The 60,177-nt window shown below is 51.4% G+C and overlaps 1 protein-coding gene and 1 non-coding gene across 6 annotated transcripts; both read left to right on the top strand.

Moving 5' to 3' along the window:
• Positions 1-2,313: 2,313 nt before the first annotated feature.
• Positions 2,314-2,416, top strand: LOC119868100. Its single transcript, XR_005385870.1, has one exon. It is a non-coding gene; the product is annotated as a U6 spliceosomal RNA (small nuclear RNA).
• A 6,920-nt stretch (positions 2,417-9,336) lies between these two features.
• On the top strand, positions 9,337-50,488 carry TMCC2 (transmembrane and coiled-coil domain family 2). Of its 5 annotated transcripts, none has more exons than XM_038586015.1 (5): positions 9,337-9,894; positions 23,197-23,736; positions 45,936-46,876; positions 48,273-48,408; positions 48,922-50,488. In XM_038586015.1, exons 1-5 carry the CDS (start codon positions 9,658-9,660, stop codon positions 49,231-49,233), a joined length of 2,166 nt encoding a protein of 721 aa, XP_038441943.1. In that variant the 5' UTR covers positions 9,337-9,657; the 3' UTR covers positions 49,234-50,488. The 5 variants fall into 5 exon arrangements, with proteins under 5 accessions (XP_038441943.1, XP_038441945.1, XP_038441946.1 ...); XM_038586017.1 differs by lacking the exon at positions 9,337-9,894 and adding an exon at positions 9,956-10,943; XM_038586018.1 differs by lacking the exon at positions 9,337-9,894 and adding an exon at positions 11,005-11,491.
• The last annotated feature ends 9,689 nt before the right edge of the window (positions 50,489-60,177 follow it).

The raw sequence follows: 60,177 nt of genomic DNA on the forward strand, positions 1-60,177 counted from the left end.
ATGAATTTAGCTCTGCAGGGAATTAATGGAGCAAGGGGTAGCATTCTGAAGCAAAGGTGGATGGAAGGCATCCTGGTCATGAGAACTTTCCCCACCCCCAAATTGTAGAGAGAGAGACCTCTCTCTAATAAGCATCACATAAACATCCAAATGCTTGGAAAGCAAGCCCTGGAACTTAGCTGAGCCAACTTTCTGTATGTCAGTGTTTGGGGTTCCTATCACTTTCCTAGAGCTGATTCCACATGCATGGATATAAGACCCTTCTCTGAATAGGGCTTGGCTTAGTGATCCATGTAAGCAAGTTTCCTGATGACATGTGCACGCACTTCCTACATAGGAAGGATGCAATTTTTTAACGGCGTGGAGGAAGAAAGGAGGAAAATAGTATTACATTTAAAACATCAGGGCAGCCCCGGTGGTGCAGTGGTTTGGCGCCGCCTGCAGCCCAGGGCGAGATCCTGGAGTCCCGGGATCGAGTCCCATGTCAGGCTACCTGCATGGAGCCTGCTTCTCCCTCTGCCTGTGTCTCTGCCTCTCTCTGTCTCTCTCTGTGTTGCACATGAATGAATAAATAATTAATTAAAAAAATAAAACATCATAAAAATAAGTATTTTCCAAATAAAATTTTCAGTGGGCCTATATCCCAGCATAAAACCTACAATTATTGCTTAGTTCTCCCTTCCCATCTTTATCCATGGTTTATATCATCCGTAGTTCTCGAAATGACCCTGGAAAGATGGGTATTTCATCTTTGTTTTATAAATGTGGAAATCAAGACTCAGGTTAAGTGATTGCAGCTAATAACACATGTTTGTCTGACTCCTTATTCTAGCTCAAGACAATTTTGCATTCCATTGCTTTCATTTTGTTACTTAAAGAGGGCTTTTTTTGTTTCCATATACTTATCATACGGATCTCTTCAATAGCAGCTAACATTCCATTGCATTCTTAAACCATTGTTACTCACCCACTTCCTATTCTTGGGCATGTAGGTCGTTTCAGGTTTTCCACTGCTGTGAACAATGCTGCTTTATATATTTTTTGTTGTGTTGCTGCTTTGTTTTCTTCTTTTGAATTATTTCTCAGGAGGGTATCACTGGGTAAAAGGGTATAGACATTTATATATTTCTAGCTATTTATATTACTGAATTGTACTAAGTCATTGCATCTTGAAAGAGAATATTTTGTACTTTCACCAGTACCCTGTGAGAGGCATAAGGCAAGCCTGGGTGGATTCACCAGTGAAAACAGCCCTTTGTGCCTCTATCTGCTTGGGGATGTCCTGGGGCCATATGAGACTCCCTGAAAATGATTTATGACATAATCCAGAACAAGATTTCACATGGGATAGTGTGATCCCCTCCTTCCCAGGAAAGGCTCCCTTAATTAATTATCTTTTTCTTTTTGCAGTCACAAGATCAGCAGGTTTTTCAAGCAACTGACACTTCCTTCTTGTTTTAGACTGTAGCTCTCCATTCCTGTGTTGGGAAAAGGTGTAGCAGCTGTGAGAAAAGCCTACACTCCACCTCTTGGGTTTACTGTTCCAAACTAGGTGCAAAAGGGTCAGAATATATTCCACCAGGAAAGGAAGTCCTGATGGAGCCGAAAAAGGCTTTAGAAGGCAGTCAAGAGGAAGTAAAATCAGGAAAGTCCTACCAGAAAAAGAAAGCCCTTTTTCAACTGGTAGAAGGTAATTTTGAGAGATATACCAATATCTCTGCATCTTACTTATCTTCTGTGGCAAAGTACCATTTGAACTTATTGAAAGGTTTAAGCTGAAATTATATGGCACATAAAAGGTACTCAGATGACAGCTGTTGTTATTAGTAGTAGTAGTAGGCATGTAGCCACAGCCTAGCCTAGCCTGAGCAACAGTGCAGTTGGCATTGTGGGAGAAGGCACTGAAGACAAGCAGAACTGGTTGGGCTAGCTCTTCCTAGTTCAGGTGACCTCAGGCAAGTTTTAATCCTCTTTGAGGCTCAGTTTCCCCTCTGTGAAAAGGAGGTTATGAACTTACCTACAAAGTTTGTCTTATAGCCCAGATGGGAGTTTGTGGCAGGCAAATAGTAAGTGCTCAATAAACAGGAGATATTATTTTGTTTAACCCTGTTACAGTTTTTTTGTTTGTTTTTTAAGTAGATTCCACACCCAGGGTGGAGTCCAATGTAGGACTTGAACTCATGACCCTGAGATCAAAACCCTGAGCTGAGATGGGAGAGTTGGATGCTTAACCAACTGAGCCTCCCAGGAGCCCTGGAGATATTATATTATTAATTCACAAATCTATCAATAAATGTGATCAACAGTACTCATTTCTGCAGCACATATACTAATTAATACTGGAACGATACAGAGAGGATCAGCACGGCCTCCACCCAAGGGTGACATGCAAATTTATGAAGTGTCCTATATTTCTCTGATTTAAAATAAATCTACATGTTTAGTAAATTTAAAAACAAATAATAAAAGTGATCAATTAAGTCTTCCCCTACATTGAGGGTGGTTCTCAAACTTCGATGTGTATAAGAATCACCTAGGATCCTTGTTTTAAATGCAGGTTTTCAGGCTCCCCCCAGAAATTCTGTTTCCATCCCTTTGGTATAGCTGGGGATCTGAATCTATAACTAAATTCCAAGGTGATTTATGTTGTGGGTGATCCATGAATCATACTTTTTGAGAAACACTGTCCTATGGTCTCAGAGAATAAAAAGAAAAAAAATTTTTTCCCATCATGAATACACCATTAAAACTCTATAATATGCAGATGTGAAATTAAAGAGATCAGAATACTGACTGATTCTATTTTCTTTTTTTTTTTGATTCTATTTTCAAGAATGGGTGGCTCAGGTCCCTATCTCAGGATCCTGGGATGGAGCCTCTGTGACAGGCTCCCTGCTCAGTGGAGAATCAGTTTCTCCTTCTCTCTCTGACCCCCTTCTCTCCCCCCACTTGTATGTGTTTTCTCCCAAATAAATAAAAAAATCTTAGAAAAAAAAGATGACATATAGTTCTTGCCTACTTAAAGGCTTCTGAATCATCCTAAAGCAACATTTTATTCTTTTAACACTCATGATATAGATGAATGTGTGTAAACACTTCCTTCTCAGAGTCATTTCAGTCCCTTGTAGATACCTCTCTCCCCTCTGTACTGGGGGACTTAATCATCTCCCCCTTGGAATGTTGACACACATTACCATTTCAATCTTTCGTTATTTTATATTTTGTTTGCGCTATTTATTTATTTATTTATTTATTTTTAAATATTTTATTTATTTATTTGAGGGAGAAAGAGCATGAGCAGGGAGTGGGGGTGGGGATGGGAACAGAGGCAAGCGGAGAAGCAGGCTGAGAAGCAGGCTCCTCAACGAGCAGGGAACCCAATTCAGGTCTTGATTCAAGGCTCAATTTGGGACTCAATCTCAGAACCCCGGGATCATGACCCAAGCGGAAGGCAGATACTTAACCCACTGAGCCACCCAGATACCCGTTTGTGCCTTTTATTTCCCCACCTGGGCCTTAAGTCCAAAGGTAGGGACCAATGTCTTTTCTGGTTCTCTATCTCCCATAGGCATCTTGTAAAGCCTTTGTACATGATATGTGTTTCATAAGTATGTTTGAATGAACGCAGATATACTTAACCATAGACTAGTACTCATTGATAAGTTCTCTACCACAGGAGTGGTGCAGAATAATAGTTCTTGTGAAGGGTAAACTATTAGGCTATTTTCATGTTTAGAGTCAGAGCAGGGTGCAGATCTTAGGCCTATGAAAGAAAGTGCTAGAATCCCTCTGAGCCTGTTTTCTCATTTGTACAGTGGGAATAACATTTACCTTGCAGAGCTGTTGTGGGGATTAAGAGAGTGTTCACAAGGTTCCCAGAAAAATGCACAACACCTGCGTTCTCCTTCAATGGTAACTGCTTGCTCTTATTATCATATCACAGAATAATAGATACAAATGCCATATATATCTGACTTCAGATGTAAAATAATAAACAACTGATTCTCTCTGAGCTGAGCTGATATTTTCTTTTTTCTCTTCTTTCATTTATTTTTTTTTTTAAGGTCTAGCCTTTTCAGCTTTAAGTAACAGACTGTCCAGAGGTTTTCTATGGATTCCCTATAGAGATGGAAAAGGACACAAAGCAGCCATTTTACCAGTCCTAGGCTTTCACACAGAGCAGTACAATCAGGGTTTAAGTTTACACTCCACAAACCTCCTCTGTTCATAAGCCATGATTATTGCAACTTTTCTCCCATACTAAGGAACAACAAGTACCCAGAAGGAAGAATATGCATCCTACCTGAAATGAAATGCAGAAACTTCCAGCTTTTTCTGCTACAGAGAGGAGATTTACCAGACCCAGGAAGGAGCCAGACATTGGGCTCTCCTATGCAAGTCTCAGGGATACTGTGAGAAAAAGGGACACAAGAATGGCCATCTCTTTGGTTTTACTCTTTTTAAACATTGCCATTTAGGTATCAGATTCTGTGCTATGGAGGAACTAACACACACAATTTTGAATAAAAATAGTAATTACCATTTTATTCATAAAGGCAAAAAATTGAAACAACTAAATCTCTAAGAATAAGGTAGATAGTGGGTAAATAAACCATGATATATTCACTTGATAGAATGGTAAGTAGTCACTTAAAATATTTACTTAGACATATTCCATATGGAATAACATGGAAGATATAATTAATAATATATGGATAATGATTCTGAATACATTTTAAGTAAGAAACAATAAAATTTAGTATAGACTCAGAGCTTTCTCCAACTGACAAGTGATGCAGACAGAGCCTTCCCAGTCCTGTCTGCCTCTTAGGAGAGCCAATAAGAAGCCTGTATTTAGGTGGTGGGATGGTGATGTCATCGACAATCCGGCCAATCTCCCTGATGATTATTTGCATAGTTTACTTCTCCTAATCCAACAGAACTCAATTTTTTATTTTTTTATTTTTTTATTTTTAAGGAGAGCATTGAGTGGAAGTGGAAATCTCTAAAAGAAAGGGAGGAAAATCACATTAACATAGGAATATTTATAATGATGTTGGTATCAAAATACAGGGATGGAAATTATTACATCTGATCTCAGAGAGTTCTTTTACCTTCTAAGCAAATCACCTTTCTTAGTATGTTAAATTTTACAATAGCTGACCACTATTACCCATTTGATGTTTAAAATGGTTTTTAAGGAATTTCTACAGAGTAGGAAACAATTTTCTTGGATAATCTGCAAATTTCTTGCTAATGGCATAAAGAGAAGCCTTTGAAAAAAAGAAAAAAACCCTATGCTTACCTGTTGATCTTGGCACTTTATCCTCTATAATCAAAGCCTCTTCAGTTTATCAAGCTAATTGAACTGGCTGTTGACAGGGAACAGGATTCCATAACCCTGATCTTTATCATTCTTGCTTGTACACTTACTGGTTTAGTAAATTTGATACTACCAGGAATGCCCCCCTTTCATTATCCTAACTGGGATTTCCTTTCACAAAAAGCAATAAGCTTAGTGGCACAATTCTACTTTTTTCATGTGGCAGACTAGGGGCTTAAATATGTTCATTAATTATTTTTGTTTCATTCAGGTTTACTGAGCACATCTATGTGTCAAATATTTTCACACACATTATATACTTTTATCCTTAGGATAACTTAGATATTATTAGTGCCTGTTCATAGAAGAGAAAACCAAGGATGAGGGAAGTTAAGTGATTTGGTTGCCTGAGAACATACAGGGAGTAATTGAAATGAAATTCTCACATGGATGGTCTAACACCCTTCTTCTTCTGACAATACCATGTCATTTATTTGTAATTAACTGGCGGTGTCAAAGCAGAATGGAAAATGCTACTCTTACATACCAAATATAATCTCTTGCATTGCGAATCTGTACATTTTTGTCTTATCTTGAGCATCAGAACATACTATGTGCCTGTGTTTTTCCAAAGAAGCCTAGAACGATAAAATGATCCACCTTTTAAACAGGATTTAATCAAAGTCCTTTCAGGTTCTATTTATCTTAGGTACTCAAGAATTTACTGTGGTTAAGGAAAAAAAAATTTTTTTTAAGATTTTTCGTTTATTTATTCATGAGAGACACACAGAGAGAGGCAGAGACACAGGTAGTGGGAGAGGCAGGCTCCCTGCAGGGAGCCCGACGTGGGACTTGATGCTGGGTCTCCAGGATCATACCCCAGGCTGAAGAGGGTGCTAAACCACTGAGCCACCAGGGCTGCCCTATGGGTAAGGAAAATTTGCCATCAACTTCAAACTGGCAGCTGTAAGTCACACAGGTCTCTTTTAGACTTCCCACCCAAACTTCTTTGGCAGTAGTGTATTCATTCTATAATATGACCTCAGAGAAAGATGAGATGGATGAGAAACATTTGAATTCTCAAGGTTAGAATCCTTGAAGTGTAATGTGTAGCACTTCTTTTGTGTGTGTGTGTGTGTAGCACTTTTGAAACTGGATGACATCTCTGATAATAGCTATGGCCCTCAGTCTGTGCCAGACAATGTCTAAATGCTTTACATTTACTACCCAACCCTGTATAAAATAGGTACTGTCATTATCCTCACTTCCAAATTAGGAAACTGGGGCATAAAGAGGCTAGATAACTTGGCCCCAGTCACATGGTGAGTGGAGAGCTGAGCCAGGATTTGTCCTCAAGCAGTCTGGCCATAGAGTCTGAGCTCTTTTTTTTTTTTAATTTATTTTTTTAAAGATTTTATTTATTCATTCATGAGACACACACACACACACACAGAGGCAGAGACACAGGCAGGGAGAAGCAGGCTCCATGCAAGGAGCCCGACGTGGGAATCGACCCTGGTCTCCAGGATCAGGTGCTGGGCTGAAGGCGGCGCTAAACTGCTGAGCCACCTGGGCTGCCCAGAGTCTGAGCTCTTAAAACTGCTATGCTACACGGCCTCTCCAAATCGGAATATATAGCATTAGCTGATTTCATGAAATGTACCACAGGCTTTTTTTGTTGACCTGCATTATATCTTGCTAAATATGGCTAAAATAGGAAATTTGACACTCATGCTATGTATATATGATAATATAAAAATTAAATTTAAGGCCAACTTCACATAGAAATGGGGCATAATTCAAATGATAATGGTCTCTGCTTTCTTAAAACCTTACAATGATTCCCTCCACTTTTTTTTTCTTGCTTCCAGTCAGGTCATGAACTTGTGCTCACCACGTGTGCAAGGCTACCACTTACCTCCCAGCCTAAGACTTGCTGAGGATCCGTAGGGGTCCCTATGCTTCTCTAGGGTGAGTCAGGAGTCAAGTAGGGGGCAGCAGACTATCCTGCCTGACATTCCGCACACGGGAATCTGCTCCCACTGGTTCTGCCTAGTCCTACCACGGTCTCCACTGGCATTCTGTCTTTCCCTCATCATTGAAAATACTAACAGGGAGCGCCAGGGGAGCTTTGTGTTTCCGCGTTGTGCCTGATACTGTGTAGTGGATGTAGGGGGTGGTTCCGCGTTCCCAGCCCATCCTAAATTCCTATCTTCTAAAAATGGAGCTGCCTAGTTTAGAAAGTAGCTGCCTGACTGAAGTAAATTCTTAACAATTTAGGCTCTTCTAGGATACACATTAAAATGAGTGGTTGGAATGGGAAAAAGGACAGAACAGAGTCAGGAAACGCATAGCCTGGTTAGGACCGAAGCGAGGCTAGGTAGCATGGCATGATAGGCGTAAAAGCGATTGGTAAACTGTAAAACACTTTAGGGATCATCACTGTGACTCACAGACTGAGTGGCCCCTTCACTAGAGCCTGAGCCAATGAATGTGACTCAGATGATGGCTTGCATCAGAATTACCTGGAGGGCTTATTAAAACAGGCTTCTGGGGTCACCTGGGTGGCTCAGGTGGTTAAGCTTTGGCCTCTCCATTTCCAGTCAGATTGTGACCTCAGAGTCCTGAGATTCAGCCCTGCCTAGGGGGTTCTCTCTCTCCCTCTGCCCCTCCTCCCTGCTCTCTCAAATCAATCAGTCAATCAATCTTTTAAAAAAAACTAAAACCCCCAGACTTCTGGGCTCTCTATTTCTGATTCTGTAGGTCTTGCTGGGGTCCAAGAATTTGTATTTCTGTTAAGTTTCCAGGTGATACTGATGCTGCTGGGTTCCAGGACCATTCTTTGCGAACCAATGGTCTAGGCTGCTGGATGGGCAAAAAGCATCCTGTCCGTAGTAAGCATACAGTAGACACTCAGATGGAGTTTACTCTGCTCCATATCTTGGTGGCCCCATTATTTACAGTTGTCTGCCTCCAGATTACTAGCACAGTTTGGCTGAGATTTATGTTAAAAAAAAAAAAAAAAGAGAGAGAGAGAGAGAGATTGTATTCCTTTTCTTCTCTTCCATATGTATCAACCTCCTGCCATTAACACGCCTTCTTATTTAAAAGCCTTTTCACAGTTTGGATTATTGTGTTAAATAATCCAATACTTTCTAATTTCTGAGCAGGAGTCTAAACCTCATCTAAGATAGTTGCTTTAAAGTGGGAGAAGGGGTGATGGCACAAAAGGTCACTCACCCCCGGCCCTCTGCATTTGCTGCTCTGAATGCAGGCACAGGTTTGTGTTTCAGACCCTGTATCCCAGGGGGGATCAGTATCTCCCTCCCTGAAGGGATGCATCCACGTAACGTGCCAAGTTAGAGCAAGACGCACTGATGGTCAACATCCCTATGTCGCCCCCTCCCTGCCACATAACACGAGTGGGTGGAGGTGATCCCGAGAGAGCCTTTTCTGGTCTGAGCCTTTCCGCTCAGACCGCGCCCGCCCCGCGCCGCCCCGCCCCGCCTCCCCTCCCCTCCCCTCGGCTCCGCAGCCCGCTCTCCGCACCGCGGGAACGCGCGGCAGAGCCCTCCGGACCGCTCCCGGGGGCCGCGCGGTGCAACCAACCCTAGCGACGCGGCCGCGCGACGCCCCCCTCGGCCCTCCGCGCTTCCCATTGGCTCGTTGCCGCTGTCACTCCCGCCTTTCCCCTCGCGGGCGGGGTAGGTTGCGCGCTCGCCGCGGGCTGGGGCCGCGGCCGCGGCTTTGCAGCAGGCGGCGCGGCGGGCTGGGAGCCGGGAGCGGGGCGCGCGGGCGGGGCGGGGGCCGGCGGCGGGGCCGGGGGGCCGCAGCCCGCGCCGAGGGCGGCCGCCGAAGACCTGCCCGGCCGGCTGCCCGGTGCCCTGCCTCGCCCTCGCCCTCGCCCTCGCCCTCGCCCTCGCCCTCGCCCAGCAGCGCGGCCAGCCGGGGGGGATGCGCTGTGCCGCCCAGCATCCCTCCGCCCTGCCCGCGCCCCGGAGCAGAAAGTTTGGGGGGGGCGGGGGCGGGGGCGGGGGCCGGGGCCGTCTTCCTCCTCCCGCTCCAGTGACTGCCCAAGGACTCCTGCCGCCCGGCCTCGACTGTGACCTGCCTCCGCTCCCCGGGTCGTGATGAACCATTCCAGGCTGCAGCCAAGGCTCCCTGTCCTCGCCCCTCCCTCACCCTCCTTTTGAAAGATCTGTTTCTTAATTCAAGAGATCGTGACCCGCCGACTCCTGGGCCGCTGGGCCTGGTCTTCCGAGTGTAAGAGGGGGTGCGGTCTCCCCAAGACCGCGCGCGGAAGGACAGATTCCCCTTGCCGACCCACATACACCATGAAGAGGTGCAAATCGGATGAGCTGCAGCAGCAGCAGCAGCAGCAGCAGCAGCAGCAGCAGCAGCAGGGCGAGGAGGATGCAGCTGGGCTGGAGGATGCCGCGGGCCACCTGCCGGGCGCGGACCTCCGGCCCGGGGAGGCCGCGGGTGCCAACTCCGCTGGCGGGCCAACCTCGGACATGGGCGCTGCCGCGGCGCCCAACCCGGGGCCCCGAAGCAAGCCTCCTGACCTAAAGGTGAGCGCAGACCTTGCCCCGGCGAGCCCAGCCCGCGACTTAGCTTTCCCCGCCCCAGCGGAAGCGCTTTCGCGGGATGAAAGTGATGGGGAAGCCAGGCAAAGGTCAGAGAGGATGTTCGGCCAGAAGCCTGGGCTGGACGTCAGGTACCATTTGTGCCTCCGTCTTGCAGCTCCATTTCAGGCCTCTGTGTCTGTTCCTCATTTTTCCGCAGACGCTCTAGTGACTCACCCACCCGAGATTGTTTGAATTATGTGTGTGAAGTGCTGTTCGCAGACAAAGGGCTGGAGAAATCCAAGATGCTAACTAAAAAGTTGACATCACTTTCCCTCCGGTAGGATGGCAGGGGAAGAAAATTGCCGCGTGGGAGGCCAAGCAGAGGACCATTCATTTCCTTTGCTGAATTAGTTTTCCTCCTTTTGGGACCTTCCTGGATGAAGCTCAGTTTGTCCATCTGTGAAAGGGGAGTGTGGATTTCTTGCCGTTAGGTGGAGCCAGAGGTTAAGCTAGTGCTTGGAGATCCCCGCCTGCCTGCTGAACCAACCCCCAGGGTGGAGAACTGACAGGTGGCCAAGCGGTGCTTGGGCTGGTTTGGGGCACACATGCTGAGCCGGCAGTTAGAACCAGAATCGGAAAGAGCCGATCACGTGCAGCTGGGAGTCTTTTATTTTCCGCCTGCGGTTGCCGAGACAATTATCGAGCCATGTCGAATATGTCTCTATATTAATTAAGACAGCAGCGGGAATAAATAATGCACCTTTGCAGGAGCTGCCACAGGGACTGCAGGCTCAGGATTTGCAAGCCGGCTCACCACCGGGCTGAACGAGATGTCAGCCCAAGGAAGGAACTTAGATGCCTTGGAGATTGATGCCTCGGGGGAGATACTCTCCAGAGGGGGTGCAAGGTCTGGGCTAGGGGAGCAAAAGGACTCCATTATGTTAAATAAAGCCTGTATCCTATGGCAGCAGCCACTAAGGAGCTTACCAGAATAAGCCAATGACATTCCTCGTTTGGCCTGAGCGGCTCAGAGTCAGGAAGTCAGAGCGCAGGTGAGTGTGCTCTTACCTGTGTGTGTTACCTGTCTGTGTGCCTTGGGGAGGGATAGGAAGGGAGACAGCTTGCTCCTTGTGTGTACTTCAGAAAGCTGTGGAACTGTGGTAGTTATGTGAATGTGACCCCTGGTTCCACTGCTGCCCTTTTCAGAGGTTGAGGGCAAGCCTTCTATCGAAAGATGAGCTCTGCTGGTTAGGCTCTGCACAGGAGATTCTTGCTTCCATCAGGCCCAAGAAATCCTTGGTGTCTGTCCTAGCTGTCACCTCTGAGCCCACCCTGTGTGGTCAGGAGGTGTGGTTCCTATCTTAAGTGAGATGTTGAAGAGAAACGGGTGCCCTTCATGTTGATGTTGGAAGGAGGTGAGCCTTCTGCTGCAGACTTCAGCCTGATTCCGAGCCAGCAAACCCCGAATCTATGGCCAGCTGGGACCCTGGCCCTGAGTTTCTGAGAAGCTGCCTGTGGAAACTCCCCCACTTTCCAGCCTGGGCCAGCAGTGGAAACCGCCAGCTCCACTCATTTCCCTCGGTTGCCTACATGAGCGAAGGTGGGCTGGTTGTGGTGTGGGGGCTGCGGTGTCTTTGTCTCTAGATATTGCTGCCTTAAGAAGCTCGTTCATCTCTACCCTCCTATATCATCTCTCTCTCTTCTTCATCTTTCTTTCTTTCTTTCTTTTTTTTTTTTTTTTTTTTTTTTGGTGACACCATTTTGGGGTCAGGGCAGACACAGCAGCAACCCTACACCTGATATTAACTGCTGAACTTCTCCGAAGCAGAATTAAGATTCCATGTGAGAAAAAGAGCCTCACCCTCCCACCCCCTACCCAAATACATCACCAGGGTAGAACACAGCCATGTGGACCCAGGCTGGCAACAAGGAGGAGAGAGTGTAGCCACTGCCTGCTTGGTGGGAGTGTGGGGAGACACGCAAGGGCCTTTTCCTGTTTATCTCTGTCTGCTTTATCAAAACATGTTTACAGGGTAGGGATTTGGAACCAGATCTGAACTTGGGAGCCATTGGAATTTGATTTGCTGGGTGAACTCAGGCAAATCACTCAACTTTTCTGAACCTTTTTTTCTGGGGAAAAAAAAATAGGAATATTGAAATGTGTCCAGACTTGGTTTCCAGTGCTGGAAAAGTTGTTTACCAGTGGTGGCAGTTTTCCAGTGACAGAGAAGTTCCACAACTGGCTCTAGCACTGGGTGGAGGCAGACTTGTTTTGGAGATGGTGGTGGTACCAGAAAGGGGCAAGTTTAATTTTTGTGTAAAACCCCTCCTGCCCCACACCTGTGTTTGGCCTAAGACCATCAGCAGCTCTGGTTTTGTTTTCATTTTAAACTTTGGAGATAGGGACTTTTGGTCTCTTAGTCCCACTTCTGTTTTCTTGTGACAGCTCCAGCATTGGGATAGATTGAGCACATTGGAGGGAGTCATCTTGTGAAAGGGGCAAACAAATAAGAGGCTTTGTCAGAAGTACCTCCATGGCAACGGGGGGGGGGCAGGAGGGAGTTTAGTCTTTGCCAATGGGATCTGAGCGCCCAAACTAGTGGCAACCACAAGTTTCGGGCACTCCTTTCGTCTCCCTCCCCTCTCCTTTGGTGTCATGGAGCATATTACCCTGCGCTGTAAATTTCTGCTACAGTGGTCTGGGATTTGTGATTATGGCGCAAGAGGGCCAGTGAAAAGAAGGAAACATAGTTACAGAGCAATCTTAAAGGAGCAATGATATCATTGTTACTGAAAAATCACCTGAAGGGGCACCTGGGTGGCTCAGTAGTGAGTGTCTGCCTTCGGCTCAGGTCGTGATCACGGGGTCCTGGGATTGAGTCCTGCATCAGGCTCCCCACAGGGAGTCTGCTTCTCCCTCTGCCTATGTCTCTGCCTCTCTCTATGTGTCTCTCATGAATAAGTAAATAAAATCTTAAAAAAAAAAAAATCACCTGAAAAGGGACATTGCCCCATAGGAGGCTCATGCAGTTACTTTGGGGGCCTTCTTAGCTGCTCCACACACTTGATGTGAGTGACACCCCTGCAACAGGAGCCCACAATCCAGAGTCCCACTGCCCAGCTGCTTGTGGCCTGGCTAGGTCCTAGTTCATGTATTAATTCATTTGTCATCATCATCATCCAGTCCTTTGTGGCTACCAGATTCCCTGCTGGTTGGGAGGACAGGCCCGGACAGCTGGTAACAGAGAGAGTAGACTGACCAAAAGTACAGTGGAATTCTCTAGCAAGAAAACCCAGCTCCAGTAAGAATGAGAGTGGCGAGGAACTCACGGGAAAGGAACATGGAGCACACATTCCTATTCAAAATACAGCATGTGGTAGCTGTTGCCTGAGGCCTGGGATGAGTGGCTAAGCCCAAGAGTCAGCTGGTTCTGTCCTGAGTCCTAGAAGCTTCAAGGCAAGGAGGAAATCACCAACTCTTTCATCCCTTCAGCCATGAGGAAGGAAGACTCTGGGTGTGCTGGCCAGAGGCTTTCCCCTGATACTCTTTTTCTTTCCCAAAAGCCCCTGTGAGTACTTTCCCCAGGGATTTCTGGGCACTATTAATATTTTACCCAGAAGGAAAAAGTGGGGGGTACGCTGAGGTCCGTTATTACAGTCCTGGTTTGAAGTGCTTTTAACTGAAGACTCATGTGAGTTCCAGCTCCTGTCCTTCCATTTACACCATGCACTGGCCTTCCTGCCTATTCACGTGAAGATGAGAAAAAGCAAGTAGAAGCCAAAGAGCTGGAGGAAAGCCCCAGGCTGGGACTGTGTGGTTCTCCTTGCTGGTTCACCACCTTTCCTGGCCTACATGGGTGCGTGAGCACCTCTAGAATGGCCTGTGTTCCTTCAATACTCCTGTAGAGAGTCCTCTGGGGAAGGGATGGTGAGTCAACAGACACTGAACAACTTTAGTGGAAAGGCACTGTGCTAAATTGTGAAATAGCACCTGTACAGAAAAGTGTCTGAAAACATATATGTACAGTTTACAACAGCAAAACAGACACCCCATCTACCTCCCACCCTAGTCAAGATGGAGAACATTGACCTTCCCAAAAGCCCCTGCTTGTTTCTCTGTTCTTTTGTCTGACTTTTTCTTTTTTCTTTTTTTTTTAATTTTTATTTATTTATGATAGTCACAGAGAGAGAGAGAGGCAGAGACACAGGCAGAGGGAGAAGCAGGCTCCATGCACCGGGAGCCTGATGTGGGATTCGATCCCAGGTCTCCAGGATCGTGCCCTGGGCCAAAGGCAGGCGCCAAACCGCTGCGCCACCCAGGGATCCCTGACTATTTCTTTTTTTAAGTAAGCTCTACAACTGACATGGGGCTTGAACTCATGACCCCAAGATCAAGAGTTGCATGCTCTACTGACTGAGCCAGCCAGGCACCCCTTATTTGTTTTTTATTTTTGTTTTTTTATTTTATTTATTTTAAGGCCATAGCTCTTGATCACATTTATGGGTTTCAGTTTCCCCACTTCCTCAGTGAAGGAGAAGAATGTGGGTGGGATGAAGGAGTGCATGTGCTCTGGGACTCTAGTGGAGGCTTCTGGTGGTAGAGTTCTAGTTCAGCTGTGGAGGTAATGTGTTCAGGTTTGCTGATAGGCCAGGATAGATTTCATCAGTGAGGTAGGATTGCTGTAGACCTAGGATCAGGGGAAGGGGAAATTCATTCTTTGGCAACAGCACTACCTTGGCCTTCCAGATAAGCTCCCAGTCAAACAGGGTGAAATGCTTGCAAGAAAATCATCCATCAGGGCAGCCCCGGTGGCCTAGCGGTTTAGTGCCGCCTGCAGCCTGGGGTGTGATCCTGGAGATCCGGGATCAAGTTCTACGTCAGGTTCCCTGCATGGAGCCTGCTTCTCCCTCTGCCTGTGTCCCAGCCATTCTCTCTCTATCTCTTAATTAAATAAACAAATAAAATCTTAAAAAAAAAAAGAAAGTTTTTGAAAATCATCCATCAGAGGACACATATATTTAAGGGTACTTTGATCATCATTCGACGGAGTCAGAAACACATGGGGGTTGATCAGAAGAGATGGGCTGAGAGCAAGATATTTTTTTAAAAGATTTTATTTATTTATTTAAAAGAGAACACTCGTGTGGGGGGAGAAAGAGAGATGGAGAAGGACGAGTAGACTCTGTGCCGATTGCGGAGCCAGATGTGGGGCTCTGGGCCCCACAACCCTGAGATCATGACCTGAACTGAAATCAAGAGCTGGAGACTTAACTGACTGAGCCACCCAGGTGCCCCTACAGGGAGCTATTAAAGAGAGAGTAGAATTTAAGGACTAAATAAGAGAAGAGGGACTTTCTAAATGGAGAAGTCGAATAGCAAGTGCCAGGGGCTTTGTGGAGCCAAGGGTCCTTTTTGATTAGAATGCAGTTGTGCTTTCAGCCTTGTAAATAGGGATAGTATAGGGGTGGGAAGAATGCTGAGTTGCCTGGTTTTTACCCCACCAGCACCTGATGCGCAGAGGGCAGGGGTCCTGAGGCCCAAGATTGCTCTAGTCCCACCCCCTCTGCCTTTGATAATATTCGGAGCAGCCTTGCATATGGGCTCTGGAGGAATTGACCGATGGAAAAGCATGTGGCAAAGGAAGCTCTCTGTTCTCCTGCCACATATCGGGTTCTAGATGAATTCACAGCTGCCCTCATAGTGCTAGTGGGAACTGTCTTGCAGGCTCAGTTTTTACAGAATGTGCTTCTTTTTATGTATCTGATTGTCCTTAGCTGCCAATCCCATTAGCAACATCATCTCCCTCTCCCTCAAAAAGGAATTAAAACATCGGATAAGATCTGAATTTTGGGTGGAAGTTTTATTATTTTTTTTAAGATTTTATTCATTTGTTTGACAGAAAGAGAGCACAAGCAGGCAGAGCTGCAGGCAGAGGCAGAGGGAGAAGCAGGCTCTCTGCTGAGAAGGGAGCCCCATGTAGGGCTCGATCCCAGCACCCTGGGATCATGACCTGAGCTGAAGGCAGACACTTAACTGACTGAGCCACCCCAGTGTCCTGGGTGGAAGCTTTTTTTAAAGCATAAATGTTAGGAGCTGGGGGGAAAAAGGCTCAGGTGGCTTCTCAGTGGTAGTTTGGGAAGCCAACCCAAAATTCTTCTCTGTTTTCATCTCTTCTCTAAGGAATGGCATCTCCCTTTGAAATCCTCACAGACCAGGAAGGTATGTTCTTAGAATGAGGCCAAGACTGGACACAGTCTCCCTCTATCACCCAAACACCTAAGCCTCTCTCCATGTTAAGAAGTTAGAGCATAGTTATTGAGAAATGGCAGGTATGTTTTGTGGTTGTGCGAGAAAAGCAATATTTGACTTTTCAAATCAAGTGGCTATAAAGGCTTCTTTTTTCCAGCCAAGTTAACTGAGTCATGTCCACGCTGGAGAACGAAGCCGGCTGTGAGCACATGAGTCCTGACCCAAGCCGTGCGTGAAAAGACAGCGTACACACTCAGGCTCCTGGGCCTCTGTTCATCTCCTTCCAAGCCAGCTCAGTTTTGGCAGTTACTGGGATGACATAGACTTAAGATAAGGTTTTGAACTGTAGCAGGAGGGATCTGGGTTAGACACAAGAAAAAAGCTGCCTGACTGAGCATTTTATGTCTTTGGAAAAGGTCGTTGTCTAAGGATTAAATCCTTTCTAAGAGGGTTTTGTAGGCTTGGATAGTTTCTGCTCAGCAAATAAATAATTATGCAGCAACTGCCAGGTAATATTAGGGACACAAAGATAGAGATGATATAACTCACTCCTGCCCTCCATTCGCTCATATTCTCGTTGAGGAGTCTGTCCATAAGCAGGTGAAAAGTTGGACAACAGTTTGAGAGAGCTCTAAAAGCCCTTGTTACAAGGTACATGATTAATTGCAAGGTGAGTGGTGCAGATAATGAGCTCTCTGGAGTTCAGAGCAGGGTGATGAGACCTGACCTGGCTGCATGGAGGGGCAGCTGGTGAAGGGTGGGGAGGATGATGAGGGGCAGAGAGGACACAGCATACAGGTCACTTTTTATTTTTTCTAAATATTTTATTTATTTATTCATAGAGACACACAGAGAGAGAGAGAGAGAGAGGCAGAGACACAGGCAGAGGGAGAAGCAGGCTCCATGCAGGGAGCCTGACGTGGGACTCGATCCGCGGTCCCCAGGATCACACCCCAGGCTGCAGGCAGCTCTAAACCGCTGCGCCACAGGGGCTGCCCACAGGTCACCTTTTAAATCTCTGGTGCTGGTATATGTTGAGCCGCTTCTGTGGGGGGGATGCAGCCACCTTCCCAGCCTTCCTTGGGGCCTGGCAGAATTCTCTAAGTGATGAAGGAAGGAAGCATGAAAGTACAATTGAGAAGGGGGAAGTCGTTTTCCCGTGTTGAGATGTTTAAGTGTCAGCTGGGATTCTGGGGAAGAAAAAATGATTAGAAAAATCTTTCATCACTGTGTTTCTTTTTGTCATTGTTGTTTTTAAGGATTTTATTTATTTGAGAAAGAGCACACACAAGACAGAGAGAGAACACACCAGCAGTGGGGGGGGGGGGGCAGATAAAGAGGGAAAAGCAGACTCCCCGCTGAGCAGGGAGTCCAATGTGGGGCTCGACCCCAGGACCCTGAGATCATGACTTGAGTCAAAGGTAGCTGCTTAACCGATTGAGCCACCCAGGCATCCCCCATCACTATGTTTCTCACAGAAACCCCAGACAGGCCTGAACACTGCTACTCCCTCCTCTCCATCATCATCCTGGTGGGTGGCAGACCTGGGGCCAGGGTTCCTCGCCAGCTCCAGCCCCAGGCTCCCCACCCAAAGCTTCTTAAGGGCCATTGGAGACTTCCGCAACCCACTTTGTATCCCAAGAGTAGGACTCTGTGGGTTTTTACAGCGATTAGCTCTCTAATGCTGGCCCTGTTTCCATAGAGACCCTATAAATAGAGGAACGTTGGCGACCTAGGCTTGCTAAGGCTCACGGTGACCCAGTCACCCCATTGAACCCTCCCAGCCGACGCGATGGTGGGGCAGAGGGAGTTCCAAACCCAGGTAGGAGGAAGGGCTACTGTCAGGTAGCTGACAGGTGAGCTGTCAGGTTGGGGTAATTAGCTATAGGTTAGCGTGACTTGTTAGGATCCTCCTAGCTTTTCTGGGAGTTAAGAACATGGGGACCTGTAGGAATCAGAAGCCACTTTTGGCTATTTTTAACCAGATGGTGCCAACGACACTGTACCCCAAAGCATTTTACTTTTTGGTCTCGTGCAGCTGCGTTTGCAGATTTTGGAGCAAACTTCCTCTTTGGGGGGACCCACACCCAGAGAGGAAAACGGATAAAGCCTGTTTAGAGACCACAGCCTACTCAGGAAGGATCTTTCAGAAATCATCCAGTGGCAGCCCAAGGACGGGGGTCCTTTCTGCCCTGAAAATCAGTTCCAGAGGAGGGGAGAGCAGATGCCTCAGCCTTCACCTCCCCCGGGCTTCAGCACCTGTCCTGGGAAGCCGTCCTTTCTGGCTAGCTCCCAGCCTCCAGCTCCGGGACAGTTCTCTCGCGGTCTAATCAATCGGGAGAGCTCTGTTTACATCTCACCCCTAACTCTGAAACATCTCAGCTCTCTTCTAATACATGGCTTCGTTTGGCCACCAAAATGGTTTCTGGCAGCTGGGGAAAAGCAAAAGTCAGTGTGGAAAAGCAAGTGACATTTAGTAGCTGGAACCTGTTAGTCAGAGCAGGTGGTGCTTTCTGCTGCGTTGGTGGCCAAGTTCCCTGAAGCTAGTCACCATGGTTTTCCTCATTTCCAAAACTTGTGGCTGGTTATCTGCTGAGTTGTTGATTTTGTGTGTTTGGGTTTTTTTTTTTTTTTTTTTTTTTTTTTTTAACACTTACCACATTATGTCAAAACTCCTCAACCATTTCCTCTCTGACACTTGCATGCAGAAGCACCCCCAGCTTTCTGGCCTTGCACTTTGTAAGTGGGGGACAAGCCCTTCATTTGAAGCAACACCCCCCTTCCCATTGTTCTTTCCCCTCGTGCTTCCTGCAGACTTTAGCAGGCTCCTTGGTGCTGCTGGGGCAAATGTCCTACAGTTATCTAGCCACTATCTTTGGCTTTCCTTTACCTGCAGAACAGATGAGGAAGGTGTGAACTGAAGGCCCACAGTGGTTGAAGCCCTTACCCTCATCCCACAATGTAGCACAGGCAGATTGACCACCATAGTTCAGGGGACCCATCTTCCCCTGGCCCAGGCATTTTTGGTTTGTTTTAATCCTGCCCGTGAGACTGTTCTGAGATGTCTGTAAATACTGCATCTGCTTTAGTCTTGCAGTCAGTGTATGAGCCATCAAAGATAAATCAGACTGGAGGTTGGAGGCTTGTCTGTGTAACTTGGATGAGCCACTGCACTGTGCTGTACCTCAGTTTTTTTAATCTGCAAAACGGAGATGCTGATACCAGTCCCATCCTCCCTCCTGAGGCTAAGCTAGCATCAGCTTAGAATGATAGCATAGGGCAGTCTGGGTGGCTCAGCGGTTTAGCGCCACCTTCAGCCCAGGGTATGATCTTGGAGACCCGGGATCAAGTCCCACGTTGGGCTCCCTGCATGGAGCCTGCTTCTCCCTCTGCCTGTGTCTCTGCCTCTCTCTGTCTCTCTCATGAAGAAGTAAATAAAATCTTAAAAAAAAAAAAAAAAGGAATGATAGCATAAATTGGGAAGCACTTTTGAAAAATGCCATATGATTTTAAAATAAATTGGCGAAGGACTTTAGGATTTGAGGCAACAGAGCAGACAGTGGTGGCTGTTGGCCACAGCACCTCCGTTTCCTCCATCCGTTTCCCAGGGCTTAGGGGGAGGAAATGGCTCAGAGCTCTGGGACCTCTGGTGAAGACTTTTGAGGGGACCTGAGCAGATATAGAAGATGGACCTTGGAGTTGGAGAAGCTGGGTCAGAAGTGGTAGGGAAAGGACACAAAGACCTGGAAGGAATGCTTGAAGGACAATTTGTAATATGTAATGTGACTGTTTGGCAGAAGCAGCTGGGCAAATGCCAGAGCCAGCTGGCCCCATCCGTGATGCCTGGAGGGGGGTCTGGTATCAGCTTGGGCCTGAGGAAGAAGGAGTATCCTGGCTGTTCCTGGTCTGGAGGCCACGGATCTGGCCATTTCCAAATTGATGGCAGAGTGTGCTCCCTGGTCTGTCTGCCCTGGACATGTTGGCCCTGCCTCAGGCTGGCCCTGTAGGGATGGTAACTCCCATGGGACTGAGCAACCTAATGTTGCCAGGGCTGCCCCAAAATTAAATTCTTGAGAAGGAATGGTGGTAGCCTTCATTTCCTCATTGAAAAGTGGAAATGTTATTACTATTGCTTTTATTAGTGTCTGGGAAAATTAAGTAAGATAATGTAAAAGGAAAAACATCTTGAAAACTGTAAACTGTGGGGCAATTGTGTGGCTTAGTCAGTTAAGCACCTGCCATTGGGTCAGGTCATGATCCCAGGGTCCTGGGATCGAGCCCCACATCAGGCTCTCTGCTCAGCGAGGAGCCTCCTTCTCCTTCTCCCTCTGCTTGCTGCTCCCCCTGCTGTGCTCATTCTCTCTCTCTGTCAAATAAATTTTTTTTAATCTTTTTTTTTTAAGATTTTAATTATTTATTCACAGAGACCTACAGAGAGAGGCAGAGACATAGGCAGAGGGAGAAGCAGGCTCTGTGCAGGGAGCCCGATGTGGGACTCAATCCCAGGACCCGGGGATCATGCCCTGAGCCAAAGGCAGGTGCTCAACCACTAAGCCAGCCACCCAGGCGTCCCTAAAAAATCTTTAAAAGAAAAAACAAGAGACACCTGGTGGTTCAGCAGTTGAGCATCTGCCTTTGGCTTGGGGTGTGATCCTGGAGTCCCTGGATTGAATCCCACATTGGGCTTCCTGCATGGAGCCTGCTTCTCCCTCTGCCTATGTCTCTGCCTCTCTCTGTGTGTCTCTCATGAATAAATAAAATCTTAAAAAAAATAAACAAAAAAACCTCACTGTAAACCATGTGTCCCTGGTGTCTCTGGTGGATTGTACTGATGTCACATATTGGGTCTGTAAAATGGGTAATGGAAGGGCCCTGCCTACTTTGAGGATTGTAGAGAGACTCAAATGAGGCCAAAAATGAAAATCCTAAATGTTTACACAAATACACAGTAGTATAGTTACTGACATCCAGAGGCCCATGCAGCTGTCTCCACAAACCATCCAGAGGTGTAAAGAAACAATAAGAGGTGGGTCAGTTAATTCAGATCTAAACATGATTTTTTTTTCTTGGTTTCTGTGTCTAAGGTTTTCTGCTCTGTGAGTTTGTTTCTAGAAAAAAAGAAAATTCAGGCCATGTGACTCTTTGGACTTTTTTTTTTTTTTCCTTTGGACTGTTTTTTAAAAATGAGTCTGTCTCATGAGATTATGGGTTGCTCCTCACAGATGGAGACATGCAGTGCCTCACTGAGCCCCAAATGGCCTGGTTCTGAGTTTCCCTCTTAGGAGTCACAGAGTGTGGGTTCTTACCTGGTCCTGCACATCCCAAGCCTCGCTTTGGCTCCAAAGCTCTCTGCCTGAGGCTCGGCCTGGCCAAAGAAGCCAGCGCCCTGACCACAGGCTGTCTGGCCCTGGCCTGAGCAGTCCTGCCTGGGGAACAGGAGAGCTGAGAGGAAAGACTGGGACCAGGGCAGTGCTGGGCTGTGGGGCCTATGTGGTTTGTTCCAATCTCAGGGGAAAGACACTTGTTTAGATACCTCATTCTAAAGAAGTGGTCACATTATTGACTACACGGTAAGACATGACCTTTATTATTCATTTTTTATGTTTACCAGTTTATTATAAAGGTATTATAAAGGATACAGATGACTAGTAGGATGGAGAAATACATGGGATGAGGTCAGTCTGGAAAGGTCCTGAGTACAGGAGCTTCTGTCCTGATGGAATTAGGGTGTGCCACCCTCCTGGCACATGGATGTGTTCAGCAACCTGGAAGCTCAAGTAAAGTTTATTTTATTGCCAACCATATCAGGAACGAGACTCTGTTGGTGGAGCATGTGACTCAGTCTCAGGGTTGTGAGTTTGAGCCCCACATTGGGTATAGAGATTATTTGAAAATAATAAAATTTAAAAAAAGGAATCAGATTTGCTATAAATAACAGAAAATCAGGGATCCCTGGGTGGCTCAGCGGTTTGGTGCCTGCCTTTGGCCCAGGGCGCGATCCTGTCGACCCGGGATCGAATCCCACATCGGGCTCCCAGTGCATGGAGCCTGCTTCTCCCTCTGCCTATGTCTCTGCCTCTCTCTCTCTCTCTCTGTGACTATCATAAATAAATAAAAATTAAAGAAAAAAAGAAAATCATACTAGAGTTCTGTAGACAAAGATAGGTTTGTTTATTTCATGCAGCCAGAATCCCAAGATAGGCATTCACAACTGCTTTGGTGGCAGCATAGGACCATCAAGTTTCCAAGCCTGTTGCTTGCAGCTCTACCATGTGTGTGACGCCCTCCATCATCAAGCCAGTCATCTTATAATTGCAGGATGGCTGCTGCATGGCCAGACATTACGTCTACATTCCAGATGGGAAGAAGTAGGAAGGGTGAGGATCTTTATTAGGAAAGCAAGTGTTGCTAGAAACTCTCAACCTTGCTTTTCATTGGGTTAAGCTATCATGTAGCTACTCCTTGCTGTAAGGGAGTGTGATGGAGGAAGAATTTTCAGCCAGGTGCATGAAGACCAGGCAGTTTGGTTCGTAAGAAAGGAATATATCTGCACTAGGCACTTAGTGGTGTCTACTGCAGCAGTATGACCCCGATTTTCTCGGAGAGCGTTGCAGTGAGGCATCTCTGGAAATGGCTGCCTGGTGGTCTGAAAGAGCCAGTGCAGCTTGAAAGAGGAGCTTACGTAGAAGGAGGGAGAGACCAGAGGGTAGGCTGGGTCAACCCAGAGGGATACAACCCTGGGAGCCGAGTGCTATTGGTGTGTGCCACTGAGCCCTGGACTAGCCATGAGATACCATGACTGGCAACCCTGAACCATGTGTTAACTGGGGGGGCCATTGGGTGGGGTGGGGTGGGGTGCAAGGTACCCTTTTAGGCATGATGGGCCATTTACGAGGATCTTGGGGATTCAGACACTTAGAGTTTAGCTCCACCAGTCTCCCTAGAACAGACTCACCCCCACCACCGCCCCACCACCCCGCCCCCAGCTCTATCCCCAGCACCTGGGCATTTCAGAGCTTTCCACTCACCAGGGTTCTTCATCTTTCCTCCTTAAGAAAATCCAGCAGCTCTCAGAGGGCTCCATGTTTGGCCACGGCCTGAAGCACCTGTTCCACAGCCGGCGCCGGTCCCGGGAGAGGGAGCACCAGACGTCTCAGGATTCCCAGCAGCAGCAGCAGCAGCAGCAGCAGCAGGGCATGTCGGACCATGACTCCCCGGACGAGAAGGAGCGCTCCCCGGAGATGCACCGCGTCTCCTACGCCGTGTCCCTGCACGACCTGCCCGCGCGGCCCACGGCCTTCAACCGCGTGCTGCAGCAGATCCGCTCCCGGCCCTCCATCAAGCGGGGCGCCAGCCTGCACAGCGGCGGGGGCGGCGGGGGCGGCAGCAGGCGCAGCAAGAGTAGCTCCCTGGAGCCCCAGCGCGGCAGCCCCCACCTGCTGCGCAAGGCCCCCCAGGACAGCAGCCTGGCCGCCATCCTGCACCAGCACCAGTGCCGCCCCCGCTCCTCCTCCACCACTGACACGGCCCTGCTGCTGGCCGACGGGGGCAACGTGTATCTCCTGGCCGAGGAGGCCGAGGGCAGCGGTGACAAGGTGAGGGGGCTCAGGGGGGCTCGGTGGGGCCTCTGGACCCTGGAGGCGGGGTGAGGTGGGGGCTGAGCTGGGGGCCCTGCCTGGCGCTTCCCCAGACCTGCTGCCCACAGAGCTCTCTGCCCTGTTGCAGGAGTCAGAGGTAGGCCCGAGCCCCAAGCAAGAGATGGTCCCCAAATGGTTCATTTCTGTGTGTCTCTGGGTTTTTCAAAATAATATTTTGCTCAGGCCAATGTCAATCCTAGCTCGTTCACCTTAAACGTGCTATCGAGAAGCAATAAATGCGGTTGGTTAAGAGCACAGGCTAGCACCAACCCTGGCTCTGCCACTTGCTAGCTGCACCGGTCACTTAACCTCCGTGTACCTCAGTTTCCCTGATTGAAAAACGAAGATAATAACAGTAGAGTTGCTGTGGGATTGGATGGGTTCATATTTGTATAAAATACTTGGCATGGAGCATGGCACAGTATTGTTTTTATTATTATTACCAACCAAAGAAGATAGGAGAGGAATCTGTTAAGGGTTGTTTGGTAAGGAGAAAATCTAGTGTGGTACTTCCTGAATTTCTGTCTTCATTCCTTTGTTCACGTAACAGGTACTTACTGAACATTTGTAACAGTAAATAGGCTGGAGGTGCAGTGTTCACACAGCTTACTGAGTAGGAGGGAGGGGGATGGGCAGATGGATAGAATAGGGTGATAAGGTTGTGATAGAGGCTTTGGGGGACAGGGAGAGGAGAAAGAATTGGCAAAGACCTTGTAGAGGAAGCCATGGAGTTGAATCTTGGAGTCTGATTTAGCCAGGGAAGAACTAGGGGAGAGAGGAGAGAAGGTGTAGCAGGTACAGAAGCTGGTGAGCTGGTGCAAGGGGCTGCTGGGCTTCACTGTGACAGCTCTGTGGGGAACTGATGGACAGGTAGGCAGAGCCCAGATCACAAGGGTAGTGTGAAGCCATGGGTGTTAGGTGGGAAGCAGAGGGAGGCAGTCCCTCTGGATCTCACTGTAGGACTGGGAAGATAGACTAGGAAAGGGAGCAAGAGTGAAGTCAAGGAAACTGTTTTTGGAGCTCCTGGAGTCATCTAGGCTGTAGTGAGGATGGAAAGGAGACAAATTCAGAAGGCTTTCAGAAGTTGGAATCAATAGACCAGCGAGAAAGCGAAGAGGAAGCTAAAGGGAGGGAAAGAGTAGAGGATGATTCCAGGGTTTCTGGCTCACCAATTTGAGGGACGGGACATCCTCTAGTTGAGGAAATACAGGAGTGGGAGCAGGTTTTGGAAGACAAGTGATGAGTTCACTTTTGGACACATTGAGTTCCACGTGCCTTGGGAGCTGTCCGACTGAAGACCCCCAGCTGGCAGTCAGGTTCACAGGGGAGAGATCTGGATTGGGCTGGCACTCTGAGAATCAGTACTGAGCTTGAACTCAAGGGTATGGAAGAGACCCTTGAAGGGCGTACATGGAGTGAACAGGAGGCCAAGGACAGATCCAACATATAAGGGACAGAGGAGCCAGACATGTAGGAGTTGTCCTGGAGAGAGATGACGCTGAAGCAAAAGGAGGAAGGAGTTTTCAGGAGGAGGGAAGTAATCAACAGAGTGAAGTGTAGCAGGAGTGACAGTCCCATCAGGGATCGGAAATGTACGCAGGTGGTGTCAAACAGTGGGGGTCATTGGTAACCAGCAAGAAACCGGTTTCAGTGGATCAAGGAGATGGCAGTGGGAGCAGCATGTGTTGCTCATCTGGGGAGAAAGGACAGCACATACTGGCCTGAGGGATTTTGGGTTTTGTCAGTTTTTTAAGGGTGGTTGAGGAGAGCTGCGGACCACATAGGGCCTCACCAGCCAGGAATAAGACTTCTGACTTTTTTCCCAACTGAGACAGGAAGTCATTTGAAGGCTTTTGTACAGATGCGTGACACCTTTTAAGATGACTGTGGCTGCTGTGTGGAGAACAGGCTATGAGCCAGGGTGTGAACCTGGAGTCCAGCTAAGAAGCTGTTGAAATCCTCCAGGCATGAGGTGGTGGTGGCTTGCAGCTGGGTGGGAGCAGCAAGAGGTAGGGAGAAGGGGCTGGATCCTGGATTCACTTCAGAGCTTGAGCTACATCCATCTCTGATGGATGTGGAGCATAACAGAAAGGAAGCAGGCAAAGATGGCACACAGGCTTTTGGCCTGGCAGCTGGAAAGAAGAAATTGCCATTAACTGAGTTGGGAAAACAGGCAAATGGAACAGATACCCGGCAGGGGTCATGGGGGGTAGAAATCAGAGCTAGGTTTTGGACGGGTTATGTTTGAGATGGCTATGTCACATGCTTGTGGAAATGCCAAAGAAGCAATCAGATGTGTGTGTGGAGTCCTGGGGAGAGATCCAAGCTGGAGACATATATTTGGGGATTTTCAGTGTATAATAGGATTTAAAATGATGGCACTGGACCATTTGCAAGCATAGTTTCAGCTGTGGGGAGTGTTTTCCAAGAGTGAGATCTGCATATGTCGGCTGAAAGGCCTTGTGGAGTGGAGACCCAGAGGGGCCCAGCAGAATGAGCTGAGTTATCAGCCTGTAGTGAGCAAGTGCTTGGTATACAACTGCAGCCAGGCCCACCTTTCCATGCTGAGTCAGTGAAAACACTTTAGAAATCAAATTAGAACAGTTCTGTCAACCATGGGTCCCTGGAAGCACAGCTGCTTTATGAGGAGGGAATGTGAACCTTGTATTCTCTGGCGGCTGAGCAGACGGAGCGGGTGGGCGGCGGGCACCGTTAGAAACTGGTGAAACTTGTTGATGTTTGCTGACGGGGAATGCAGGGGGCCCAGGGCATGGGGACAGGCACGTCAGCTGGGGAACTTCCCCTCAGGCTTTTGGCTGTGGCTGGTGCTTGGTTTTCACACTGCCCCCGGGATGGTCGGGGTTCTCTTGCTGCTGGTGGGAGGCCAGGGCTGGACGCTCTTGGGCCAGCTGCCGGGGAGGACAGTGCCCTGGGTTCAGGGTGGTCAGGGGACAGGGGTGGCTCCTTTGGTCGTCTTATATCCGTATCAGAACTTTCAGCTTTCCCCAACTCTGCCGTGTTATTGCCTGGTTAACAACAACCCTGTGGGGCAGCCCGGGTGGCTCAGCCCAGGGCATGATCCTGGAGACATGGGATTGAGTCCCACGTCGGGCTCCCTGCATGGAGGCTGCTTCTCCCCCTGCCTGTGTCTCTGCCTCTCTCTCTCTCTGTGTCTCTCATGAATAAATAAATAAAATCTTAAAAAAAAAAAATCCCCGTGAAGCTGCCAGAGCAGGCACTATCTCTATTTTCCAGCTGAAGAGACAGGCCTCGAGAAATCAGGAGACTGCTTGCCTGAGGACACCCAGCCACTTCCCACAGAGAGAAGACTAAATCCCACCGAGAGGAGACCAGACCCTACATTCTAGCGTGCTCCCCAGGCCAAATGGACGCGGAGTCACTAAAAGCACTAGGGACCCTTTTATGCAGTAGCCACAGGGTGCAGGTTTGTCTCGGCCCCAGAGGGTGATGTTATCACTTGGGTGCCATTCCCCTTCGGTTACCCAGCTCTCCTGTCCTGTAACTGTCCCGCCAGGGATAGGCGAGGCCCTGCAGGGCTCCTGAGGAGAAAAGGGGTCTTCTGGCCATCAGGAAAGCCTGTTCTGTCAGCTGACTCCCCCAGACCCAGAGGCCATTGGTTGCTGTGAGATGCTCTGGTGGTTCCACCTCAGTCTCTGGGCATGAATAGGAGGTATTCTTCTCTCTAGTAAACACAGCTCCACATGCTCTCTGCAAGCTCCCTGGTGATTACTAGCATCTATTTTTAATTCATAAGCCTCCCCCACTACCCACACCCCTTGCCATTGTTTGGAACTCACCAGCTGGCTTTCGGACCAGAGCGGCCCTGGCGGGGGTTGAGTTACTGGAACAGCCTGGAGGCAGCTCTAGTTCCTCAGCTGTCATGGAGAGGCTCACCCAGCCCCCACCCGAAGAGAGCAGGGGACCTGGCGCCCTGAGGACGCAGGGGTGCAGGAGAGGGACAGTTGGGACTGAGTCCTAGGAAGCAGCTCAGCCTTGCTGACATCCTTTGGCTGTCACTTGTTTCCTCCAGATCCAGTGACTGTTTGAGACATCGTGCCTTAAATGATTTCCCCATAAAAGCAAAAACAAGTGCCAATGTCTGCCCCACCTCCTGCTTTCTACTATTTGTAGAGCACGGGGAAAGGTAGCTACTCTCTCTGCCTGACAGCTATAAAGCGGAAAAAAATGGTCACGAATTGTCGGTGCACTGGAGCAGTGGCAGGTGCATAGAGAACACAGGTGACATCTAGGTTTCATCTGTGCGTCAGGCAGCCTTAACTTCTGGGAATCCTGGGTCCCGGGGGCTGCGGCAAGAACCACTGAGTGCAGGTGCAATGCAGTTGGGCCACCTGGATCCCCAGTATATGACTTCTCCCCCTGTCACCCTCTCCCACTCATCTTTCTCTCTCTCTCCCTTCCCCCTCCTCTTTCCTTCTCTCCCTCTCTCTCTGTCTCTTTTTGCTGAGCAGCAGTTCCTAGAAAATGTGTACTCTAAGAGAAACCTAATAACTCTTCCTGTCCTGCCTTCATTTCCTGCTGCCAGCCTTTCAGGGAGTGGATTAGCCCCTGCAAGGGTCAGAGACTTTTATTTCCTTTTCCTCATTTCTTCCACATCTGATTTGGTCAATACTTCCCTCTTGGCCTTATTCAAAACTTGTCCCCAGCTGTTGCCGCAGCTCCCACACCTCTTCTGGGCTTGTGCAAGGTACACCCGGCTGGAGGGTCTTGGCAGAGGAATAGTGCAGGAAGGCGGGGTTTGTGGCCAGCTCTGCCAGGAATGGCGCCTGACCTTGCTCTGGTTGCCCTTCCCCTTCTGTGTGGTATGGGTGGTGCCCTCTGAGGACACAGGGAGCTATGCCGTGGGAGCCTGGAGCTCCCAGGAGAGGTCAAGGAGCTGTAGGAGACCAGTATGGAGGTGCTCAGTGGCAGGACTTCTGCTGAACCAGGGCAGTCAGGGTGGGAGAGGGCCAGGTGCACACCACCAGGTGCAGAGGGTGGAGATATCACGTCATGACTGGATATTTCCTGTGGCCTTAGGGAGGTCTTATCTCCAAGGCTCCAGACGGGGAAACCCGTTCATCCATTCATCTGCTCATTACCTAAACCAGAGCAGCCTCTGGGCATCCTGTTCCTCAGTGTACTCCTCCACCAGTCTTAGTCGACAACAAGATTTCTCCTCTGCCCTGGCATGAGTAAGCACCCCTGTTTACTCCAAGGGATGGCAAGTGAGGGGTCACCCTCAGCCCTAGGCTCTTGCCTGAGAGTCTGCTGGGTCAGAGGGGGGCGGGGCTGCTCTGCTGAGAGATGTTTGCAAACCATGGCCCCTGCACAGCTAGGGGAGGCCAGATCATTCATCTGTGGGGCCTCCTCATATGTCTGAGCTTGTAGGCCAGGGCACCCAGGAGGCCAGAGGGCCGTGCTCCAGGGTCCAGTGGGGTCGCTCGGCCCTTCCACACAAATGCATCCATCTTCAGAGCCATGTGCCACTCTGCATGCTCAGTCATTCAGGTCCACACTCAGGTCTGTGCCAGCCTGAACTCACACCCGTTTGCGGGAGAGGACAACCACCCGATCCCATCCTCCCCTCTTCCCTTTTCTTCCTCTCTGCATGGAAAGGCTCCTCAGGTGGAGGGAGAACCAGAGGCAACCAGCCCTAACAACCTCAGAAAAGACTCCTGAGGCTGCCCATGCCGCCAGCTGTTTGCCAGGCCAATGCAGGGCACCTCTGGGATTTGCCATGAACCTTTGTTCCTTGTCTTGGTGATTAAAAGACCCTATTTGCCAGGGTCCTTCGGGACCCTCATAGCAGTATATGTTGTGGTACCTGGCGAATCAAGAAATTCTTCTTTTAGTGTGTGTTCCTCCTGTTCAGGTGAAACCTCTTGCCTTTTAAGGTCTTCTCCAATCAGGAGAGGGGCTAAAAGGTGGGAACTCTGCTCCTTACCTAAAGCTCTGACCCCAGAGCTCATGAGCAACAGCCTTCTCTTTTAGAATAGGATTGTGGGCTTGCTTAGTTGTCCCAGGAGGCACTGACTTCTAGAATTAGCCTTTATTCATCTTTTTCCCACGACTGACTGACTTTCTTTCTTTCTTTCTTTCTTTCTTTCTTTCTTTCTTTCTTTCTTTCTTTCTTTCTTTCTTTCTTTCTTTCTTTTTAAAACATTTTATTTATTTATTTGAGAGACAGAATATGAAAGAGAGAGAACAAGCAGGAGGGAGGTGTAGAGGGAGAAGCAGACTCCCTGATGAGCAGGCAGTTGATGCAGGACTTGATCCCAGAACCCTGGGATTATGACCTGAGCTGAAGGCAGACGATTAACCGATTGAGCCACCCAGGAGCCTCATGAATTTCCAGATGGAAAGTTCCCACTGTTTTCCAGATCAGCCCTGGCTTCTGGAAGTAGTGAATTCCAGGGGTGGGTGGTGAAGGGAGATCACGTCCAAGTTACCTAACAAGACCCAGTGTCTTGCACTTTCAACCCTCTTGTGTCTTAGCTCGGGTGAAACACTTGTGGGAGACCTTGTATCTGCAGCCCCTAGGGACTGAGTGGATGCCAGCCCAGACACAGGGGGGAAACTCCATTCAGGTCCCCACCTTCCTCCCTTGGGATCCTTAGCCCCCTGAGATGCACCCCAGTGGAAGGTGTGCTCAAGATTTGGGTGTCAGCCCTACGCCAGAGCCCCTAACAGCAGCAACAGGAGCTCTCTGTCATCCTGTTCCAGACTGCGAGGAGCCAGCCCTGGTGATGTGGGCTTGGGTCATGGGAGCTGGCACAGGTCTCCCCAACCACTGCTGCACCTTCCTCCCTGGATCCACCACATCCCTGAGATGTGAAACGCGACCCCTGTCCCCTCTGGTGCCAGATGAGGCAATGGAAATGTAGTATCGTTAACCTGATCACCTCCTCTGCCTCTTTTGTCTTCTCCTGGCCTGTCTGGGCTTTCTCTGTTTCTACCCCGCAGGGCAGAGGGCTCCGAAACAGAAGAAGTGAATAAACACACCCTACTGCATTCCGTCTAGACTCCAGGAACCAAGGGCTCCCCTGCCCTGCAGTGTGGGGGCTGGAGGCAATGAGTGAAGTTTTGGGGAACAGTAGCCTTGTCCAACCTTCCTCTGTCTCTCTGATGGATATTGGGATGTCCGACTGTTCTTGGCACCCCCCAGCCCGTTTGCTGCATCCTCCAGAGTCTGACTCTCATGCCTCTGCTTCTTTTGTCCTCTTGGACGTTCACCCCAGTCTGCATTTGGGAAGTTCTCACTGCATCCTTTCCCACCTCTCCAGAGAGCCCACTGCTGGGACCCCAGAGCTGGGCTAGTATCCATAACTAGTGAATAATTCAGCAGAAGCTCAGTCAGATCCAAAGTGATACCATGACCTCCTTTGGGTGGCTGGAAAGGTGAACCCTGCCCTGGAAAGACAAGTGCTCTGTAATATTAACTTCATTATATAAGGTTTCTTTACTGCCTGAGTAGGCAGCTTCAGACCCAAATATGATCTGGGCCCCATGCCCGTGTACTGACTTCTCAGGGGCTCGATGGCACGGTGGGCACACCCCTAGGACTTGCCGGTCGTGTCCCTTTGAGCCTTGCTGGCTCAGGCACTCAGTTGAACAGCATGCCGCAGCTTGCAGAGTGCTATCACATCCATTTCTCATTTAATCAGGGCAGCTCACGGAAAGTGAGGAGCCCTGGAGTCAGCAGGATAGCCCAAACGTTCTCCCTTTTCATCCTGTGCTTTTAGAAAGGAATCATTCTAGATTTTTCTTGGCAAATAGTGTGGGGTTGGGGGTGCTCTGCTTCCTAAAAACTGTCCAAAAAGGAAATGGTACTTCTTCTCTGGGTCACTTTCTCCTGGAACTGTCCGCAGTATCCCTACCACCAAGGCAATAGGGTGGCTATGAAATGGTCATCTTTTTCTACCCACCTGACACCAATTTTGATTTTTCCCTTTTTTCTTTTAAGATTTTATTTATTCATGAGAGACACAGAGAGAGAGGCAGAGACATAGGCAGAGGGAGAAGCAGGCTCCCCTTGGGGAACCCCATGCAAGTGGGACTTGATCCCAGGACCCTGTGATCATGTCCTGAGCCAAAGGCAGATGCTCAACTGCTGAGCCACCCAGGCAGGTGTCCCCAATTTTGATTTTTCTAAAAATGACCAGAATGAATGGTTCTCTCCACTGCTTGGCACCTGGCTCATGACTGTGCCTATGGAAGGCTTCCTGTAGGAGGTGTCCACAGCATCAGCTGGGCAAAGGAGCAGGAAGTGGCAGAGATGGCCTCCTCCCTCCTTGGAAGCAGCTGAAACGTGGCCTGGTGTGTGCATGCTGTTCACCCTCCAGTCTTCCTCACTCTGGCCTTTGCTTCCTGCTTTTCATGCTCTTGGGGACAAGCCTGTTCACCCGCTCCTAGGAAACCTCCCCACCTTGGTTGCTGTAGTTCATCCTGAAGGCTAGGAATCTTCCTGCCCTCCTGCCTTTCAGTGGGGGAGGGGGGAGGGAAGCAGGGCTCTTTGGCAACATGATTTCTAAGTAAATTCACCTTCTAGTGGGGTCAACAAGCCAGTGTTAGTGGAGGGACTCTGAATGCTGACCCCTTCCCCAAGCCCCATTTCTCAGAGGTGAGCAGTAGAGAAGGGGCAGCCGCCCACAGAGGGATCCTAACTGGGAGATTTTCACAGTGCACCTGGAGCCTGAGATTTTGAAGGCCTCACCTTCTATTCTGAGCTACTAAATTTAGCTGTCCTGAGTTCCTAAAGCGATGGCTTCTCAGGTTTCCTGTCCTTCAAAATATGTGGTTTGTGCTTTTTTTTTTTTCCCCAAGAGAAAGAAGAGTAACTAGGAAGACAAAAGGGGAGGGGGCAAAGGAACCATAACAAGGACAAAGAAAGAAACAAGAAAAATATGGTTCCTAGAGAAAGAAGGGGCCTGGCTTAAGAATTCTGAGGTGAGTGTAAATCCAGGGGAGTGTAGCTACGGAGAAGCTGGGGCCCTGCTGGCCCTATGCAGGAGTGGGGCTTCCATCCAGTGTCCCCTCCTAGGACAGTGGCAGCCCATCTGTCACCCCAGACTCAGGCTACCTGGGAAAGTAGAGCAAGTACCACCAGAGACACCTGCCCCAGCCCAGCTGCCTGCACCCATGAGTGAGTGGGAGCCACAGGGCTACCCTGCCTGAGCTGACTTGGGACCTGTGTCTCTGCCAGCCAGGGAAGCGGGAAGCAGCGGCGGCCGTGGGGGAGCAGGGCAGCAGGCCACCAGGACTTAGCAGCAAGTACGCGTGGTGGCATTCACTCAGCAGCCACCTTCTCTCTGCAGAAGGAGGCTGCTGTGTGGCTTGTGTCCTTTCCACGTGCAGTACTTGAGTGTCCACTGTAGCCCTTCCACATCCACCTGCCGCTATCCACTTGGCTTCAGATGGCAGCTGCTGTTCTGGCTCTCTGTCCCAGGCCTGGTCTCCCGAGCACCGTGTGGAGCGACTGTGGTGTGTGTATGCGTGTGCATGGACATACACATGTGGCAAGGGAGCCTCAGTGCGAGTCATCTTGTTCGGTAACACCTACGTGTCAGACGTGTTCCCATCATATCCTCACTATAGCCCGGGGAGCTCATGATCATATGTACCATTCTGCAGCCAGGAAAACTGAGGCTTGGCTATGGAGAGTGTCCAGGGCTGGGTGCTCCTGCCTCCTGATGGTACCACTCTTGTTCCCGAGGGCCTCCTCTGCCAGACTGCCATGAGGAAGGGCCCGTGGAGGCCACAGAGCTAGTGGGCAGAAGGGTGAGGGTTTATGGCAGGCCTCGGGCTCCAGGCCCTCTGCTGTGCCCCGGAAAGGCTTGGCCATCCCTTACGGAGCCCAGCCTTGGTGAGTGTTCCTGTGATGCATTCCCCTTCATCCAGGCCTTCCCAGGCTCCCCTGCTCTTCACATGTGCCTCCCACTGCATTTGGGGACACAGAGCCTCAGGGCCCATGGAGACTTGACCAAGGTCCCATGGCAGGTACGGAACTCAGACACAAATCCAGGGCTCCCATCACCTTTCCTACCACAGCACGACTCCCTGGGCTCTGGCCTCCCCACCCCCAGGGCAGGAAGTCCTGTGTCCTTGGCAGGTCAGGGAGCATTTCATATGTAAAGACAAGATGAGACTCCAGAGGAAAAGGGATCTCTCCTCCTCTGGCTTTCCTGGCAGACCTACCCCTGGTTTCTATTTGTTTCTTCTCTTGGTTCACCCCTGAGCTCTACCCCTTTTTCCTGCTGGTCAGTTTGTGCTAATGGGTGGGTTGTCCGTGGAGCAGAGGAGCTGAACCCTCCCATTGGGGAGACACCGGAAGCCTGTATATGGTGACCTCTGGGTCATTTTGGTGGTGCAATGTGGCTTTTCAACCTCTTTCTGGTGCTTTAGAGCCTTTGTGATCCTGGGCAGTCCAGGGAGTGAGACCCCCTGAGAAGGACCCAGAGCTTAGCTGACTCAGCCTCTTCCCCACCTCTGTCTCCTGCTGCCACAGCCTCCTTTTGTTCTGCTTGTAAGGAAAGGTGGAAGAGTTTAGCTTGGTGGAGCCTGGAAAGGAGGGAGGCAAAGGAGAGATTTTTTTTTTTTTTTTTTTTTTTAGGAGAGATTTTTTTTTAATTGTTTCATTTATTCAATGAACATTTTTTGAAGTATTTTAGGCATTATGCTGAATTTGACTTGACCTATAATATAAAAAAATGAGGCCTTTAAAATTACGGCTTTTTAAATTTTTTGTAGATGTTTTCCAACCAAAATTTCTGAAGTAGCTAGAACACTATCGTAGATGTTTTCCAACCAAAATTTCTGAAGTAGCTAGAACACTATTGCAGGGGCACCTGGCTGGCTTGGTGGAGCGTGCAACTCTTGATCTTGGGGTTATGACTCTGAGCCCCTTGTTGGGTATAGAGAGGACTTAAAAATAAAATCTTGGGACGTCCTGGGTGGCTCAGCGGTTTAGCACCTGCCTTCGGCCCAGGGCACGATCCTGGCATCCCAGGATCGAGCCCCACGTTGGGCTCTCTGCGTGGAGCCTGCTTCTCCCTCTGCTTGTGTCTCTGCCTCTCTCTCCATGTCTCTCATGAACAAATAAATAAAATCCTAAAAAAACAAAACCTTTACAGTGAAAAATACTGAAAAAAAAATCAGTAAGAGCTGCTATGGATTTAGAAAAAGGTAAAGTCTTTTTTTTTTTTTTTTTTTTAAGGTAAAGTCTTTTGACAATAATTTAGAAGTAGCCGAAATGTTATTATCTAACCTGCATTGAGACTGAGTGCAAAAACATTTTGGTCCCGATATGCTTTACCTTTTTATGCTTTAGATATTATTTTGTAGGATTGTCATTAGTTCTGGGAGGGGAGGCATGTCTTAGTATGAAAAGATCGGGCTGTGTCTGTGGACGGAGCTGCAATAGATGGACTCTTTCTTTTCTCTTTCTCTCTTTCTCTCTTTCTCTTCTTTCTTTCTTTTTTTTTCTTTTTTTCTTTCTTTCTTTCTTTCTTTTTAAGGTTTTATTTATTTATTCCTGAGAGACACACACACACAGACAGGCAGAGACATTGGCAGAGGGAGAAGCAGACTCCATGGGAGGAGCCCGATGTGGGACTCGATCCTGGATTCCGGGATCACGACCTGAGTCAAAGGCAGATGCTCAACCACTGAGTCACCCAGGCATCCCTGATAGACTGTTTCTGTGGCAGCTCAATGAGATAGGCCATTTGGTCATTCTAAATATTGAGGGAGGGTCAGTGTTTATGCCAAAGTTATGCTTTATGCCAAAGCATAAAGAGTTATGCTTTATGCCAAAGCATAAAGTAAAAATCAAGTACATTAGGAGAGAGATCATTTGCAGGTGTTGGAGCTGCTGGAAGTATTCCCTGACCCTCATATCCCTGACTGCATGTGTCTGAGCTGGCCCCCACAATTGGGACCTGTTGAAGTGCTTTTGCTAGGTTCCTTTGGTCACAAACTCCAAGTCATCGGCCACCATTAGTGTTTGTAAGGTTTCCATGAGCGCAGGGTGTGGGGACTCCTGCTTTTGGTATTTTGGGCTGCATGCCCTGGCGTTGGGCCCCAGAGATAGCCCTGGGCCCTTCTTATCTCTTTGCACCTTCTTGGGACCACCCTAACCACGTGTGAACCCTCAGTATTTAAGCCCTGAGTCCCTCGCCTGGCTCAAGTAGGTGCAAGATCGGGTCTCTGGTGATTCTGCTTCGGAAGCCTCCCAGGAGAGACCCAGCCTGGCCCTGAACCCTCCTGGGCATCCCATTCCCCTGCACCCGGCTTGCTCTCCTCAACTGTGGCCCTCTGGCCCCCTCTACTGGCCACTCACAGGATTTCCTGCTGGGATTGTCCAGATGAAGTCCAAGGAGGAAAGAACTGCTGTGAGTTTGCCATCTGTTTGATCTTGGGTGTTTTTGCCTGGGCCATGCTGAGGGGGATGGGCGTGGGGCAGGGAGGAGAGCAGGGAATGGGGAGCAGAAGCCCGTGGAGAAGTAGTTGTGGTGGTGTCCGAGCAGAAAGTAGATTTGTGGAAGAATATCTGAGGGCAGAGGAGGGTCCCCCGCCACCCGCCGGGTTAGGCTAGCTGAGTTCTGACTCCCCAGGGAGTGCTTGGATAGGGAGGGTGCCTTGGGTGATGGTGCCGTAAGTCGGTGAGCAGGGCAGCAGGGAGAGAGGTATGGGCTTCAGGCTGAGCTGGCTGTTAGGATCTGGTAAGAAGTACCCTCCAGACTCCAACCGTTTTGGCTTTCAAGACCTCTCCATCCTGGAAGCCTGGCTGGGAGCCCTACTTCCATTAGGAGGTGAAGAAGGGGAGTCCATGGGACTGTGGCTCTGTGAGAAGGGCTTCTGCTGGTGGGAGGGGATGAGCTGAGTACCCAGCCAGCTGGGTGAGTGGTGCAGGTACATGTGTCCCCATGTGCTGCACCCCCATACACACTGGAGCTGGAGTTGCTGCCCATCACACCTGGGTGTCCTCACAGACACTGAACTCACAGGGGCAACAGCTGGACATGGGGAGAGACAGAGCAGGGTGGGGGAGGGGCAACTCATCTGAGCTGGGTCTACTCAGTGATCCTGCCTGTCTCCTCCCAGATGGGAAGGAGCAGCCCGTGAGCCCCAGGGAGGGGAAATCTCCCAGAGCAATCCGCCCCTAATCCCCAGGCTGGTCTCAGGCTGGAGATGGCGGCTGCAGAGCCTGGGAGCTTGGGCACACCTGCTCGCAGACCCCGGCTTCCCTTGGCAAGCCCAGTGCTGCCCAGGGACTGTGACCCTGGCGGCCTGGCCCAGCCCGTGGAAAGCTGGAGCCTCAGAGGTCCTGGCACCCTGTCACCAGCACGGCTTTGGGAAACGGTATCCACACAGGTGAGGCCACTGGTGGGCGGGAGGAGAGAAGTTCACTGGGCAGGGCTGGGAGAAAGCCAGGCGGCTTGGGCTTGCCCTCTGGTTTCCCAAGGTGTGGCCCCCTGTCTCTGTTCCGGAGAAGTCTCTGTGGACAGGAGCAGGGAGCAGGGAGGGAAACACCAGGCCTCCAGGCTTAGGCTGAGGAGTGTCGCAGGAGGGCCCCTGGGATTAGGTCAGGAAGTCCGGTGCAGGAACGTGGGTGAACCCTGGCACAGATGCCTCTGGAAACCAGTGGCCATGTGTCACTTCTCTTGGAGCCAGAGGAGCTTCTGTCTACATAGAAACATTGACAGGCAGAAGGGGCATGAAGGTCAGGTGAGCACTGACCCCAGGTGGACAGTAGAGAGTTCAGAAGGAACAAGGTGCTGGGTGCCTGGAGCTTTTGGAGAATTTGCAGGATGGAGAACGGAGGAGGCTCCAAGGCTGGAGGGTAGCTCTGGGCCCACCCAGGAACCCATGGATGTGAGGAGGCATAGGAGTGTGCAGGACATTTGTGTGGGAAAGGGTATTTTTGTCAGCAGGGCAGGGGATGAATAGCTGAGGGGAATGGATGGATTTGGCCAGAACCATTGGCTGGGCCTGTCAGAAGGGATGAAAAGTGGAGGGCTAGGGGACGATAGAGGGAAGAGGGTAAGCCTGAGGGCCAGGTGGGAGGGAGGACCTGCCTGCTGCAGGCAGAGGCCTAGAGGAACCTCCACCCCAGGGTTCAGCTGCCTCGAGATTGCATGTGCTGCCTGAAAGGATGAGGAGTGCATTTCCCTGTCTGTGCTCCACACCTCGAATCCCTTGTTGCAGCATGCAATTCCTTGTAAAGCCTCTGAGGCCATGCCAGGGGGGAAGGGGCACTGTGAGAAGAGCCGGGGGCCCTCGGGCTCCTGCCCCTTGAGTTCCCCTTGTGGTAGCTGGGGCCTTGCTGGAGGAGTCTTTTACCCCGCTGTACCCCAGTGAACAGACCTGGGTATACACCGCCCCACGTGTACTCCAGTAAGTGCCTCGGCATTTGCCTCCCTGCCTCTGGAGAAAAGCCGCTTAGGCTCCCAGGCACCAGTGGGACCGCTGGGTGGGCCAGTACCTCCCCCCTCTGGCCCCCCCAGCCTTTCCCGCATGGGGGCAGGGGGTGCATGGGTCAGCTGTGATGGTGTGTCCAGAGCTGAGACTGAGCAAGACTCAGACTTGCCCTCACTTCCCCACCAGGAAGAGAAAGAGCCAGCAGCCCCACAGGCTGTGCCTGCTGGTTTGGGAGAATTGGGGTAGCCCCTGACTCCAGGACCAGCGGTTGGGATCATCTCTCCAGCTCTGGCTGGAATATCAGGCTGGTGTGGGAAATGTCAGGTTCCCTCCCTCTCAGCTTCCCCATAAGGTCAAACTTCCTCTGTAGGCAGAAGGATTGGAGGCCGGCCATCAATGTTCCTTTCCACCCTGGCCCTGGCTTGCCTCCCTTTCCCTCTGGGGACTCGTAGCGAAGTGATCCTGAGTGTTCTCCATCCCGAGAGGGGTGCTCAAATCAGAGTCACTGGGGTCAGAAGTCAGCAGATGGAAGCATCTCTACTGAGTCACGCGGACCCCACAGCCCCATCACGCTTGGCTCCGGGGCTCTTAGCCACTGGAAGCCCAGGCTGCTCAGGAGCAGCATCCTGCATGGATCTCTACCTGCTTGGCCAGACCCACAGACCCTCTTGTTCCCACCCTGGGAGGGAGCCTGAAGGCTGCCCTGCTCTTCTGAAGGGGAGCATAGAAGCTCCAGGGCTCTTCTTTTCCTCCCTCCCTTCTTGGTCTAAGAGTGACCTTAGTGTTGGCTTTTCGATCCCTGAGCAGAGAGCTAAGACAAAGTCCTCATCTTCTGTGTCAGCCTACCCTGGGGACCTGAACGGTAGTACTTGTAAATCCAGGAAGGGGCTCTTGTCCCCTGGGGAAGGAAGTCAGGCTGGGAGCCCTCTGCAGGCCCGCGGGAGCACAGGTCTGGAGCACACAACTCCTTCCTTGTAAGTGGGGCTTGTTGGTGTGGTTCACCCTAAAAAACGCTTCATGTATTTATTCCATTGCTGAGGAAAGAGAAGCACAATCCACATTTCACAGTAGCTGGTACCTCTCCTCCCTGCACAGTTTCATGCGAGCCTGGATGCTTTCTGCCCGTTTCATGAACCGTGTGCTCCTGGCCTCAGGGATCCAGACAGCTGGGCTGCTTGGTGTGCAAGAGAGAGCCGTTGTCCCATGTCCAGACCCAGGTTAACAGAGGACATGAGCTCAGGCCTGGGAGGCCCGCAGGAGCCGGGGGCCTGGGAGCTCCTGTAATCTGGCAACGTGCCTAATCCGGCTTCATTCATAACTGCCAGAAGGGGGCAGGGAGGAGAGTCTGAGGCTCCGTGAGGCCACGCGGAGGGGGAGCTCTCAGGTTCAGGCAGCAAGGGAGAGGAAGAGAGAAAGTTGGACCCTGGACACTTTAGACAACATCCCATCTCTGGCTCTTCTAGAACATTCACCAGGACTTCTTGGACCTCAGTCACTGTTTAGAACGAGGTCTGTGACCTCAGCCCTGGCTGGTAGGGACTGTGAGCGGGGAGCATGACATGCCTTCCCTGGGAGGGAATGGCATCATGGAAGGAAGCACAGCTCTCCCTCCAGCGTTCTCCTCTTGTAAGAACTTGCCTGGTCCATGCACAGAGGTTAATCTTGGGGCAGGCACTTCAGGAGAGGGGGCTGGAGAAGCCACAAACTCCAGGTGTGTTGCTGGATGCTGGGCATGGGCAGAGGGCTGGGTGGCCTGGGCCGAGTGAAGCTCTGTGATGGTTCTGAGAGAGGAGCAGTGGTGCCTTTGCAGCCCACTTGCTGCTGTGCTCTAGCTGAACCCAGGGAGTTCCCGCCCACTAGGGACCAGGGGTTGAGTGATCCGTCCCCGTCCCAGGACAGGAGGTTGGGAGTGAGAAAGAGCGTTTACTCTGTTGGAAATGAGGGATCCCTGGGTGGCGCAGCGGTTTAGCGCCTGCCTTTGGCTCAGGGCGCGATCCTGGAGACCCGGGATCGAATCCCACGTCGGGCTCCCGGTGCATGGAGCCTGCTTCTCCTTCTGCCTATGTCTCTGCCTCTCTCTCTCTCTCTCTCTCTCTCTGTGACTATCGTAAATTAAAAAAAAAAAAAGGAAAAAAAAAAAATGAGAGGGTAAGATGGAGGACCCAGACACCCTTTCACAGACCCACCCTGCGACAGCACCTTAGTTGGAGCTGTGGCCAGAGCTGGCAGTTGGAGGACCCCTCACCTTCCACATCCAGGTTTTACAATCTACCCCCTCTGTCTAGTTCCAGAAGATCGTCATCACCCCCAAAGGAAACCCAGATCCGTTTATCAGCCACTCCCCACTCCTCCCCCACCCCCAGCCCCTGGCCACCCCTAATCTGCCTTCTGTCTCTATGGATATAACCATTCTGGACATTTCATATCAATGGAGTCTTTCAGAAAGTGACCATTTGCACCTGGCTTCTTTTGCTTAGTGTGATACTCTCAGAGTTCATCCACACTGTAGTATGTAACCGTTGTACTTCGTTGCTTTCGTGATCAAATGATACTCCACTGTATGGATATACCAGTGTTGTTGGCCTGTTCATTGGCTAATAGACATCTGAGTTGTGTCCACCCTTCAGCTATTGTGAGAAGTGCTACTACGAGCATCTGTATATAAGCACTTGTTGGAACACTCATTTTTTTTTTTGAGATTTTTATTTATTCATGAGAGAGAGAGAGAGACACAGGCAGATGGAGAAGCAGGCTCCAAAAAAAAAAAAAAAAAAAAAAAGAAGCAGGCTCCATGCAGGGAGCCCGACGTGGGACTCGATCCCGGGTCTCCGGGATCAGGCCCTGGGCTGAAGGCGGCGCTAAACCGCTGAGCCACCCAGGCTGCCCTGGCACACTCATTTAAAAAAATTTTTACGTGTTTATGTTTTTTGAGATTTATTTATTTTAGAGAGAGAGTGTGTGAGTAGGGGGCAGGGACAGAGGCAGAGGGAGAGAGAGAGTCTCCAGTAGACTCTCAGAGTCTGATTTTATCCTCCTGACAACCCTTGGAGGGAGGTGGGGTTACCTCCCTTTTTCAGATGAGAAGAGGGAGTCCCAGAAAACTTAGTGACCTACCCAAGGGCACATAGCTTGGGAGGGATGGAGCTAGGGTCTAAATCCATGTCTGACTCCAAATTTGGTGCTCTTTCCATCACCCTGCATAGGCCCTCTGCCCTGTCTCTGTGCTGTTCTTTTTATTTTTGGTTGAAGTGTAATGATCGCACAGTGTTGTATTAGTTTCAGGTGTATAAAGTAATGATTCAACTCTATACATGATTCAGTGCTCATCATGATACGTGTACTCTTTGTCCCCTTCACCTGTGTCCCCCATTCCCTTCCACCCTCCTCCTCTGGCAACCACAAGTCTGTTCTCTGTGTTTAGGAGTCTGTGTTTTTGTTTGTCTCTTTTTTGCTTTATTTGTTTTGTTTCTTAAATTCCACGTGTGAGTGAAATCATATAGTACCTGTCTTTTTTTTTTTTTTAAGATTTTATTTATTTATTCATGAGAGACAGAGAGAGAGAGAGAGGCAGAGACACAAGCAGAGGGAGAAGCAGGCTCCATGCAGGAAGCCCGACGTGGGACTTGATCCCAGGTCTCCAGGATCATGCCCTGGGCAGAAGACGGCGCCAAACCGCTGAGCCACCAAGGCTGCCCCATACAGTACCTGTCTTTCTCTGACTGACTGACTTCTCCTGGCATTATACTCTCTAGATCCATCCGTGGCATTGCAAATGGCAAGGTTTCACTCTTCTTTTTTTTTTTTTTTTTAAAGATTTTATTTATTTATTTATTCATGAGAGACACAGAGACAGAGGCAGAGACAGAGGCAGAGGGAGAAGCAGGCTCCCTACAAAAGGCCAATGTGGGACTCGATCCCAGGACCCCAGGATCACGCCCTGAGCCAAAGGCAGACACTCAACCACTGAGCCACCCAGACGCCAAAGGTTTCATTCTTCTTTATGGCTGAGCAATATTCCATTGTGTACATAAACCGCTGCTTCTTCATCCATCCGTTGGTCCGTGGACACTGGGGCTGCTTTCATCCTTGGCTATTGTAAATAATCCTGCAATCTTATTGCTTTTCTTTGTGCTTTGTGTTTTGTGTGTGTGTGCTTTTTTTCCCCCCCAAATCTGTTTCTCCTCTTCTGCTTTTTCCATCCATCATACTTTTTCATCTTATGCTTGACTTTTCTTCCTTTCTTAAAGTATTCTTCCTCTTTATATACTTCTGCCTGCTGTCAGTCACCTCCTTTATTTTCTGTCCCTTAATAACGGTCTCTGTCCAGTCCTGAAAGGGCCCTCCTACTGTCGGGGGGATGGGGAGCATGGAGAACTCTCCACCTTCCTCCACCTCCAACATGTGCCTTCCTCCGTGGAGGAGGAGGGAGAGTGGAGGTGTTCTGTGACTGGGGGTGCCCAACAGGATCTAGGTGTGATCGATGCCAGTGGAGTGGCAGGAAGGAGCTGGTGTCCTGCTATGGGACCCTCAGGCTCGAGTCTGGGTCCCAGGACAGGGAAAAAGGGCAGATGAGGGGGCCAGGACCCCAGTCTCGGGCCACTCCAGCCGCCCATCAGGCCCCAGTGCATTTTCCCAGGAATGTCTGTTCTCCTCCCATTCATGGGTATTTCATAGCCGGCTTCCACTCTGCCTTCCCATTTGTAAGCTAGACACACTCTAAATCACGGGAGGAGACACACCAAGCTGCCAGAGGAAAGCCAAGATAGGGGGAGAGTTGCTATTTTATACACCCTCGGAGTCCTAAAGCACTTCTACTTTTCATGGCATCCCTTGTCTCATTAGCTCCTCCCACACCCCTCCCAGTCCTTGCAACAGATGTCTCTGTACAGAGACAGCAAACTGCCTAGCTCCAAGCATCAAGCCAGCTTTCAGCCAGACCCAAAAATTCACTTTTTGGACGTTTTGTCTCCCACAAAGAAGGCAAAAGAGAATTGAGCCTCTTTAGAAGCACAGTGGCCTTAAAAGAGGACCAGATTATTTAATCTTAAAAGTCTGGGCACCTGGGGGGCTCAGTCAGTTGAGTGTCTGACTCTTAATTTCAGCTCAGGTCATGATCATAGGGTCGTGGGATCAAGCCCTGTGTTGGGCTCTGTGCTGAGCACGGAGCCTGCTTAAGATTCTCTCTGCCCCTCCCTCTCCCCCCACCCCCCACTGCTCGCTTACAAGTGCTCTCCTCTCAAAAAAAGTCACGTGTTCCTAGAGAATTTAATTTTTTGTTCAATATCTATGCTGTGGTATCAATATTGAGTGAATTGGTTGGTATAATCTCTTAATTAAAATTCATTTCCCACCCTCCCCACCCCAAATTGTGCTGCCTAGATCCAGACAGCATTTGTAAGTGCGTTCTGTATGTCCCTCTGTCCCTGGGCTAAGTGCTTGCTAGACATCATGTGTAATCCTCACAAAGACCTGAGAGTATCTCCCCATTTCTCAGGTGGGGATACTGAGAGTCAGGGCAATGGAGAGATAGGCTGTCTTGTCATCACTACAGGAATAGCACAGGATAAAGGGGTTTAGGGCAGCCTGGGTGGCCAGCGGTTTAGCGCCGCCTTTAGCCCAGTGCATGATCCTGGAGACCCGGGATCGAGTCCCATGTCAGGCTCCCTGCATGGAGCCTGCTTCTCCCTCAACCTATGTTGTGTCTCTGCCTCTCTCTCTGCATCTCTCATGAATAAATAAATAAAATCTTAAAAAAAAAAAAAAAGAAAGGGGTTTAAATAAGTCAAACTAGTGTGACAGACTTCGGGACAGTTTATTTATTTATTCATTCATTCATTCATTTATTTATTCATTCATTCATTCATGAGAGACACACAGAAAGAGGCAGAGACACAGGCAGAAGGAGTAGCAGGCTCCATGCAGGGAGCACATTGGGGGACTCAATCCCAGGACCCCAGGATCATGCCCTGAGCTGAAGGCAGATGCTCAGCCGCTGAGCAACCCAGACGTCCCAGGACAGACCATCTAAAGTAGACTGTGGAATTGGCTCCTCTGGTATACAACGTCAGAAAATTGGAGGAGCCAGATCCTGAAGGTATGAGCGCCTAGAGGGAGGGCCAGGGGACACCAAGGGAGACCCAGGGCAGACGTGCGGGGAGAGATTGGAGAAGGGATTGGCGTTGTCCCCAGTATCCCCAGAGGAGCTGTGACTTGAAAAGGCCCCAGAGGAAGCCCACAGAGGAGCACCGTCCCCTGGCTCCTGGCTTTGGCAGGGCTTCTGTTCTCAGTAGTGTTTTCCAATAACTGCACCTCGGCAGAAGCGGAGTCCAGTGACTTCTGCCTGTAATTGGCACAGGCTGCTTCCGGTTCCGGTGTGTGTGATCGGGCTCTTTCTTTGTGTTGAACCCCTTCCCCCACACATACCTCATCCCGCCCCCCACACACCGAGAGCGAATGATCCGACCGGCCGTACTGGGGTGTGCTGTGTGTAAAAATACATGGGGTTGAGCCATTTCCTGCTGCTTCCGTTCTTGCATGGCGATAAGACACTGGGGACCCAGCTGCGGACAGAGAGCTCCTCAGCAGCTCAGGGGGAGCCGGCTGTGGGACAGCTGGACTCGGGCCCACCCGCTTTCATCTGACCCCCGTTTCCCATCTTTCCTATCTCCTGCGACCTCTCTTTCCTTTCTCCCCACCAGCCCCATCCTTTCTCAGCCTCTCTTCTCTGTACCACCCTGATGTACTTGGGACGCCTGCTTACTGGTGTGCAAAGGGACTATCCTCTCCTTCCTGCACACTTGCCCCCTCTGAGCTGGGCCCTGGTACCCTCAGGCCCCCCAGACTAGTCCCTGCTTCCTCGGGCCCTGGTCAGCAGGGCTGGTGGGGGCGTGCTCTTCTCCTGCATCTGGGAGACCAGGCAGGGCCGGGTGCCCCCACCATCATGAAGCGGAAGAGATTGCCAACAACTGGAGACAGCTGGAAGGTGATGGACGGGCTGGGTGGGGTGTCAGCAGAGGCAGGTGACCTGCTGAACTGCATTAGGGAAGCCGGGGTGGGGAGGGTGGCGAGGCTTCCTGCGCCTGCATGGGGCTAAAGTATGGGCTTCAGAGGGAGAGGCCTGCTCAAGGCAGGAGGCTTTTGGAGAGGTTGAGTCCAGAGGGACAACTTGTCTCATCCCTAAGAAATCAATCTCATGACTCCATTGAAGCCTCGGATCGGCTCGGTCCGTGTGATGGAGCATCAAGAGTTCTGGGCCAGAGGTTCCATTTTTCATAGCTGTATGTCCCTGAGCAACTATTTGAACTCTCTGGGCCGAAGGAGGGATAGATCTACCTTGACTGCATTTCAGGGGTGTTGTGAGGATTTAGGTAGATCACAGACGTGAGGGCCCTTCGAGATGGCACCTGTAGGGGCACCCGGCCGGCTCCGTTGTTGGAGCATGGAACTCTTGATCTCAGAACTGTGCGTTCGAGCCCCACGTTGGGTGTAGAGATTACTTAGAAATAAAATCTTGCTTTTTAAAAAAAGGTACTCGTAAAAGGAATCCTATGGTGGTAGTGGTTGTTATTTTGGACTCTTGCCTTGAAGCTTCCTATTCATCCTGCACTGTCTTCCAGGCAGAGAAACCAAGTCCAGGGGTGTCCACGGACACATGAGAGAATCCTGCTGTGTTCCCTCCCGTGGTTTCATGTTTGAACCATGCCTGCCTTCTTCCCCAGGTCGACAAGGGAGACCTCGGAGCCCTGAGCCTCCCCGGAGGCCCTAGCCACGGTGACACTGATGGTCCCATCAGCCTGGATGTGCCAGATGGGGCCCCAGACCCCCAGCGGACCAAGGCTGCCATTGACCACCTGCACCAGAAGATCCTGAAGATCACCGAGCAGATCAAGATCGAGCAGGAGGCGAGGGACGACAACGTGGCCGAGTACCTGAAGCTGGCCAACAATGCGGACAAGCAGCAGGTGTCACGCATCAAGCAAGTGTTCGAGAAGAAGAACCAGAAGTCAGCCCAGACCATTGCGCAGCTGCATAAGAAGCTGGAGCACTACCGCCGGCGGCTGAAGGAGATTGAGCAGAATGGGCCCTCGCGGCAGCCCAAGGACGTGCTGCGGGACATGCAGCAGGGGCTGAAGGACGTGGGTGCCAACGTGCGTGCGGGCATCAGTGGCTTTGGGGGTGGCGTGGTGGAGGGTGTCAAGGGCAGCCTCTCGGGCCTCTCGCAGGCCACCCACACCGCCGTGGTGTCCAAGCCCCGGGAGTTTGCCAGCCTCATCCGCAACAAGTTTGGCAGCGCCGACAACATCGCCCACTTGAAGGACCCTCTGGAAGACGGGCCCCCTGAGGAGGCGGCACGGGCGCTGAGTGGCAGCGCCACCCTCGTGTCCAGCCCCAAGTACGGCAGCGACGACGAGTGCTCCAGCGCCAGCGCCAGCTCGGCCGGGGCGGGCAGCAACTCCGGCGCTGGACCAGCTGGGGCGCTCGGAAGCCCCAAGTCCAGCGCACTGTACGGGGCCCCCGGAAACCTGGACGCTCTGCTAGAGGAGCTGCGCGAGATCAAGGAGGGGCAGTCCCACCTGGAGGACTCAATGGAGGACCTGAAGGCTCAGCTGCAGCGGGACTACACCTACATGACCCAGTGCCTGCAGGAGGAACGCTACAGGTAGGCCCACCCTCAGCCACGCTGCTGCCCCGCCAGCCCGGCCTGAGGCCATGGCACCCTGGTCAGACTCTGGGCTGCGGAAGCACAGGGACGTGCACGCAGAAGGGCCTGAGGCTGCTGGACAGAGCCAGGGGAGGCCCCAGGACGCCTGCCTCCAGGCTGGTAGGAGCAACTGGAAGATAGGGTTGTGGGACCTGCTTATGCAGAGAAGGTGCGGCCTGTCTCAGGAGCTTCCAGCATCCCTCCTTGATGGTTATGGGCTCCGTGTACAGCAGGGGAAACTGAGGCAGGAACCAGCTATGTGGCCTCTCATCTGGAAAGACTAAAGAGCACAGACTCTGGAGCCAAGTACCTGGGTTCAAACCCTGACTCTATTTTTTTCCTTTAAGATTTTGTTTATTTATTTGAGAGAGAGAAGAGAGAGAGAGAGAGAGAGAGAGCACATGAGCAGGGGGAGGGGCAGAGGCAGAGAGAGGTCCTGGGCTCAAACCCAGAACCCTGGGATCATGACCTGACCAAATGCAAGTGCTTAACTGGCTAAGCCACACCAGTTGTGTCTCTCCACCACCCACCCACCCACTCCTAGCTCTACTATTTATGTTGAGCAAAGTAGTTAATGCTCCCCACACTTGGTCTCCTTGTCTATACACTGGAAATAACACGAATCCTTCCTCCTAGGGTTAATGAGGGCTAAATGAGTCCAAATCTGTAACATCAAAGTATATAAACTGCTGGCACAGTCCGTTCACACATTGGACTGAAGCTGGAGTCTCTGGTCCCTCCTTCCCCTCTGCCCCCTCCGCCCTTTTGCTGGATGCCTCTCACGTGGGATTTGGCATTTGCTCTCTGGGATTCTTGGCGATCTTTTCCCTAATTAGCACTTTTCCTTTTTCTTCCTTATATACATGAAGAAGGTTTGGGAACTTAAGGGGACACCCTGCCTGTAAACTAACTACCCCGTGTAAGAGATGTTGTGCCTGCACAATAGGAATCGTGTCTCTGTATCACCATATCCCTGGTGCCCAGGAGAGCATCTCAGTCCAGGGCTCAGAGGCTCACGTTGAAGTCCCTGAATCCCTGACTCCTCCATTCATGAGCTGTGTGATCTTAGGCGGGTTCCTTAACCTCTCGCTGTCTCAGTCTTCTCTGGGATGACACTAGGATTTACCTCGTGGAGTTGAGGGTGGTAAAGATCTCCGAGATGATGTGGGTGGAGTCTTGGCACAGTGCCAGCACAGAGGCAGGGCTGTGTATATAGTAACTTTTGTTGTCCTTGCTGTTAAAACTGGCATGGGGCAGAACACGTGTGTTGGGCGGGTTGAGAAATGAAGTTGATTCTGGGGAGAGAAGGGAGGTGAGGGGGCCAAGACTGGTGCCACTCCTTGCCCCCTGCCAGGTATGAGAGGCTAGAGGAGCAGCTCAATGACCTGACCGAGCTTCACCAGAATGAGATGACCAACCTGAAGCAGGAGCTGGCCAGCATGGAGGAGAAGGTGGCCTATCAGTCCTACGAGAGGGCACGGGACATCCAGGTATGACCAGAGACCAACCCTGGGGGGTGCCCAGACATGCTGAGAGAGCTGGCTGCAGCCGGAGACCAAGGGCTTTACCCAGTGGGGCCGATGGACACAGGCTGGGTGGATGGTCTGCGGATGGAGAGGACGCGCGGGGCAGGGCGGAGAGTGGAGCAAGGTGGGCCCAGGCTGGCTTTGTGCGAGCCTTTGCACAGAGCTCTTTGACGGCAGCCTTGCCAGTGAATCGTTGGGATTTCCAGGGCCTAGACTGCCCAGAAAGGAAGCTCCCGGGATTGGGCCAGTTGTGCCCCATCTCCTTGTGCACACCACACACACCCCTCGCCACTCTGATTTCCTGCCGTCCCCCAAATAGTTGTAATTAGAGGACTGGCCCCAGCCACAGCTCATCCACCTGTCCCTGCCTGACCTTTGTCAGGGGCCCCCTGTGCACTGTCACCTTCTCTGGGGGGCAGGTAGGGACGGCCTGGGGGGGCCGGCCCACCCTGAGCTCCTGCTTGCCCACCCCTGCAGGAGGCTGTGGAGTCCTGCCTGACCCGGGTCACCAAGCTGGAGCTGCAGCAGCAGCAGCAGCAGGTGGTACAGCTAGAAGGTGTGGAGAATGCCAACGCGCGGGCCCTGCTGGGCAAGTTCATCAACGTGATCCTGGCGCTCATGGCCGTGCTGCTGGTGTTCGTGTCCACCATCGCCAACTTCATCACGCCCCTCATGAAGACGCGCCTGCGCATCACCAGCACCGCCCTCCTGGTCCTCGTCCTCTTCCTCCTCTGGAAGCACTGGGACTCCCTCACCTACCTCCTGGAGCACGTGCTGCTGCCCAGCTGAGCGGCCAGCCCACCCCTGCCCCGCGTTCTCCCTGGCCCCGAGGTGGCTATGCTTCTCCAGGAGGGACCCTGGGATTCCCAAGTCCCTTGGACTTCTTCATGTGTCTGGTTTGGCCTCTTGCCCAAACTGTCCATTCCAGCGGCTCCTGCCCCCTTCTCTGTTGCTTCTGTCTGACGCCTTCTCCCTGCTGGCCTGAGGGGAGCTTCAAGTGCAGCCCTGCCTGGAGACAGTGGGGACATCTGTGGCCAAACGGAGCAGAGAAGGACACTGGGATGAGCTGTTCTGATTACTTCCAGTCACACAAGGACTTCTCCCAGCTGACTCAGGATGCGGCAAGTCAGGAAAGCCAGTAGGAATAGGCGCAGGAGAGGGCCCTGCCCCAGCCCTCGACCCTTCTAGGGAAGAGCCCAACCTGGAAGCTCTACAGTTCCCTCCTGCGGAGAGGGTCAGGGTGAAGTCAGAGGGCAGCGGTGGGGGCAAGGCTCTGCTGGCCTCAGAGAATGCCAGGGGCAGAGGGTAGGCCCCCCCACCAGCCTCCAGGCACCTGCTCAGTCCATCCCTCCTTCCAGAGCTGGTTTGAGGTTCACTTCTGGGCTGGGCCTTTCCCAGGATACGAAGGATGCAGGCTCTGGAGGCCAGGTGGGGTGTGGCTTTTTGGACTTGTGTTTTCCCTGTGATTCTTTCTGCCTGTCACTGGATCTGCTCTTTTCAGGGAAACAGGCCCCAGGGGCCCCTGAGCCTCAGCCTAAGCCCTTAGGCCTCTGGGAGCATGTTGGATTCTATTTATTTATTTATTTGTTCCTTTGTACCTGATCCCCACTGAGCTCCAGGGAGAGGGCCTGCCCCCATCCTCTCCCGGAAGCCAGGGCTTATTCTTGGCTGTCCGGCACTTCCATACCATTTCGCCTCTGGATAATCCTGGCTGGGGGAAACGGGGCAAAGCCACCCAGCCCCACACTCCCAAAGCAGCCCCTCAACCAGGATGGGAGGAGCGTAGCCTCTCTTTTATACATCTATTTATTTTGTATGTGTGTATTTGTGTGGAGGAAGTTGTTTGTTGCTTTATTTTTTTAAGGCTCTGGAGTGTTGTGTATGGTTTCTCTTCACATCCCAGCCTTCTTCCCACGGGCACTTCCAAGAACAGAGGGCATTTCTCGCAGAATGAAAGAGAAATCCCCTAGAGCGGTGAATGGTCGTGCCTGTCAGCCATGGTGGACCTTCCTGAAAAATAAATATCCTCTAAATTTTCAAAGCATCCTGTCTAGTGTTGGTTGATGGGGTCATCTCCGTGGAAACCACCGGGTCTCTCCTTGCATCCAGGGATTCTGGGTAACAGACTGGGCCTCCCCTGTTGGCCTGAGGCCACCTTCTTCCAGGATCCCACACTAAACAAACCATCATGCACTCTTCCCGTCCTGCTTTGTGCAGACAAAGCTGTGGCCTCTGTGATAGGGAAGTGAGATGATGCCACCCTGTCCAGCCACCAGAGCACTTTCCAGGGGGAGGGGATTGGGAGAGAGATGCCAGAAGCTTCAAGACCAGCAGCTGGAAGCCAGGACAGCAGCAGGCAGGCCCGGTGTGGCCACGAGAGGGCAGCAGAGTCCATACTCCCCCAGTTCTCAGGGTTCAGTCCCAAGAGGAGCGTCTGCTGGAGTTGCCTGGACCTTATCAGCCCCAGCACAGATCACTAGCTCACCAGGAGCCAGGAGCCTCAGTGAGGCCCTCGATCTACCCGCTGTGGCTGCAACTCCCCACCCTGGCAATTACAGGCACTCACAGAAGGCCCTGGCTTCCCAGCAGGAGCCCTGTAGGACCTTGAGGGGGGGGGGGTGTGGGGGTGCCTCCTGACTGTTCCTAGTGAGAGGAGGAGGGACTCACTCCTGAGTCCTGGCCCATAATCACACCTGTGGCCAATTTCCTATTCCCTCTCTGGCCTCAGTTCCCACATCTGTAATGGGAGATGGATGCGGCAGCTGCTCATTTCAAAGGGCTCTGACATTCTGTGGTTCTGTGGGTCTGAGAAGTCACAAATTGCAGCTGTATTTGTGGCCTTGGGCTCCAGGGGGCCCTGGGAGTCAGGGACCACTCTGCACCTGGATCAGAGAGAGTGCCATGCTGGCGCCTCCAGGAGAGGAGCACTTAATTCATCCTCCCCCTCTGGAACCCTATAGGAGTTTCAGCAGGTGACCTTACAGGGCCACCCAACACTTGAGCAATGCTGGGCCCCCGCACCCCCCTTCTCTTCAACCACACACACACACACACACACACACACACACACACACCTCCCTTGGGGGCCGCATTCCTGGGCCCCAGGTGGGGGGTAGCTGCTCCAGGCTTCAGACATTTCCCACATTCCTCCCCAAGGTCAGGTGCCTTCCCTGCTTGGCTCTTAAATGTCACTGCCAGTCCCAGTCCACACTGAAAGGGAGGAGGGAGGAACGAGGGAGGGCAGGGGTCATTCTCAGCTGATAACTAAAGCTGCGAGTGACAAGTCCAAGAAATGACAGATCAGCCCCAGCCACAGAGTCATCTGCAGAAAGGATGGAACTGTCCAGGCCTCGTTTTGACGAGGGAGGCATCCAGTGAAGCCCTGCTCTACCCTGACTGGGCGTTGGGTTTCGTTCCTCTGATGGCCACCAACACTTCCTTGTTTGTGTCTGAGCCTCTCCTCCCTCCGTAAAAAGGGAAGGGGACCATTGCTCCCACTCCAGCCCTGGCTCGTCCCACCTCGGGCTCCCAGGGTGGCCTACTCTGCAGGGGACCGGCCTCCTCCAGACTGCAGGACCCCAGGGGCAGGCTGTGTCCCAGGGCCTTTTTATTCTGGAGGCCTTTCCCCCAAGTCTTAAGGCCGAAGCCAGCCCTAGTCCCAAAGGGTCAGGCCCCAGCTTGAGAGAGGACGGGATGAGGCCTGCTTGGCCAAGGCCAGCTGCCGCCAACACCCCGGGCCACTAAGTGTATGAGTACATGGGGCTCTCCCCACGGGCCAGGTGTGGGCTCAGGAACCAGCATCAAGACACCCAGGTTTGAGAGGAGACTCACCCTCCCTGGATATAAGATTGTGGGCCTCAGTTTCCTCATCTGAAATGTGATGATGTTTGTGCTACAAAGTGGTAGGACTTTCCTGAGGCTCAGAAGAGATGTCGGATGTGAGTGTCTGCCCCAGGCCACCCCCAGATCTCTCCCAGGGGAGATACTTGTAAGGCTGCTGCTGGGCCATTGGGCTCTGGAAGAGACTCAGGGGAGGGCTCTGACCTCCTTGTAGGCAGCACTGGGCAGGGCTTGAAAAAGTGGCTGGCCATGACCCCTCAGCCTGAGTTATAGCCACCCTCCAAATGCAAATGGCAGGAGGAAGCTCACCTGGCCCACTGTGCTGGGATGGCACTTGGGGAGGGAGGGGAGGCTGGGACTTGCCCCAGCACATCCAGACCTGCAGGCAAGACCTGAGTCAGCCAGAAGGGCAGTCCAGGTTGGTGACGGCAGCATTGCCTCCCACACTCAGCTCCTCCCAGGAGTGACTCTCCCTCCCCCGGCAACCCATCCCTGCCTTTGATTCTGCTCTCCTGAGGCCAACTGTCCAGATGAGGCATCCTGGACCACGGGGGTGCTGGACAGGCCACCTCCACTGAGCCTTGGCCTCTAGGCAGCCACTCACCAAGTCGGCTCTGCTTCCAAAAGCACCCAGAGGAGGGATCCCTGGGTGGCTCAGTGGTTGGGTGTCTGCCTTCAGCTCGGGGTGTGATCCTGGAGTCCCAGGATCGAGTCCCACATTGGGCTCCCTGCATGGAGCCTGCTTCTCCCTCTGCCTGTATCTCTCTCTCTCTCTCTCTCTGCATGTCTCTCACGAATAAATAAAATCTTAAAAAAAAAAAAACAACACCCAGAGGAGCCTCCACAAAGTGCTTGGGCCCTGCTGCCCAACCACCTTCCAGCTAGAGACTCTTTGGTTGCCTTTCTTTGGTTGTTCTTGTAGCAATTTCAGCTCATGGGCAACGAGCCTGAAGTAAATGCTTTAGAAAGATCTGGGTCTCTTTGGCTGGTCTGGGAGCTTTGTTCTCTGGTCTCTTGCAGGGAGGCTGAGTTGGCTGGTACCACCCTCCTGGGTCCCCAGCTCTGTGTAAAAAACCACCCACTTGACCTGGAGTTGGATCCTCTCACCCATTTTCTAGTTGAGGTCAGCCCCAAGTGCCCAGACATGGGGTGGAGGTGAGGAAGGAGAGGGTTTCCCATGAAACTGGGCATTAAATGAACTCATGCAAGAGAGTCACCAACACAGACCTGTTATGTGTCTCCAACTGGAAATTCCTCCTCATCTTCTCAGCCAGGTGGGGCCAGGTTGGGCTGAGAACTGGAAGATCTGAGAAATGCAACATGGTCGCTTAGGAGAAAGGGGAATCCCATTCCTTCCTCTCCTTCCTCTTCCTCCTCAACTCGTCTTGGAGCTCTCGTCATAGTTCGGTGGCCGAGGGTCCAGGCGGGTGGCCTCCAAACCACCCCATCTTAGGTTCAGTTAAATTCAAGAAACACGATTGAGAGCAATAAGTAAAGCAAGACATGGTTCATGCCCTCATGGAGCTTACAGCCTAGTGGGGACACACACAGGGATGCACACATAGGCACGCGCACACACCAGCATGCACGCTCACACACACCCCTCTGAAACACGGCAGGCAGAGATAAATGCTGGAGCTGGGGCTGTGGTGGGAGGCCCCGGTAGAGAGGGCGTCAGTCTGATGGAGAGCTTTGGAGGTTTCTCAGAGCATCTCAGGATGGGTAAGAGGCAAGAAGGGTAAGTGTCCTACAACACGTGCTTTGGGTCAGGTCCTGGGTTTGCAGCCCTGCTGCCTGCACCACATATCCCTTCACATCATGGAATGATGCCTTCTATCCGGCCTGCAAACACTCAGGTATGCTATGTGATACTGAGCAGGTCATGTACCCTCTCTGGGGCCTCAGTGTCCCCAAGGCTACACAAATGGAGAACTTAGGATAGAGGTTGATGTGGCTAATGAGCCTCTGAGAAGTCCAAAGAAGGTGTCCCCGCATGAACCTAACTCAAGGGCAGGCTCCCTACATTGTGGAGGGGAGGCTGGGCTTGGGCGAGATCTGTCCTTAGGAACACATACAGACAGAGGAGTCAGAGGGAGCAACAAGAGGTCTGGGACCCATGTTCTTTTTTCTTCTCCTTCTCCTTCTTCTTCTCCTTCTTCTTCTTTTTTTTAAGTAGGCTCCACACCCAGTGTGGGGCTTGAACTCATGACCATGAAGCCCATGTTCTAAGCACCACAGGGGTCCTCACTGCTGGATGCTCAGGCTGAGGGGTGAGGGGGAGCCCAGATGTCTCAGTGGAGTGAGAGGAGCCAGGTAGGCTCCATGGGGGCATCCTGGCCTCCCTCTCTCCCTCCCCCAGGGCTGGGGCTACAGATGAAAGAGTTACCAGGGTTCTCTTCTCTGCTTGGCAGCTGTGAGATTAAAAAGAAGGTGGCTTCCGCACACAGTCATGGTCTATTCAGGTATGATTTGAGGGTGTGGGAAAGCCCCAGCCTGGCCCAAAGTCGGGGCAATTTCAATCCCTTTTTCTGTATTGAGGACCTTTATACCTAACAAATGCGTTTTGTGTGCACAGATTCATTATATCTTCACCACAACCCTGGAGTGTGGCAAACCCTACAGATGAGCCAACTGAGTCTCAGAGAGGTGAGGGAAACTTACTCGTGAGCACAGCTGCTCAATGCCAGGCCAGGGACAGACCTGGGCATGCTGACAACGTCCCTGCTCGCAACTGAAGCCTGACGCCCGCAGTTAGGGTGTGTGTTGCTTCTCCATGTGCCAGGCACATGGCCTGAGGAGGGGTAAAACCTTGAGCCAGTCACCTCTTAGTATGAATTAGTTTATCCCATTAAATGCCTCCTCCACTCTGCCAGGGAAAGATAAGATTAGGATTGGGGGTTGGGGGCAGCCCCGGTGGCGCAGCGGTTTAGCACCGCCTGCAGCCCAGGGTGTGATCCTGGAGACCGAGGATCGAGTCCCACGTCGGGCTCCCTGCTAGGAGTCTGCTTCTCCCTCTGCCTGTGTCTCTGCCTCTCTCTCTCTCTCTCTCTCTCTCTCTCTTTCTGAATGAATAAATAAATCTTAAAAAAAAAAAAAAGAACTGGGGGTTGGGGGAAGTTGAGAACACCAAAACAAAACACTTTCAAAGAGCCAAAAATGGAAGACAAGACAGACAAATTCCATTGACTTTCTGTGTTTTCCCAAGGCAGCATCCTGCAAGCCCAGAGTGTCATGCTCAGCCCCAGAGGGGAAAGGCTGGGGGTGTCCAAAGGAGACATTCGTTTCCTGTTCATCAAACCCATATGAATATCTGCTGCGTGTAACAGATGGAGGATGCAGAGGTGAGCTGCACAAACGTTTCCTCTTCGAGCATCTTGAAATCTACCCCAAAATAAAGGTAAAAATAGACCAATGCCAATACAGCTTGTTAACTGCTAATACGGAATTATGATCTAAGGAAGAGCAGGTAACTGCCAGAGGGGAGCTGGATTGGCAAATTCTCTTCGCTCAATGACACATCCTTTGTCACATGCTTTCACCCAACCCCGGGCCTCATAAGCCTTCTGGCTGGCAAGTCTCTTCATTGCCTTCCTTAGGTCCCTCTTGCCAGCACCGCCGGCCATGCCCGGGATCCCACCCTCATCAGCCAGGTGAAGGGCTGTGGGGTCCTGATGGAATCTCTGGCAACACTTCCATTATACAGCCTAGGGAAGCAAGACCCAGAAACAGCAGGTCACTGCCCAAGGTCACCACAGTGAGGTGGTGCTGCGCTGAGGCTCACATGTAGGTCAGGGGGCACCCCAGTCCTCTCTACAGGGTCAAAGATGCGAAGGCAGGTGGAGCAGGGGAGGCAGGAGGGCCCTGACTCCACCCCGAATAGAGGAAGTTCTGAAGCCTGGGAGGAGCAGAGGGGAGAAAGCTCCCATTAGCAGGGGCTCAGATGGTAGCAGGGCAGGAAGCTTACTCCGAAGACCCAACACCGTCCGCTGTTCAGTTTTACAGGGCCCTCACCAGCCAGGGCTGTTTAAATTTAAATGAGTCAATATTAAACAAAATTAGAAATGCATTTCCTCGGCTGCACCAGCCACAATTCCAGTGCTCAGTAGCCACGTGTGGCCAGCACCTGCCATAGTGGACACACAGTGGGGAGCATTTCCATCGCGGCAGAAGTATGAGCTGGGACAGCGCGACTCCAGACATGTTACAGATATAATCTCATTTAAAAATATTTTTCTGGGATGCCTGGGTGGCTCAGTTGGTTGCATCTGCCTTTGGCTCAGGTCATGATCCCCAGGGTCCTGGGATTTAGCCCTGCATCAGGATCCCTGCTCAGTGGGCTTCTTCCTCTTCCTCTGCATCTCCCCCACCTGGTTCTCTCTCTGTCTCTCTCTGTCTCTCTCTCCCTCTCTCAAATAAATAAATAAAATCTTAAAAAAAATTTAGGGGCACCTGGGTGGCTCAGTGGTTGAGCATCTGCCTTCGGCTTAGGGTGCGATCCCGGGGTCCTGGGATCGAGTCCCGCATCGGGCTCCCTGCACGGAGCCTGCTTCTCCCTCTGCCTGTGTCTCTGCCTCTCTCTGTGTCTCTCATATATAAATAAATACAATCTTGAAAAAAAAATTTAACAAGGTAACTCAAACCACAAGCGGTCTCCCCACTATTAGCATTTGACATATGGCATCCCAGTCTTACTCTTCTTTTAAAAGAAAATCCAAATCATGCACAGTCATTGGAAAACTGCAAATAATATAGGGGTGAAGAGAGTAGAAACATCCCTCAAGATCCTCGCTCCAGCGCTGTCAGCAGCTCGGCATATGTTCCTCAGCCCCACTGCCTTATGGACACCAAGGGGCCGCTTAATCACACCATCCCCAGTTCGCGGTCTCCTGCCATCCTCTGCTTCAAGACTTCCAGTCCTTCCCCTTCCACTAACCCAAAGCCACAGGCCCAGCTGAAGGTCCTCACGGAGGCTCCCTGCCCACAGAGCTGCCCCCTTGGTTGCCTCTGCTTTGGACCCTCTTGGCACGCTCTGCCCAGGAAGCCCCCCATCCACCTTCTGCCTCCCAGGAATGTGGCCCCGCTCCCTGCTCCAGATACTCTACCCTTGCAGCTCGCGGCCCTACTTCATTTCTCCCAGCCATCCTTGGAGATAGCAGTGTAGCAGAGTGGTCAAGGGCATGGCCCTGGGCCCAGTTACCGGCTTTCTGCCTGCCAGGATCCCAGGACCCTTCCCTGGGGGTGGGGGGCAAGGGGTGGCAAGCTCCCTCCCTCTGCATTCTCATTTTTCTCCTCTGCAGGACAGATGTGATAGCACCTTCCTGGGGTTGCTCCGAGAGCTGAGTGAGAGGACAGATGTAAACACTTTGCATTGCCTGGTGGATGGCATCGTCCTCTCGCAGCTGAGGCTCCGTGAGGTCTAGGCACCTCTCCAGCTCCTGTTGGCAGGAGGTGGTGGGAACCTGGCTTCTGAGCCCTGGCTGGTGGCTCCACAGCCTCCCTCCCCACCCTGTTGCTCCTGCCCCCACAGGGCAGCCCCTGTCTGACCCTGTCCCTAAGCCCCAGAGCACCTTCGTTCAGGGCCCACAGACAGGTCGAGAGGCCAGGGAGGCAGCAGCAGGAACCTCCAACTTTTCCCAAGTTGGAGGCCCACCAGGGCTTGGGAGGGCAACAGACCTCCCCAAAGGCTCCTCCCTCTGCCACCTTCCCACTGCCTCTGCAGACCTCAGTTTCCCCATAGAGATAACAACCCTGTCATTTGCGCTTCCATGACCTCCAGCCCCCACAAGACATCAGGCACCCAGACTTGGGCTTGATGGGGGGCTGAAGGCCAGCCCTGCACCTCCGACCTGAGCAGGCACCGGAGAGGGGCAGGGGTGCTGGCTGCAGGCACCGACCCTGAGTTACCCTCGTTCACTCTCCGCAGGCTCCCCAGGGGCCCCGAGGTAGGGTGGGGTGCTCGACAGGCCTGCTAGGTGAGAGCAGGTTTGGAAGGATTTTAGGAAAGGTGTGGCAGGGAGGGTGTGCCTTTCAGGCTCAGGTGTGATCGCTAGACAGGGGCACACCTGCCAGCTTCCTCTGCTGCGCCAGACAGGGCAGGGCGGCTTCTCCCACAGGCCGCACCTCTGGGCTCCCCTGCGTGACCACCCCAAGCCCTGAGCACATCCTCCCCCATCAATATGCATCCAACGCCAGCTCACCAGCCCTGCCTTCCTGGTTGGTGGGCAAGGAGGACCAGGGGGCCAAGCTCCAATGGCCCCCAGAGCTGTGAGGACAGGACCAGGGAACCTGTCCTCACAGGCCCAGATGGCCAAAGGCTTGGTCTCCCCAGCCCTCTCCCCCAGAGGGAGCAGGAGCAGACAATGGCCATGGGTGACTCACCAATGAGCCATCTTTCCATCCCCACCCCCTTGGCCCAGCCTATGACAGCCTAAGTTGTCCTCAGGGGGCTGGAGACCAGCCTTCCTCTCTCCTTACTCAGCCTGCTGCCCGCCCTGCGTGATGTCCCGCATCAGGGGCCACGGAGGGGGTGCTCTGACTGCAGCAGCGCCAGGCAGTTAGAGCAGACACATTTGTGAGAGCCAGCAGAGGTCACAGGGGCCTGTTCTCATCTCCTCTGCTGCCCTGCCCCTTCCCAGGGCATAACCCACTGTCCCTGAGTCCCTGCATGGCCATTGTTATTTCTCCATCTTCTTCTGGGAGAGAGCTTAGACCCTACCTGCCGTCTATTCTCTTCCAGCAGACCAAAGAGGTGGGGCGGTGAGGAGTCCCAGTCCATCTGCTTCATGCGAGGCAGAGCTCACTATTAGAAAGTATTTTCTTTTGCTGAATTACTACCTGCCTTCCTGTGGAATCCACTAGGCAGCACTTCAAGAATGTAATGTCCACTCCCAATCCCCATCTATTCTCCAATTCTTCGCTCTGAGCCAAATACTCTCACTTCTTGGTTATTCCTCCTCAGGTTGGTTTTATTATTATTTTTTTTTATTTTTTATTTTTTTAATTTTTATTTATTTATTTATGATAGTCACACAGAGAGAGAGAGAGGCAGAGACACAGGCAGAGGGAGAAGCAGGCTCCATGCACCGGGAGCCTGACGTGGGATTCGATCCCGGGTCTCCAGGATCGCGCCCTGGGCCAAAGGCAGGCGCCAAACCGCTGCGCCACCCAGGGATCCCCTCAGGTTGGTTTTAAAACCTTTTGACAGTTAGGCCCATGTCCTCTGGAAACATTTCATTTATCTGAGTTCTTCTTGGAACATGGTGTCTAGAAAGGGGCCTGGCGCTGCAGCCGAAGCCAGGGCAGCACAGAGCAGTACTAAACACCATCTTCCAGATGCACCAGGAAACTCTCACGAGCTCTGCTGTCTGGCTGGCTGGCTCTGAACCTGAGAGTCCTCCTTGGCGGTTTTTGGAACCATGTGGCTGCGTAGCCATGTTGATGTTGGATGGGTCACTGGTCATGCACCGGTCACACTGGCCAGCATGACCACTGTCCCCGGGGGCTTGCAGGCCTCTCTGTCTGCCTGGTTGTGAGGGGCTGTCTTGGCAGATGAGCCCTATGGAGGGAACCCAAGGCTCAGTCAGTAGTTCTTCTTTAAAAATATTATATTTATTTATTCATGAGAGACCCACGGAGAGAAAGGTAGAGACACAGGCAGAGGGAGAAGCAGGCTCCTCACAGGGAGCCTGATGCGGGACTTGATTCCAGGACCTCAGGATCACGCCCTGAGCCAAAGGCAGATGCACAACCACTGAGCCACCCAGGCGTCACCCAGACAGTGGTTCTGGTTCCCCCTGAGGGCTTGATGGAAAACTCTGCATTCTCTTCCCAGAAAAATGTACCCACTAAAAAATTCTGCAAATTGGCACGAGGGCTTCCTACAGACCATCCCTG

This window comes from Canis lupus, chromosome 38 (assembly GCF_011100685.1).
Source record: "Canis lupus familiaris isolate Mischka breed German Shepherd chromosome 38, alternate assembly UU_Cfam_GSD_1.0, whole genome shotgun sequence".
Lineage (NCBI taxonomy): Eukaryota > Metazoa > Chordata > Mammalia > Carnivora > Canidae > Canis > Canis lupus.

Excerpts from the sequence above, each read along its gene's own strand:
- TMCC2 (XM_038586015.1), top strand. The coding sequence starts at position 9,658 with ATGAAGAGGTGCAAATCGGATGAGCTGCAGCAGCAGCAGCAGCAGCAG. Across the intron at positions 9,895-23,196 it reads GCAAGCCTCCTGACCTAAAG|AAAATCCAGCAGCTCTCAGA; the intron begins GTGAGCGCAGAC and ends TTCCTCCTTAAG. Across the intron at positions 48,409-48,921 it reads AGAGGGCACGGGACATCCAG|GAGGCTGTGGAGTCCTGCCT; the intron begins GTATGACCAGAG and ends CCACCCCTGCAG.